The 52,540-nt window shown below is 45.1% G+C and overlaps 3 protein-coding genes across 3 annotated transcripts in view; all 3 read left to right on the top strand.

Annotated features, from left to right (window-relative positions):
- Positions 1-858: 858 nt before the first annotated feature.
- CCDC9 (coiled-coil domain containing 9) lies at positions 859-18,244 on the top strand. The gene is given in 13 exon segments (XM_043998221.1): positions 859-966; positions 1,233-1,296; positions 2,124-2,228; positions 2,320-2,421; positions 2,576-2,854; positions 3,715-3,798; positions 3,888-4,058; positions 4,394-4,569; positions 16,677-16,947; positions 16,950-16,999; positions 17,216-17,279; positions 17,281-17,304; positions 17,421-18,244. Coding segments are annotated over 12 exon segments (1,776 nt in total). The 5' UTR covers positions 859-966; positions 1,233-1,293; the 3' UTR covers positions 17,868-18,244.
- A 3,623-nt stretch (positions 18,245-21,867) lies between these two features.
- C5AR1 (complement C5a receptor 1) lies at positions 21,868-48,266 on the top strand. The gene is made up of 2 exons (XM_043997969.1): positions 21,868-21,902; positions 46,793-48,266. Exons 1-2 carry the CDS (start codon positions 21,893-21,895, stop codon positions 47,821-47,823), a joined length of 1,041 nt encoding a protein of 346 aa, XP_043853904.1. The 5' UTR covers positions 21,868-21,892; the 3' UTR covers positions 47,824-48,266.
- Positions 48,267-52,201: 3,935 nt separating this feature from the next.
- The window catches only part of C5AR2 (complement C5a receptor 2), a 2,195-nt gene continuing 1,856 nt past the window's right edge, over positions 52,202-52,540 (top strand). Inside the window, exon 1 of the mRNA XM_043998347.1 lies at positions 52,202-52,321. The gene's annotated coding sequence lies outside the window, so the exon portion shown is untranslated. The remainder of the gene's footprint in view (positions 52,322-52,540) is intronic.

The following is a 52,540-nucleotide window of genomic DNA, read 5'->3' as shown; positions in this document are numbered from 1 at the left end:
CTGTGCCATGCCTTTCTCCCCATGAGAAGTCCAAGGACTTCTTTCATGGTTTCCCTTCCTTCCCCTTCCTCTAAATAAACATTCTAACTGCTTTTGTATGCAAGAAGGTGTAATTCTTTAAAGAGGAATTCCTAAGGACCCCAAACCCCTACCCCTTGCCCCCAACCCCATTTTCCCCATGACATTTTGAATGAAATTTCTCCTATTTCTTCTGGCTGTTTTGTGGCTAATATGGTGGAATGCTGATGATTTATATGAATTTGTTTTATATAGCCTGCCACTTTGTTAAGCTTTTAGTAAATGCTTATTGAAGTTAGAAAGGATTTCAGGATAAGAGAGACTATCAGACCTGGGAGGGCCCTTAGAACAGGGAGTGTCAGAGCTAGGAGGACCTTAGAACCTAGAATGTCAGAGCTGGGAGGGCCCTTAGAACAGGGAGTGTCAGAGCTAGGAGGGCCTTAGAACCTACAATGTCAGAGCTGGGAGGGCCCTTAGAACAGGGAGTGTCAGAGCTAGGAGGACCTTAGAACCTAGACTGTCAGAGCCGGGAGGGCCCTTAGAACAAGCGATGTCAGAACTGTGAGCAAACCTCTAACAGGGATTGTCAGGGTTGGGAAGAGACCTAGAATAAGAGAGGTTGGTTACAGCTGGAAAGACCTAGAACACTGAGTGTCAGAGCTGGGAGGCACTTCGGTAATCACGTGATAGAACTCGTTTTAGAGTTATTTTACACAAGGACGACCAGAAAAATGAGTGAACTTTCTAGGGTGAAGCAGCAACCCAAACTGGGTGCGGCCCCTTTAAGAACACTTCCCTCTATCAGGCAGCAAGGACGGAAGTGGTTATTTTTGCCCGCCTCTCTGTGTCCACGTGGTCCGTAGAGGAAGTGACGCGAGGGGAACCCGGGAGCTGCGGAGAGAGGGCGACTTGCAAGGCCGCCGGAGGAGCCGCGGGGTCTTCCAGCCGGTGAGCGGGGAGCGGCGGGGCGCCCGGGGCTGCACGGAGACTGGAGTGGGAGGGGGCCGAAGGAACGGGCCAGGTGTGGGGGTGCAGGGCATGGCCCCGAGGGGGGCGTGATCACAAGGGGGCGTGGCTTGCGCCGGAGCGGGCCCTGCGCGGGGGCGTGGCTTTGCGCGGGGGCGTGGACCCGAGCTGGGGTGGACGCTGCAGCTTCTTCGGGCCGGGGCTGCCCGGGCTGAGTCACCCCGACCCTGGCCTGCCTTTTCCTGCAGAGACCCTCGAGCCGACGCACCCGCGCGGACGGCCGACACCCGGGACCGCCGGGCCAGAGGCATGGTGAGGACTCCGTCGGGGGACCCCCAAGAACGGGCGCCCGGGCATGGGGGGCGAGGGGGAACCGGGAAGGGGCGTCCGAATGCAGGCGCCCAGCGGGGAGTACCCTGGAATGCTTGGGCCCGCATGTGAGGGGGCGGGGGTGGGACCTCGAGTGCAGGCGCTTGGATCTGGGTGATCCACGGAGGAGGGGCTGGGGACCCCGAGGAGCAAACACCCGGCCTAGGGGGGGACGGGAGGGACCCTAGAGTATAGGTGTTAAGCTGTGGGGGGACCATGGAGTGCAGGTGCCTGAAGGGGGGACCTGAGCACAGGTCCCTAGATTTGGGGGAGCCATGGAGTCATGGTGGAGGGAGCTGGGCACTTCGGAGTGCAGACATCCAGTGGAGGGGGATGGGAGGGACCCCAAAGTACAGTAGCTTACCTGTGGGGAGACCCAGGAGTGCTGGTGCCCAAATTGGGGGGAGACCCTGGAGTATGGATTTCAGGATATGGGGGAGCCATAGAAGGGTAGGCACCCACATGCCTGGCTTTGGGAGGAGTACCTCAGAGAAGCTCAGGCTCCTTGCTGTGGGTGGTATTAGAAAATCAGGCCCCAGTGGAGAGAGAAGAGGGCAGGAGTACAAGGTCCTAGCTCCTCTGGGAGGAGGCCACAGTAGAGGGGACCTTGGGGTCCAGGCTTCCAGCTCTGGGTCAGGCCATGCAGGAGATCAGGAGGGGATCTGGGTGGCCAGGCCCCTAGTCCTGGGAGGGGGTGCCCTGTAGTGCAGGCTCAGTAAGGAGGGAGGGAGTCCAGCCTGTCAGCCTCCCCTCCTCCCCCGGCATGCCAGGCCACCACATTGGACTTGAAGTCTAAGGAAGAGAAGGATGCAGAGTTGGACAAACGGATCGAGGCCCTTAGGAAGAAGAATGCAGCCCTGATCCGCCGTTACCAGGTGGGTGGCCAGCTGGCCTTCTCCTGCCCCCCTTTTCTGTGGTTCCATTGGTGCATCTCCCCGCTCTAGCATCTGTCTGTCTGCCTTCCAGGAGATCGAGGAGGATCGGAAGAAGGCTGAGTTGGAGGGGGTGGCCGTGACAGGGCCCCGGAAGGGGCGCCCTGCTGAGAAGGAGAATGTTGCAGTGGACATGGTGACAGGGTCCCCAGTCAGGGTGTGGGGGTTAGGTCCTGGGGGCTGGGGAAGGGAATTCTCAGGGAGTTCTTTGTGGGAGCTGGGCTCTTGGGGTGGGGTCTTGGGTCATATTGCTGATTAGCTCACCTGCTTCCCTTACCTGTCACCTACAGGAGAAAAGTGTGGGCTCAGGCCGCCGGCCTCCCGCCTCTGCCCGGGCCCAGGGGAGCTCTGGGAAGGGGGGCCGCAATGCCTCACAGCGAGGAGGCCGGCCTGGTCTGGGAAGGGGGTCCCGGTACTGGGAAGAAGAAGTGGTGATCTGTGTGGAGCCACCACCAGCACGAAGCGGAGGGGGCCGGGGCCGTCGAGGACGGGGAAGGGGAGGGCCAGCGTACCCTTCTGGGACCAGCATGGCAGCAGGGGATGCCCCAGCCCCAGACAGGAGATCCAAGGTACTCAGTCGTGGGGAGGGCTTCTTCTTCCCAGCTTTCTGTGTCCCTCCATCTCCCAAGAATATGTGTCCCTTCTCCTGGCCAAGGAAGCCCTTCTGTATTCACTGGGGGTCCCACTCCTTTCCATCATCCACAGCGCTCTCTCCATCATCCCATAATCAATACTCTTCAGATTTCCTCTACCGCTGGCTGGCTGCTCCTCTGCTGACTACACTCACGGACCATCGTTCCCCCATCCTTAAAATTCTTCCCTTGAGCCACCTATCCCTGCTAGTTGTTGGCTTGTCTCTCCTTTTGTGGCTAAGCTTCTAGGAAGGCGTCTGCTTCCTCTCCTCTCGCTCTCTTCTCAGCCCCTCACTCTCTGGCTCCCACCTTCCTCACTCCCCCACCCCCAGAGTGACCAGGGGCCTTTTCTCAGGCCTCTCTGCAACCCAGGTGTTGCCCATCAGCCTCTCCTCCTTCATATATTTCCTCTCCTGAGGTTTTCACCACATTACTCTGCTCACTTGTTCAGATCAAATATAAAATCCTGATTGGCTGTGAAAACCTTCCCAGTCTTCCCACACCTCACTTGTCCCTGGCCCCCAGTGCTGTCCACAGCCAGTGACAGCGGCCTCTGTTTGGGCCAGATTTAGTATGGGGGAGAGTTAATTGGGCGGCTCGCCGTAACATTGGGATTCAGAAAATAATGAGTTCTCAGTGCTTGCCTCATAGTGGGCACTTGATAAAATGCTTGTTGATTTGTTAACTTGACACTTAGCCCATTCTCCCCCTCCTTCCCCTCTTGTCCTCTCTTTGTCTTGGATCTCCTGTCCCTTCCTCTGTGTTTCTTCTCTCCTCTCTGTCTCTGAACCATCCAGGAGTGGGAGGAGCGACGTCGTCAGAACATCGAAAAGATGAATGAAGAGATGGAAAAGATCGCCGAGTATGAGAGAAATCAGCGCGTGAGTGGGGCCTGGGAGCGCTGCAGGTGGTGGGGAGCCCTGCTTGGTCCTCAGGGTTACCGACTGACCCCTGCTTCCCCTGAAATCAGGATGGACTGCCTGAAAAGAACCCCGTCCGGAATTTCCTGGATGATCCTCGTCGCAGCGGGCCTCTGCAGGAGTCAGAGCGGGACCGTCGGGAAGGAAGCAGGCGCCATGGGCGGAACTGGGGTGGTGCTGACTTTGAGCGTGTTCGCAGTGGCCTGGAGCAGGAGCGTTATGTGGGTGCTAGAAACTGGGTGGGGATGGGGACTTGGGAAGATCCCAGGGAAGAGCTAGGCCCTGGGCTAGGGGTGGCAGGAATAGGGAGCCTGAGGAGGGGATAAGCCCTGGGCTGGGGAGGGCTGAGGCAAGGGGTAGAGCTCAGGCAGAAAACTTACTGCCAGGCTGACTCCCTGGGCTTGGGGGAGGCTGGCAGAGGGAAACAGGTCTGGGTCCTGGCCTGAAGAATATTGAACCAAGGGGGCTTAGGAGAAGGGGCACAGCAGTGGAACAGAGGGATACTAGGCTCCACGGGGGATGTGTCTCTAATGTTGCTGTTTGTTGGAGAGAGCAGGGTCGTCGGGCAGGACCAGGTGGGGACATGACGCTGTCCATGACGGGCCGAGAGCGGGCCGAATACCTGCGATGGAAGCAGGAGCGTGAGCGTATTGACCAAGAGAGGTTGCAGCGGCATCGGAAACCCACGGGCCAGTGGCGCCGGGAGTGGGATGCTGAGAAGACAGAGGGCATGTGGGTGCTTGTTCCTGTCCTGAGCCACCTCTGCCCCTGCTTGGGGGCTTCCATCCCTTCATCTGTCCCCGCCCTTCTCTTCCTTTCTCATCTCCTGCTCACTTTATTTCCTGGTTCCTTTTTTTTAGTTAACACTTTTTTTTTTAAGTGAGGCATTTGGGGTTAAGTGACTTGCCCAGGGTCACACAGCCAGTAAGTGTTAAGTGGCTGAGGCCGGATTTGAACCCAGGTCCTCCTGACTCCAGGGCCGGTGCTCTATCCTCTGTGCCACTTAGCTGCCTCAATTAACACTTTTTTTAATCAAGGAAAATCCCCCTTCTCTTTCCCCCTTCTCCCCAGCCTCCCCATAGAGAAAGAAAGAAAAGTAAAACCCTTATTACAAAAATATAGTCAAGCAATACAAATTCCTGAATTGGGCATATCCAAAAACCACGTCTGAGTCGACCAGCTCTGTGTTGGCTGAAGTTCTCAAGTCTTTCTAAGTCGTTTGTTTTTCCAATGTTGTTATTGTATCACTTGTTCTTCTGCTTCTCACTTTGCTCTGCATCAGTTCACAGAAGTCTTCCCATGTTTTTCTGAAACCATCCCTTCCTCATTTCTTACAGCACAGTAGCATTCCATGACATCCTTATACCACACCTTGTTCAGCCATTCCCGAGGTGGTGGTCACCCTCTCAGTTTCCAGTTCTTTGATGGTATGAAGAGAGCAGCTATAAATATTTTTGTGCATATAGGTCCCTCTTCTCTTTCTTTGGTCACTTTGTGGTATAGACCTAAGATTGGAATGTATCCCTGAGTCGAAGGGTATACACAGACTATATTTTTGGAAGGAGGTGTAAGGGGCTAAAATTTTAGCTAGTCTGTCTAAAATATCTAATGAGTGGTCACCAATAAATTTTAAGCTTTAGCAGGAGTTTAGACTTTTAAGCATTTATTAAGGAGAACAAGAATTTGGTGAAGAGAGAAAGGCCTAGATTCATCTGTCTATCTTGGGGAGCTATAGTTCTCCTGCTCCGCTCTCCACAAGTCTTGGCTAAAGAGAGTGAGAGCACCAGCCTCACCTCCTCTTCCTCCCACAAGCAAATGTCATTTCCTGACGCCAAAGAAAAGCCACATGTCTTGCCCTCAGGCACCTTCTCCTCATGGCGGAGCTTTCCTACAGTAAGTCTCCAGCAGGTGGTGTCATTCCAATCCTTACAGAGGCATCATTCCAAATTGCTTTCCAGTGTGGCTGAACCAGTTAATGGGCCCCACCTACAAATGTATAATGGGCCTGTTTACCCACAGTCTCTCCAGCATTTATCACTTTTTCTTTTTTTATCAACTTTGATTGGTGTAACATGGAACCTCAGAATTGTTTTAATTTAATTTTCTCTAATTATTAGTGATTTGGTGCTTTTTTTTTCCCCCCAGTGAGGCAGTTGGGGTTAAGTGACTTGCCTAGGGTCACACAGTAAGTGTTGTGTCTGAGGCCAGATTTGAACTCAGGTCCTCCTGAATCCAGGGCCGGTGCTCTATCCACTGCGCCACCTAGCTGCCCCGGTGCATTTTTTTCAAATGGCTATATTGGGGATTTCTTCTGAAAACTGTTTACATTCTTCGACCATCTGTCAATTTTGGGAATGCATTATTCTTATAAATTTGAATCAGTTTCCTATATATCTTAAAAATATGACCTTTGTCAGATGAACTTACTACAAAGATTTTTTTCAGTCGTTACCTCCTTTCTGTTTAATTTTAGTGGTATTTATTGTTTGTGGGAAAAAAACTTTTACATTTTATTTAATCAAAATTGTTCATCTTACCTTCTGTGATTCTTTCTCTAGAGTTCTTCCTCTAACCATTTGCTTTTCTAATTCATTTGTGATGTCACCCTGTATATCTAAATTATGTCCCCATTTAGAACTTGGTCCATGCTATGAGATGTGCAGGTGTAGGCTTCATTACTGCTAGGAGACTTCCCAGTTTTCCCAGCAGTTTTTGCCAAATAGGGAGTTCTTATCCCAGTACTTAGGGTCCATCAGACACTAGGTTACTACGTTCATTACTTCTGTAAGTCGTTCCACTAATTGGGCTTTCTGCTTCTTGCCCCAGTACCGAGTTGTTTTAAGCACTATTGCATTGTGGTATAGTTAGAGAGCTGGTACGGCTAGGCCTCCTTCCTACTTTTTTTTCCTCGTTATTTCTCTTGAGATTCTTTTTTTTTTTTTTGGTGAGGCAATTGGGGTTAAGTGACTTGCCCAGGGTCACACAGCTAGTTAGTATTAAGTGTCTGAGGCCGGATTTGAACTCAGGTCCTCCTGACTCCAGGGCCGGTGCTCTATCCACTGTGCCACTTAGCTGCCCCTCTCTTGAGATTCTTGACCTTTGGTTCTTCCAGATGCACTTTGTTGTTGTTATTTTCTTTCTCTATAAAAGAATCTTTTGGTAATTTGATTATGATAGCACTGAACAAGTAAATTAATTTAGGTTATATTGTCATTTTTGTTATATTGGCTGGGTCCATTCATAAGCAGTTAATATTTTCTCAATTAGTTGGCTTCATTCGTGAAAGAAGTTTTATAATTTTATAGTTCCTGGGTGTGTCTTGGCACACGTAGACTCTCAAGTGTTTTTTGCTGTCTGAAGTTATTGTAAATGGAATTTCTCTTTCTGTCTCTCTCACTACTATTTTGTGTAGGTTATATAGAGGAATGCAGGTAGTTGATGTGGGTTTATTTGATAATTCTGCAACTTTGCAGAAGTGGTAAATTTTTTCAATTAATCTTTTAGTTGACTTTTCTTGTGGGGGGCAGGGCAATGAGGGTTAAGTGACTTACCCAGGGTCACACAGCTAGTAAGTGTCAAGTGTCTGAGGTCGGATTTGAACTCAGGTCCTCCTGAATCCAGGCCTGGTGCTTTATCCACTGCGCCACCTAGCTGCCCCCTTAGTTGACTTTTAAGTCCTCTAAGTAAACCATCGTGTCACCTATAAAAAGGGCTAATTTTGTTTCTGTTTTGTCTGTTCTTAGTCCTTCGCCTTCTTGTTCTCTTAGTGCTATAGCTAGCATTTCTTATACTGTGAAATATTAACGGTGATAACGGACATTTTTGTTTTACTCGACCTTGTCAGAAGGGCTTCTAATCTGTTATCTCTATTACATACAGTGGCTTTTGGTTTTAGATAGACGTTACTTATATTAAGATTCACTTATTATTTTGGCTGCCTAGAGTTTTTAATAGGAATTGTATCGTCAAAAGCTTTTGCTGAAATTATTGACATAAACATAAGTTTTTTGTTATTCTTGTTATTAATATGGTCCGTTATGTTTATAGTTTTCCTCATATTGAATTAGCCTTGCCTTCCTCATATAAATTCAAACTGGTCATAGTGTATAATCTTTGTGATATGTTACTGTAGTCTCCTTGTTCTAATATATTTATTTAAAATTTTGTATCAGTATTCATTAGGGATATTGGTCTATAATTTTTGTCTGTTTTGACTCTTCTTGGTTTAGATATCAAGGCCATTTTTCTGGCATAGAAGGAATTTGGTAGGATTTTTTCTTTTACTATTTTTTTTTCCAAAAAGCTTTTCTAATATTGGAATTATTATATTAGAATTGTATAAAGGTTTGATAGAATTCATTTGTGAATCCATCTGTTCTCCAGAATTTTTCTTTTGGAGCTTATTTGGAGTTGTTTCATTTCTTTTTCTGAGATTGTGTTTGACTAATCTGAGCATTTTATCTTTTTGTAAAAATTCAACCATTTCATTTATATCATGAAGATTTTGGGGGATATATAATTGTTGTGTTTTTGTTTTGTGTTTTTTTGGTGGCGCATTGAGGGTTAAGTGACTTGCCAGGGGTCACACAGCTATTAAGTGCCAAGTATTTCAGGCTAGATTTGAACTCAGGTCCTCTTGAATCCAGGACTGGTGTTTTATCCACTGTGCTACCTAGCTGCCCCCAGGGGTATATAATTGAACAAAATAATTTCTAATAATTTACTTTCTTCATTTGTTATGAATTCACCATTTTCATTTTTGATACTGACGATTTGTTTTTCTTCGTTTTTAAAAATCAAATTGCTTAATGTTTCATCTATTTTGTTTAAAAAAAAAAGCTCCTACTTTTATTTAGCAATTCACTGGGGCTTTTGCTTTCATTTTGTAATATCCCTCTTTTATTTTCAGGATTTCTATTTTGGTGTTTAATTGTGGTTTACACATTTTTTTAGTTGCATGCCTAGTTAGTTGATCTGTTCTTTCTTTTATTGATAAAACTATTTAGAGATACAAATCTTCCCCTAAGGACTGCTTTGGCTGCATCCCCAAAATCTTGGTATGTTATTTCATTGTTGTCATTAACTTCAATGAAATTATTAATTGTTTCTGTGGTATGTTATTTCACTCATCCATTCTTTAGGATAATTATTTAGTCTCTAATTTTTAATAGTTTCTTCAGTGGCCCTTTATGAGTATACTTTTATTGCATTGTGGCTTGTAAAAGAAGCTTTTAATATTTCAGGTTTTTTTCATTTGTGAGGTTTTTAATGTCCTCTAAATAGTCAATCTTTGTAGATTATACACACAGCTGAGAAATATGTACACCCATTTAATAATCCCCATGTGTCTATTGTTTCTAACTTGTCTAAAATCCTATCCAGGGACTTTTTTGGTTTTTGCCTAGATTTATGTAGGTCAGATAAATAATATGTAATAAGGTTATTTTTGATGTTGCTTTGTCTGAAATCTTAATTGCTTCCCCTGCATTTTTTTACTTCAGCTGAAACCCAATAGGTTTTGCTTCAGGCCCTTATTTTAAGTCTGTGAGAATCTTTATGTTTCAAGCATGTTTCTTATAAACAACATATTGGTGTATTCTGCTTTGTAATCCATTCTTTTCCATTTTAATGGGTGAATTAATCCCATTTATCTTCATAATTATGATTATTAATTACTTATTTGATTCTATCCTGTTCTCTTATGCTTTCCCCTCTCTTTGCTGTTCCTCATTCTCTACCCTCTCTGCTACCGCACCCCTTTATGTCTTTTTTTTATTTTATTTTTTTTTGCAGGGCAGTTGGGGTTAAGTGACTTGCCCAGGATCACACAGTTAGTAAGTATCTGAGTCCAGATTTGAACTCAGGTCCTCCTGAATCCAGGGCCAATGCTCTATCCACTGTGCCACCTAGCTGCCCCCACTGCACCCCTTTATGAAGAAGAGGGTAGTAAGAGACCAGTACCAGTGCTTGAGGCTGGATGAAATCTACCTCTCTTTCTTCAGCTCTCTTCACTGTCGCACAGCTCAGTCACAGATGTTTATCCTTTCTTCTCTTTTAAAACCCCTCTTTGTGATCCATTTTCCATAATTAGAGTTTGTTTTTCTTAGGAATAACCCTTCTTATTCTCACCTTGACCTTCTATTTCCTTCATGTTTCCTTATTGAATGAAATATATTTCTGCACTGACTTGTATATGTGTGTTCTTCCCTCATTTGACCAGTTCAAATGAGAGTTAAGTTCAAATGTTGCCTGTTGTCCCCACTCTTCCCTCCTTGTTTGTATAGTCTTCTATTCATTCATCCAATTATGTAAGATAATCCAATTCCCTTCCTGCTCTCTATGCCTCCCTTACCTTTATTCTTTTAGGATCATCAAAACATCATAGAAACACTCACAGGTCCTCTGTCTTATATGACTGCTAATGATTCTCCTAATGAGAAAAGATTCAGAGTAGACACTATCATCTCTCCATATTAGAATGCAAACAGTTTATCCTCATTTAGTGTATTATGATTAGCTTGATTCCTGTGTTTGTATTTCTTTGAAAGTCCTTTATTTCATTAAAGGTCCATTTTTTTTTTCCAGTAGGATTTGCTGTGTTTCGCTGAGTAAGTTATTCTTGGTTGTAAACCTGTATCTTTTTCCTTCTGTAACATCATATTCTAAGCTTTCCATTTCTTTATAGTGCTGTCTGCTAAATTTTTTGTAATCCTGCCTGTATATCCTTAGTATTTGAATTCTTTTTTTTCTGTGTGTTTACAAGTGTTTATCTTTGACCTGAAAGATCTGAATTTTAAATGTAATATTCCTGGGAACTTTTATTTTGGAGTTAACTTTTTCCCTCCATTAAATTTTTTTTTTAATGAGAAAAATCCACTTTCTCTTCTTCCCTTGCAATTGATAAAGAAAAACAAAACTCTTGTTATAAACATGTATAGTTAAGCAAAACAAATTCCCAAATTGATAATGTCAAAAAAATTTCTAATTCTGCTCTGTAAGTCTTTACCCCTCTGTCAGAAGGTGGTAGCATTTTTCATCGTGAGTCCTCTGGAATCATCATTGGTTATTATGCCAGTCAGAGTTCCTAAGCCTTTCAAAGTTGTTTGTCTTTTGAATGTTGCTGTTCCTGTATAAATTGTTCTGCTGGTTCTTCTCACTTTACTCTGAATCCATTTATCCAAGACTTCCCAGGTTTCTCTGAAACTATCCTCTTCAGTATTTCTTTTAGCATAGTAGTATTCAATCAGATTTATATATCATAACTTGTTTAGCCATTCCAAATTGATGGGAGCTCCCTCAGTTTCCAATTCTTTGCCACCATATATAGAGCTACTATTAATATTTTTGTATATCCTTAAAGTTTGATTTGCTTAGAATTAATCTTTTCCTTAAGTTACTCTTCCTCTTCTTCGCCCTTCTTACCTTTTCCTCCTGTTTCCCTGTTGAATGAAATGTATTTCTATTCCCATATGTATAAATGTGTTCTTTCCTTTGATATGATAATATGAGAATGAGAGTCAAATGTCAGTCACTTGCCCCCACCCCTTCCTCATTGTTTGTATAAGCTTCTACTTGTATACCCTAATTATATGAAATAATTATATAAAATAATTTACTTGTATACCCTAATTACATGAAATAATTTTTCCTAACCTTTCTCTCCCCCTGTCTTCCCTATTTGTTTTCCCTTCCCTTTCCATTCCTCTTTTAAGATCATTCAGATATAACAAATAACTCTCCCAGGCTAATTAGACTGCTTCAGTGATCTCTGATGATAGGATTCAGAAGGGACATATCTATCATCTCCCTCATATTTGAATGTGCATTCTAATTAGGATTACATTCATTAGTTTATCTCCATTTAGTCCTTTATGATTTTTCTATTACCTTTTTGTGGTTTTCTTCACTCTTGTGTTTTAATTTTACAAAGCTCATTTTTTTTTAATCAGACACGTTTGGAAGTTCTCTATTTCACTAAAAGCCCTTTTTTCCCCTTGTAAGATTATATTCGGTTTTCTGGGTAAGTAATTTTTCTTTTGCATTCTTCAAGATTTTGTTCCAAGCTCTCTTTGCTCTTTATAGTGATGACTGTTATATCTTGTGTGATCCTGACTTTGGTTGCTTGGCACCACAGTTGTATCTGGCTGCTTGAAGTATATGTGTTTGTATTTTGTTTTGTTTTGAATCTAGAAAGTCTTGGATTTTGGCTGTGATGTTCCTGAGAGTTTTCATTTTGTGATTTCATTTAGGAGTTGACAGATTCTATTTTCCTTTTGCCTTCTCCTTGCCCTAAGAGATATGAGCAATTTTATTTTATGATTTTTTGAAAATATGAGGACTAGAATTTGGTGGGGGGGAGTATCAAGGCTTTCAGCTCGTCCATTGATTCTTATAACCAATGGGGACACTTAATTATTTTTGCTATGAAATAAGTTAGATCTCTTTTTTTAGCTTTTTGACTTTAATATTTCTTTGTCCTCATGGCGTCATCAACTTCTCTTTGGTCCATTCTCATTTTCAGGGAGTTTGTTTTCTGGGCAAGATTTTGTACCACTTGTTGTCAAGCTGTTAATTACCTTTCCAATTAATTTTTCCACAGCTCTCATTTCTTTTTCATTTTTCCCCCTCTAGTCTTCTCATTTTATTGACAAAAACATTTTAAAATCTTTTTCTAAACTTGCTTAAATATCTTCAAGGAATTCTGGTTGAATTTGTGTCCAGACTATGTTTTTATCTGAAGCTTTCCTTTTAGACATTTTGGAATCATTCTCTTCTGAGTTTGTGTCTAGAGCCTTTCAGTTACCATAATAGCTCTTTTGTGATGAGATCCCAGACTTTATGTAAGGGCCAGGATCTGTGTCCTTCTGGAGGGAATATCTGAGCTGGCTTTGCTGTTGTTTTCTCGGGAGTATTGGGTGTTATATGCCAGGTTTGGGGGGACAGTTCAAGATGGGGACCTGCAAGCTTTCAGTGCCCCCACAGTGGGCTCATCACTAGCCTCTTGGTCTCGGCTCTGCAAGGTCCTGACCTGGGCTTGGGTCTGAGCTACAGATCTGTGGGCTTGCTGTACTCGGCTACTATTAGTTGTCTGGAAAGCCCTACTGCTTCAGAGTGAAAGAACTGTAGGCTTCCCTTTGGCCTGGCATTCCTCAGCAGTCTTCTGAGTGGACTGGCAGCCAGAGCCAAGACCCTTCTCCCTCACAGCATCTGAGCCACATGGCTCCTGCTTGCTCCAGAACTTGCCCATTATTTGGTCCCAACCCAAGTCATGCAGCTGCTTTTCACCTTGGAACACCACCCACGGGCACAGTGTGCCCTGGATCTGTGACCTTGGACTAGGAAGAGTAAGAGCTGCCAGGCAGCCCCTGTTATTGCATCCTACACAAGTCCGGACCCTTCTGAGCCAGATCTGGGGCCTCCCTGTATGGGAACACTTTTCAGCATGTTCCTAGCTTGGCCCCAAGCCCAGTGTCCACTGACCTCGCTGTCTACTGCCCTATGCCAGCAAAGACCAGGAAAATGACTCTGTGATTTTTTTCCTTGGATTTCTTGATCAGGATTTGGCCTGGTGTATTTTCTAGACCTGTTTGGAGGAGGTGTTGGCAGAGGGAGGAGGTCACCAGTCTCCTTGCTATTTTACCTTCTTGGCTCCACCCCCTGTCCTTTTCCAGTAGAATCTTGATTTTTTATAAGTAAGTTCTTATTGTTACATTTTGGTTTTTTACAACACTGTAGCTTTCCCCAGCGTCTCTCCTCCATCCCATGTAACAAGTAGTATTTTTTTTTTTTTAGTGAGGCAATTGGGGTTAAGTGACTTGCCCAGGGTCACACAGCTAGTAAGTGTTAAGTGTCTGAGGCTGGATTTGAACTCAGGTACTCCTGACTCCAGGGCTGGTGCTCTATCCACTGCGCCACCTAGCCTGCCCCAACAAGTAGTATTTTTTAAGACATAAGAAAAAATACAAAGAAAAAAAAAAACATAACATGGTACATCAAACAATTCTGAAGAGAGGAGCAGTGGTCCATACAAGACTTGTGTACTTCCTCACCTCTGAAAAGGGGTGGGAGAGTCTGGGGGCCATGTTGGTTCTTTTAATTTGTTGGTGAGTGATTCTTTCCATTGACATTTTTGTTGTCGTGGTGAATATTATTTTCTTAGTTTCTTCCCTCTGCATCAGTTTATGGAGATTTTTCTGTGCTGCTCTGTGTCACTCTCATTTATCATTTCTTTCAACAGTCATCTTCCATTACATTCATGTACCACAAAGTTTTTTTAGCCATTCCCCCTCTATAGGCATCAGACTTTGTTTCCATTTCTTTGCTATTACAAAAAGTGCTGCTATAAATTATTTGGTATAAATCAGGGCTTTCTTTTTAATCTCTGGCCACTTTGTGGTAAAAACTAGTCATGGAACCTCTGGGTCAAACGGCATGAACATTTTTAGTCTCCCAGATTTCTTTCCAAAATGGTCGCACCAATTCACAGCTTCACCAACAATGTACTAGTGTTCCTATTTTTTCCACAACCTGACATTGACTCTTTCCATCATTTGTCATCTGTTTTCATTTGTATTTTTCTTATTATTAGTGATTTGGAACATTCTTTCATGTGATTGTTAATAGTTTGCAACTCTTCTGAGAATTATTTCTTATCCTTTGACCAGTCATCTCTTGGGGAATGGCTGTTGGGGGTGTGTGGTGCCCACATGCATGCGTGTGGGGCATACACATATAATCATGTATGTATGTGTACATATGTGTTTACACCAATATATTCCTGTTACTTATTTTTCTTAGATACCAAACCCTTATCAGAGAATTTGATAGGTTTTTTTTTCCCATCTATTACTTCTTTCTCGTCCTAGATATATCAGTTTGTCTATGCTTTTCATTTTCATATAAGCCAAAGTATCTGTTCTTTTGTCATTTTTTAATTTTTAATTTTGTCTTTTGTTTGATTATGAATACATCTTCTACCCATACCTGGGAGAGGGCATATACCTATTTCTCTTCTAATTTTTTTATAGTTTGTTCTTTAATATTAAGGTCATGTATCTATTTAGAATAATGTAGAATATGGTGTAAGGTGTTAGTCTAAGCCTAATTTCTAACAGACTACTTTCTAGTTTTCCCAGCAGTTTTTATCAAATATGGAGTGCTTTCCTAAGTAATTTATGTTTTCCTTTGTATCATAATCCATTCATCTTTAAAAAATAAGTTTTTATTGATCCTTTGTCTCAAGTCCATTGATTTCTAATTACTTCTTGATCTATTTTTAGTTGTTTTTTGATATTAAATACCTTAAATTTTCTTTTCAGTCTTCTAACATTGTTTTCAATATGTCTTATTGTCTCATGGGATGATTAGTTTATAATTTGGTCCTAATTTTCAAGGATTTTGTTGCTTGGGTAAGGTTTTGTATCTCTTGTTCCCATCTCTTGTTATCTTTCTAATTCTTCCATAATTCTCGTTTTCCCTCTAGTATTCTCATATCTTTTCCAATTCTTTCCTTTAGTGCTCTCATTTAATTTATGAAATAATTTCTCTTTATCATCTCTTCCAGGAATTCTGGTTGAACTTGTTTCCAAGCTATGTTTTTCTTTTCTTTTCTTTTTTTTTTAAATTAAAAAAAAAATTTTTTTAGTGAGGCAATGGGGGTTAAGTGACTTGCCCAGGGTCACACAGCTAGTAAGTGTTAAGTGTCTGAGGCTGGATTTGAACTCAGGTCCTCCCGACTCCAAGGCCAGTGCTTTATCCACTGCCACCTAGCTGCCCCTATGTTTTTCTTGCAGACCTGCTTGTATATCTTTTCGAGTAAATTTTTTTCTGGATTTGTATCTTGAGCAACCCTATAACCATGAATAGCTCTTCATGGTGGCATTTCTTTTTTGTTTGATCCTTCTTCCAGTCTTTCTGACTTGGGCTCTCTGTTAAGGCTAGACTGTGCATTTCTGTGCTTGGTCCTATTTTGTATCCTTTAGGGTCTAATCTCAGAGTGTTGTGTTATTTCAGGAGGGACACCTCAGCCTGGGGACCTGCGAACTGTCAGCAAACTCAGAATGGTCTGTTCTAGGGCCGAGTTTGAGCTCTGTTCCTTCTCTCTGCTCTGCAGGGGTCCTTACCTGTGAGCCATAGGCCTGTGAGTTTGCCCCTGGCTGGAGCTCCACTAGATTGGTTACTCCCTGACTCAGTCATAATTGGCCCTCTGCTGGATGACTGGCAGAATTGCAGGCTCTCCTTTGGTCTGGGCTTCCTGTTATTTTGCTGTAGATTTCAGAGCAGGCTGGGGCCTGGGTCTGGGACCCCATTCCTTCTCTGGCATCAGAGCCACACAGCTGTGGGATTCTAGACTGTCCTTCTGGGTGAGCCTCGGTGCTCTTCCCACACACAGCTATGGCTCTGTGGGCTGGACTTCTGGCCATACCTGGTCCCGCTGTCTGCTCTGCAGGCTTCTTGGTCTCCCGCCTTGTGCTGACCTGGGATGGAAAAGCGAATGTTGACATTCCCAGTCTGGTCTTGGCCTAGTGTTTTATCTAGATCCTTTTGGAGTAGTCATGGGGAAGAGCTGGGCTTTCCCAGCATCTTGGTGGGGCTTCCTGGTCCCTTTTTCGTCTCTTTTCACCTCCCTGCCTGCCCCTTTATTTTCTCAGCCTTCCTATCCTTCTCACCTTCATGTCTCTCTCCTCTTTTTCCCATTTCTCTTCTTGCTTCTCTGCTCTGTCTTCATCTCCTGGCTGCTTTCTACCATCTCCCACACCTTTGACTTTATATTGTGTTGCTCTGTCCTGCCTTCTCCCACTAACATTTTCACTTGTTACATCGGATCCTCTTCCCTTCAGGTTCAAGGATGGCCCTAGCTCTGTCTCAGAGGCACCTACACATCATGGTGAGACCTGGGGTGGCCTCCTAATCCCTGGGCCCCAGAGCGATGGATATGGGGAGAAGGGAGGGAGGGAGGACTTGGTTCTGGGGTGGGGAGGAGGCAGGTTGAGGGTCTTTTCTCTACCCAGCCCCTTCTCCCCACAGACGGAGGGCAGTAGCCGGACCCCCCAAACCCCAACCTTTGGAGACTTCTTGCCCCAACACAAGACAGTGTCCGGCAGCCGTAGATAAGAAGGAAGACAAGCCGTCCCAGGGCCAAGGGACCTCCTCGGGGCTACAGGTGGGAATCTTCTCACTGATTCATTGTTTCTGCCCATGCTCAGTCCCCAGAAGCTGGCTAGTCCTGGGATCTCCATTTCCAGCCTCTGGAAGAAATGGAGCTTTAGTAATAACAGCCCCAGCCCAGGGCCAACAGAGGCCCCGCCCTTGGTGTTTGCTCCCATCTCCCTCCTGTCATTCTCTCTTCTCTCCACTGACTCATGCTGATTGCCCCTAGCCACCATGATGACCGATGGGAGCCCAAGGAGGAGGAAGAGGAAGTACCTGTCACTCCCCAGGAGAAAACCTCCAGTCCCAGAGCCACAGGTAGAGGAGGAGAGAACACCCCAGTTTTCAAGGTGCTGCCAGTCTTGGGGAGGGCGCTGGGAATGAGTAAGGGACAGAGAAAGACCTAGGCCTGCTTTGCACTTCTTACCCAGCAGCCTCAGCCCCCAAGTGCAGCTCCAGAGCCCTCAGCTCCAGAGGAAGGCCCAGCTACTGCTGAAGAGGATGAGGACCAGTGGGAGGATGTAAGTGGTGAGGATGAGGAAGGGGAGGATGAAGAAGATGGAGACTCTGGGGAGGAAGAGGAGGAGGAGGAGGAGGTAGAGACAGAAGAGGAAGAGGATGAGGAAGAGGAAGAGGAGGATGAGCAGCAGGCAGGGGCTAGTGGCTCAGGGCAAGCCCCAGGACCTAAGCAGGGGAGTCCTGTGGAGGACCGTGCCGAATCCCAGCCAGCTCCTGCGTCAGCCGGCAGCCCCTTCTCCCCTTCTGGAGGCCACCAGCCGGTGTCTGACTGGGGAGAGGAGATGGAGCAGAGCTCTCCCCGAGCCACCCTCTCTGATGCCGGCTCCAGCCCTGGTGCCACCCCCCCAGGGGCCGGCAAGTGAGTGGCCAGCAGGTTGCCGGCCAGATCCAGCTCCCATCCATGTTGACCTTGTCCCATGGGCCCCAGTCCAAGCTGTGTGTGGGTGGGAGGGATCACTTCTCCAGATCATTCCGTCCTGCTCCCTCCCCACAACCCCCACGGTCAAGTTTTGGGTCCCTCAGCCTGCTGACTGATGGGGAGGTGGAGTGGGGGAGGGGAAGGGGGCTGGTGCCCTCAGGGAGTGGGGGTGGTGGATTCATCCCTTCCAGGTGCGGGTCACTTTCCCTAATGCTTGGATTCCTTGCCCCTGTGGTATGGAGGGAAAGGGTCTCATCCCTTTTCTTCTCCCTGTGTTCCCTCCCCCTCAAACCTTAATAAAGCAGATTGTAAATAAACGTGGATGCTTTCTCTGGCCCTGCTTTTGGGGATTTCGTGGGCCCAATTTCGGGCTTAGGTGGTGGGAGGCTTGGGCTCCACTATGCTTGTCTTCATTCATTCCTTCCTTCGTTCATTCGTTCATTCATTCATTTTTGTGTTCGTTCATTCGTTCGTTCATTCATTCACTGTGGCTCCAGGTCCCCCCCCCCCCTCCTTCCGCGTCAGCCTGAAGGGCTAGAACCTGGAGGATGGAGACAGGGGAAGGGCTTGGGGTGCTTGTTTCCGGGGGACAGGGGAGGGTGGAGTGACGCAGGCGAGGGACCTGAAAGAGACCCCCAAGTGGGCGGGCCCGATTAGGAGCCGGAGGGTGGGGGCGGGCTTGGAGAAGCGGGTGGGGGCGGGGCTGGGGGCGGGGCTCGGGGGCGGGCTCCGAAGGCTGCGGGGCCTCGGCATCGGGATCGGGATTGGGATCGGGAGCGGGGTCGGGAGCGGGCGCGTGCGGAGCAGCGGTCCGGGCTCCCCGCAGGGATGCGCGGCGGCGGCAGCTCGAGCGGCGGCGGCGGCTGCGGCGGCGGGGCCTCGGAGCCCGAGCCGGGGTTCGAGAACGTGGGGAGCGAGGCTCCCGCGGGCCGCTGGCTGCGCCTGGCGCCCGTGTGCGCCTACTGCGTGTGCGTGTCGCTGGCCGCCGCGCTGCTGGCTGCCTACTATGGGCTCGTGTGGGCCCCCGCGGCGCCCGCCCGCCTCGCCGCCAGCCCCGTGCCCCCGGGCGCCTGCGTCCGCCCCCCGGCCCCCGGGCCCTCCTGCAGCCCCGCGGCGCCCGCCGCCCTCGCCGCCCCCGCAGCCGCGGGCCAGGCGTCCGGGCCCCGCTCCCCCCCGCAGCTGCCGCCCGGTGGATCCCGCGCCCGGAGCCGCCGCTCCGCCGCCGCTGGAGCCGACCGAGCCGCGGCCGCGCCACGAGCCCCGGGTAGATAGACGAGGCGTCGGCGCGCGCCCCGGGCCCGGGTCCGGGGCCGAACCGAACCCCATCCCCGCCTGCCCGCTGCCGGCCGCTGGAGTCCTGGGCCTCGGCAACCGCCGGACGTGTCGCCTGGACCGCTGCTTCCGGCCGCTCCCGCCGGGCTCCGGACGAGGACTCCTAACGCGGCGATCCGGACGGCGCGCCCTCCCTCCATTCCCCCCTCACTCGCGGATCGCCTCCCGGACACCCCTGCCCAGATTGTGCACATCTCCACGCGCCCGGACACCCCTTCCCAGATGTGCGCATTCCCATCTCCCCTCCCAGATGTGCACCTCTCTTCCCTCCCCCACCCCCCCCGACATCCCCCTCCCTGATGGGGGCTCTCCACTCCAGATGTGCTCTTTCCCTCTCCCCCACCCCACCCCAGATGTGCAGGCCCGGCGCAAAGGGGGATAGGGAAGGAGGGGGGGGGCGGCTGCCCCCAAGCCGCTCCTGGCCTTCTGAGATGGCAGCTCCCCCCCCTCGGCACGGGGGGGGGGGGCTTTTCGTCTACACAGCGGGGCCCTCGGGGCCCCAGGAGCCTCGCAGATGACCAGCCTCAACCTCCCTGAATGGGAGGCCACCGGAGCCTCTTGGACCAGTACCTCCCGTGGTGACTTCCCTGCCTCGTCTAGCCTTCCCGTCTGGGGGTGTGTGTGTGTGTACGTGTGTGTATATGTGTGTGTTTCCTATTTTGGAAATAAACTCATCCATTCCTGCTGTTCTGTGTGTGAGCTAGCTCTATATCTACGCCGCCAGGGTCTGGGAGGGGGCTTTCTACCGTTTGCTGTCATCTCCTAGCAGGGGGAAAAGATGCCATTTTCTAGTCTTTGGCCCTTTTCTCTGGTCTGGATGGGATTTGGATGGGTGTTAGCCTGAGATTTGGGGGCTCAGCACCTCATTCTGCTTGGGGTTAGGGCTGGGCAGGAGAGCTGGTGAAAGCTGCGAGGATAGAAACAAGGGATGCGAGGGGCCCGGTTAGATCCGGGGAAGCAGGCAGGATTACAACGCAATGTCCATGTTGGGGGCGATTGCTGACGACTACGCCAGGCCTGATGGGGGGTCGGACAATAAAGGAAGGACTTCCTGTGCTCTGCCTGGTGGGAGATGGGCACCGGAGAGCGCCATCCTTCCAAGGCCTCCCAGCTACCTGATGCTGCCTTCTCACTTTCACCACCTGATCATCTTGACCAGAATATGTGCTTAGAGATCTCCAAGGGGAGAGGAAACCTTGCCGTGCAATAAATTGTAAAATCTGTCTCGTATCAGCGGATGAAACAGCTCGAATAAACTGGGAAGATTTACTGTTCAACAAGTGAAACAAGAAACGGGCTCCTCTGCTGCTGTTGAAGGTGGAAGGCTGGCATGGCGTCCAGCTTCTTGGAGGAGAAAACTGGAAGCCCATTGGGATGCCTGCCCCTCCCCCCCTCCCTCCTCCCTCCTCCCTCCTCCCACGCAGACCCCTCCCCCCTTCCCCCATCACCTGTTGCGTTAAAGAAGTGTTTCACCAGGAAACCTGAGGGAAGGGCATAGCAATTGTTTTAAGTGGTAGGGGAGGGCAAAAGGGGGTGGCCCTGGGGCACGTCTATCTGATGAGAAGTCACCAAAATGCGGTGTGGCGATTTTAGCTTGGGGAAAATCGCTAAACCTCTCTGGGCCTCTGGGCTGCGCACGAAGCACACAGCCCACCAGACTAAGCGTGTGGTGCAGTCTCTGGAGGGTCCCTCCCAGCCCCAAGCACCCATTCCTAACAGGTGTAAGCAGTATATTCCATTGATTGTACATCGGGCACCCAGGGAATTTAATTTTTTTTATTTTTCACAAATTACAAAGGAAATTATTTTTATTCATCAAACGAAAGAAACAACTGATTTTTTAAAGTAACTAAGCTTTATTTAAAAGACAAACTTTAAAAATATTGCTGATTTTAAAAAAAGATATTAGGGTCTACCTAGATACAGCCGATTTTCCTGGAGAATGGACAGTTTGTCTCTGAGGCAGATAAAGCTGCCTTCATGCCCTCCATGCACATTTGTCACTGTTCAGTCACTGTTCAGTTGTCCCTTCTCCCCCCCACCCCTCCCAGGGCATCTCCATTTTGTGTGTGTGTGTGTGTGTGTGTGTGTGTGTGTGTGTGTGTGGCAATTGGGGTTAAGTGACTCAGGGTCACACAGCTATTAAGTGTCAAGGGTCTGAGGTCGGATTTGAACTCAGGTCCTCCTGAATCCAGGGCCAGTGCTCTATCCACCGCGCCACCTAGCTGCCCCAGGGCATCTTCTTCTTTACCAGGCTCCTTTCCCCTCTCCAGCTTAGGCCTGCCTCCCACACCTTGGTCCTCTCCTGCTCCTTAAACCTGGTCTCCAGATTCTACTCTTCCAGAAGTCCTTTTGAGATTGCCTCTGTGCCCAGTGGCTTGGCCCAAGTTCAGTGTCATTGCCTTACAGCCTTAGGGCAAAGGGCCATTTCCCCTTCCACCGAAGTAGCCAGAGAGGGACCTCTCAGGCTCCTTTGGGTACTGACTTTTGAGATCAGGGGAACCCCCTGGGAGGAGCTAGGCTAGTGTTTCCTCTTCTCCCTGCTTTGTACCCTCCCTACTTATAAACCAGAGCAACAGAGCTCTGCTTGGTAAAAACCGGAGAGCTGAGCTCAGAGCCAGACTTACTGGGACCAAGATGGAGCTAAGTGAGTTTTCCCCCCCTCCTCTGCCCCTCAGCACCCCCTCCCCTTCTTCAGACTCCCTCCCACTCTGCCATCATCTTCCCTTTTCTCTGTCCCTCAGTTATTTCTCTTCCTTTCTGTTTTTCAGTCCCCTTCTAACCATGTCCTTTAGTCTCCCTTCTCTGTCCCTCAGTATCCCCTTTTGTCCCTTTAGTCTTACTGCTCTGTCCCTGTTTCCCCTCTCAGTTTAGTCTTTCCTCTCTGTCCTCTGTCCCTTCAACCCCCTCTCTTGGTCCTTCAGTTTCTCCTCTCTCTGTCTCTTCATTCTTCCCATCAGTCCCTCCTATTTCTGTCCCCGGGTCTACCTCATATCTAAGCCCTTTTTTGCTCTCCCCGCCATGGTCTGTCTCCCATCCTTTTGACCCTCCCCTTCCTCCTCCCTCTCAGTCTGACTTTACCATTTTAAACCCTTCATCTCCATCCACTAATCCCATCTCCCCCTTTCTGTGTTCCTCCCCATCTCTGCCTTCTCCAGCCCCCAGTATTCCTGTATCCGCTCTCCATTCCTAGTCTTCCTTCATTCCTTCCTCAGCTGCTTCTATCTTTGTCAGTCTCACCATGTCTGCCCCCCCCCCCCCCCCCCCCCCCGCATCTCTCTGACTGATGACCTCCTGCTCTCTCTCCTCCATTTCGGTCATTCCTTTCTCTCTCTTGTGCTTCTTTTTCTCTGCCTCTTTAAAAAAAAAAGCCCAACACTTTTTAACTTCCATTGACAAGCAGAGCTATTCAAATATGGAAACAATAGTATGAGAAATGAAGAAAATAATACGGCTTAGTGGCTAGAGGACCATTTTTGTCTGTGACCCCTGGGGCCAAGTCCCCTTCAGCTCTCTATTCCCCCCCTCATCCCCTCCCCCCACATCCCCTATCCCTCCACAGAGGAGTTATCCAGCTGTCTTGTTGGAAGGAACTTCCTCACCAGGGAGTTCTCTCTTGGGCTGAATTCATAGGTAGGGACTCTGCCCATGATTACTAATCCCCAATCAAAAAATTAAATAAAATAATGAAGAAATAACCTGCAAGATGAAACCAACCCACCAAGATATCTGGGTGTGTGTTATGGAAAGGGAAAAAGGGAGTATGGGGAGTTATTGAGGCAGGGAAGTAGGCGGGAAGGAGGGAGATAGTTATGCAAGGGACTGTAATTTCATCAACCTTTACTCCCCAGTCCCCCCCCCCCCAGCCTCTTCCTGCAAAGAGCCTGGATCTGTCTGTGACTCAGGAGAAGGGATGCTAATCAGGCTCAGATGGGACATTCGAACTCAGGTCTTCCTGACTCCAAGCCAGCCCTTTATATAGGATGGCAGGTTTCCTCCGCAAACTTTCTGCTATTTACGGTTTATTGACTCTACCCCCAATATATGCATATTGACTGTCTCATAGCAGTTCTCATATCATTCTTTTTTGTATGTCTGTGTGTCCCATTACTAGGCTGTGACTGGGACCAATTGGTGTCAGGGTGGTCTTCTAGTACATATACCGAGACAGAGTGCTCTACTTCATCAGGCCACTAGATGGCAGAATGGATAGAACATTAGGCCTGGTAACTGGAAGATGTGGGTTCAAATCCCATCTCAAACACCTGGGCAAGTCCCTTGATCTCAGTTTCCTTACTGTAAAATTGGAATAACAATAGCACCAACCTCCTGGGGTTGTCATGAGTCTCAAATGAGATCACATTTGTAAAGTGTGTTTAGCACAATCCTTGGCATGCAGTAGGTGCCTAATAAATGCTTATTTCTTGTTTTGTTTTGTTTTTTGCAGGGCAATGAGGGTTAAGTGACTTGTCCAGGGTCACACAGCTAGTAAATGTCATGTGTCTGAGGCCAGCTTTGAACTCAGGTCCTCCTGAATCCAGGGCCGGTGCTTTATCCACTGTGCCACCTAACCGTCCTAAATGCTTATTTCTTTCCTCCTTTTTGGTTCTTTCTTCACCATGTCTCACTCTATACAAGTCTTTCCATATCTATTTGAATCCTTCCTGTTTGTTGTTGGGAGAATCAAATGAGATAATATTTGTAAAGTGTGCCTAGCACAATCCTTGGCATGCAGTAGGTGCCTACTAAATGCTTATTTCTTTCCTCCTTTTTGGTTCTTTCTTCACCTTGTCTCACTCTGTACAAGTCTTTCCATATCTATTTGAATCCTTCCTGTTTGTTGTGAGAACCAAATGAGATCATATTTGTAAAGCACTTAACACAGTAGTAGGCTCTGTGGAAATGCTGGCTTATGAAGCCGAGGGTCAAATAACTTCCCTTTTCACAAACATACTATGCTTTGTCTGGTCATTTTCCACCTACTGGACAAAAGTTGTTTGTAGTTCTTGCTACGAAGGTATGTTTTTGCAGAGCTAGGTCATAGATTTCCCCCCTTTTCAGTGATATTAGGGTATGGATAGTGCTTGCAGTGGGGTTATTTATTGGGCCCAACAATGTGAAGAGTCTGATTTACTTTCCCCCAAATCAATCAGGTGATATGTGCTTGTTAAGGCCTGATGTGGGCCAGGCTTTTTCATTGGCTAAGCAAAAACAGAAGTGAAAGCATTTCCTATCCTCAGTGAATTTATAGTCCATCCATGGGAAACAATGCCTACAAAGAGAACCAAAATAAATATAAGGTGCTTTTTTTTTTTTTTTTGGGGTGGGGGGAAGGAGAAGTAATCAGCAGCTAGAAGATCAGGACAGATTTCATGAAGAAAATGGCCTTGGGCTGAGTCTAGAAGGAAACTCCTATTTATCTCGTATATTGCTTGCTTTGTATATATCTGTTTGCATGTTTATCTCCCCCTCCCTCCCATAGATTGTTTTATTGTTTTTTGTTTGTTTGTTTGTTCGTTTGTTTTTTTAGTGAGGCAATTGGGGTTAAGTGACTTGTCCCAGGGTCACACAGCTAGTAAGTGTTAAGTGTCTGAGGCCGAATTTGAACTCAGGTCCTCCTGACTCCAGGGCTGGTGCTTTATCCACTGCACCACCTAGCTGCCCCCTCCCATTAGATTGTAAGCTGGTTGAGAGGGCAGGGACTGACTTTTGCCTCTTTTTGTATCCGCTGGGTATTTAGCACAGTCCCCTGTGCATAGCAGGAGCTTGCTTGCAAATGGTACTAAGTAGGGCTTTGGGGAGGTGACCTAGTCAGCTTTGTGCTGTTGGAAAATCACTTTGGTAGCTGAGCAGAGGATGAACAAGAGTGGGGAGAGACTTGAGTCAGGGAGACCTATTTGGTGGCCATTGGTCCAGAGGTGATGAGGACTGCACCTGGGTGGTGGCTGTGGGTCCAGAGAATGGAGTGGGCATGTCATAGAGGTGGAAATGACAACTTTCCACCACTGGTTGGATACGTGCAATGTGTGAGAGAGAGGAGTCTAATATCATACTAAGGTTGCAGACCTGGGTTGTTGGAAAAATGGCGGCACCCTTTACAGTGATGGGGAAGTTTGGCTAGATATTTGAGGAAAGATAATGAATTTTGTTTGAGACCTTGTGATATAAGTTCTGGCTCATTCTTCCCAACCAGGCAGGTGTGTAATTTAAGATTCTAAATGTGGATTCTAATCTGTTCCCCCAGTTTTGGGGGAAACTGACTAAAATCACTGATAAAAGGAGTTTAGGCTTTTAAGGGTTTATTGAAAAATAGAAAGAAAAAGATTGAGAACAGAATTCCAACAGCCTGGCATTCCTATCTTTTCTCAAATTTCCTTTGAAGTCCTCTGCCACCACCACCACCATCAGGTCAGGAACCCAAAAGAGAGAGCTCTCCATGCAGGCCCTCTTTCCTCCTTCCTGTCTCCTCCCAGAAAATAGGAGGCTCCTCAAGTTGATTGGCTGGTAGCCTTGATAGACAGCACCCATGAGCAAACGTCACTTCCTGATGCCAAGGAAAAGCCACATGGCCTTGCCCTCTGAGGCATTCTCCTCATGGTGGAGCTTTCCTATAGTAAGTCTCCAGTAGGTGACATCATTCCAATCATTACACAGGCTATATCTGCCCCCTCAGGATTCAAGGGTACCTTGAAGGATTTGGGGCATCTTTTGTCTACTGCTATCAGCTTGGACCTCCATCTTTTCTGTATTTCCTCTACTATTGAGGTATCAGTGACCAGCAAAAATAGTAGTTTAGATCAGATCCTATGACATATCCACATAAGGTAGACCTACCAGATGAGTCGTCATCTCAGTTACTGCTGGCCAAAGGTTCCTCCTTGGGGCACCAGCAGCTCTGGAGTACTGGGATGTCAAGATGCCCTCCTGACTTTTCAAGATTCACAAGGTGGAAGGCTCCACCTCCTTCACCTAAAATGGAAAAGAATCGATATGGAGGTCAGGGTCTGAGACCCTTCCACAGGGCTGCACGGTCTCAGAGGGTAGGAGGCCCCAAGGTCTCTCCCCTTAAAGCATGGTCTCTTGTGAGATGTTACAACACACTTAAAGGAAGGATGGCCAACAAGCCCAGTTGAGGTTGACTCTGCCTTCTCACAGAATCCTTGCTATGTAGCCGGCTGGATGGGGCTTCTCTTCAGCTGGGGTCGCAGAATGACCGTGCATGCTCCACAGTCTCTCCATTTTCCTTTCTCAAGACGCTCCTGGAAGTGCATCCCTCAGCTCCATCATGTGGGGAGACCCCTCTCCCCCGGCTCTCTGCACGTGCTCCAGACCCCCATCACAACATGTCCATAGGACATACATTCAAGAAGCAGTTGATGGCATGGGGCTGGTGCTCAGGAGAGAGCTCAGAGCTGGATATATAGAACTGGCAATCACCTGGATAGAGATAATAATGAAACTCCTGGGAGTTTATGACATCACTGAGCAACTAGAGAGAGAAGAGGAATCAGGACAGAGGCTTGGGCATACACCCAAAGGCAAGGGCAAGTGGTGGATGAGACTCTAGACAAGGAGACTGGTAAAAAGAGGTGAGGAGGAAAGGCAGGAGGAAGACAAGAGGGAACATCATCAGAAAAACCCAGAGAGGAGAGGGTGTCCAGGAAAAGGAGGTCCATAGTGTCAAATGCTGCAGAGAATTCAAGAAGGAGGAAGATTAAGGAAGACACTCAATTTTGTTTATTGAGAGACCATTGGAGACTTAGGAGAGAACAGTTTCAGTGGAATAATGATATTGTAAACCAGAGTGGTACAGAGTTGGGGAAGAGATTGAGAGCAAGTGAAGGCATGGAGAATAATGATTTGTTTAAGGAGTTTTACTGAGATAAGTAATAATAATAGTAATAATTAATAATAATAATAATAGCTGGTGTTTATATACCAGTCAGGCACTATGCTAAGGGCTTTATGACTATCTTATTTGATTCTCTCAACAGCCCTGTGAGATAGGTGTGGTTATTATCTCTGTTTTATAGATGAGGAAACTAAGGCAAACAAGGGTTTAAGTTACTTGCCCAGGGTCACACAGCCAGTAAGTGTGTGAGGCCAGACTTGAACTCATGTCTTTCTGACTCCAGGTCCGGCACTCTGTCTGCTGCACCTCCCAGCTTCCCCAGAGGTCAGGGTCTGAGACCCTTCCATAGGATTGCATGGTCTCAGAGGGTAGGAGGCTCCAAGGTCTCCCCCCTTAAAGGATGGTCTCTTGTGAGATGTTACAACCAAAGAGTCACACCACCAGAGCACACCTAAAAAAATGAACTCTTAAAAGCTTTGTGTTAATTCCTTGTAGATTCAGGATGTCATGTATAACCTATATCTGATTGCTTGCTGTTTCAGGGAAGGGGGAAGGGACAGAGGGATAGAATTTGGAACTTAAAACTTAAAAAAAATTTAAAAACTGTTTGAACTGGAGAAAAATAAAATATTATAGGCTAAAAAATAGAATGAACATAGAAAAAAGATTTGGGGTGTCAGATGATCAGAAACATTCATGGCCATTTAAAAAAAACACGTTTCCTGTTTTTCGCGTAGCTTTGGTGAAGAAATTATTTTTTATGTAATTGGACTCAACTCTTTCACCCCATTGTCTTTTGTTTGTGTTTGGATTTTTTTTTTCTAGTCCTATGATTTCGTCAGTAAAGGGAACTTCTGATGTGGAAACTTTCCACTCCCTCTTTTAGATCAGCCACTGATACTCAAATTATAATCTTAAAAAGTTGTGGGCATTCCCCCCAGATTCAATGACTTCTCCATCATATGGCTACCATGTGTCCAAGATGGGACTTGAGCCTAGATCTGTTGATATTACCTTTGTAACATCTCTCTAATACAACCCCTGACTGTGCCCCCACCCCAGTCAGTGCCTTCACCACCTCATGCCTGGACTATTGCAATAGCTGCTGGTGGGGCTGCCTACCTCAAGGCTTTCCCCTCTCCAGTCCTTCCTCCATTCATCTGTCAAACTGATCTTCCTAAAGCACAGCTCTGACACCCCCACCCCCAACTTAGAAAGTTCTCTAGCTAACTCAACTCTCTAAACTCAGAAACCTCCAAAGATTCCCTATTGCCACCAGAATCAAATATAACATTCTACATTTGGAGTTCATTTGTAACCTCTTCCATTTTTCTTCCACCTCACACCCCCACCAAGATCCCCACATCCCCTGCCGTCCAATGACACAACTGCCTTGCTCTTCCTCAAGAAGACCCCACATCCCCTGCCTCTCTATATTTCTCCCCCCCCCCCATGCCTGGACTGCTCTCCCTCCTCATCTCTGGCTCTGGCTTCCTTCCAGTCCCAGCTAAAATCTCACTTTTATTTATTTATTTATTTATAGCGGGGCAATCAGGGTTAAGTGACTTGCCCAGAGTCACACAGCTAGTAAGTGTCAAGTGTCAAGTGTCTGAGGTCAGATTTGAACTCAGTTCCTCCTGACTCCAGGGCTGGTGCTTTTTCCACTGTACCACCTAACTGCCCCATGCCCCCTAAAATCCCACCTTTTACAGGAAGCTTTCTAGATCCCTCTTAATGCCTTCCCTATGTTGATCATCTCCAATTTATTCTGTGTCCGTAGCTTCTTTGTACATCGTTGTCTGAATGTTGTCTCTCCAGTTAGATTGTGAGCTCCTTGAGGGCAGGACTGACTGTATTTAGCCTTTCTTTCTATCCCTATCACTTAGCACAAAGCCAGGTACTTAATAAAAATTTATTGACTATGGACTGAATTCTTCTTGGCTGCAATAGGAGCCCTGACACTATATGATGCCGCCTTTCTGTCTCCTATTTCTTTTGCCTCCTCTTCCCTCTCCTCCTCACACTTGTTCTCTCCCTCCTCCTCCTCCCCCTCTTTCTCTCCCTCCTTTCTATCCTCCTCTTCCTCCCCCTCCTCTTCTCCTTCTTCCTCCCCTTCCTCCTGATCCTTCTCCTCCTCTTCCTTTTTCTATTTAAAATTCAGATCATTAATCTATTTGGAATTTATTGTGTCATGTAGTGTGAGATGTAGCTCTAATCCCAGTTTTTGCTATACCATGATCCAATTTTCTCAACATGTTAAAAATTAAATATTACATTTCTCCCCTAATATTTTCTGACTTTAAATTTATCTGACACTATTGTATTGTAGGAATCTGCTTTTAAGTCCACGTTATCTATTTTGTTCTTAATCTGTTTTGTATCTGGTATCATATAGTTTCAATAATTAATGTTGCATTAGATGTAGCACTTGGGATCTGGGCTTATTTTCCTAACTCTGACCAGCACTGTTTAGTTGAGCCCTCAGAACTCAACTGGTTCTCTTGTCAGTTTTAAAGATAACCTTGAGGAATTGTGAACTGTTCTCCAATACTTAAGCCCTTATCTGGTATGTTCTCCTCAATATCAATAATCTCCAATCTACTCCATCAAACCACTTGATATCTTCTCAATGTCAAGTAACAGACTACTAGAAATCTACTTTTTGAAAGGGATATGTGCTGAGAAAGTGATGTAGGAGGCAAAAAAGGGTTAACAGAAAAACCTAAGACCCAAGCTCTAATTTAGATATGAGATCTAAGAGGGATTCAGACCCCAGTTAATGGATAACTTAAGACCTGAGTCTTCATTAATACAAGTCAGGGCCTAGGTTCTCGTGTACCCTCATTAATTACCACTCATAACAAGAACATAAAGAGGCAGGTCATAGAGACCTTAACCATAACAATGATACACTGACAGGGCATAGAAATTCAAACTGGAAATAAATGATAAATGAAAATATTTTGAAACTGGACATGGGAATCAGAAAGAGACATGCTCAGAAAAGGCCAAATTTGTCCCTAGATTCACCTTATGACTTGTAAACTCCCAAAACACACCTCCATGGAAAAAGGTACCTGTTTCAGGGGTTGACTTAAGCCCCCAGGAACTCCAAATCAGGATAAGCCCTCCCCTGTACCTCCCTAAGGTGGAGATTATTATAATGAGACTGATAATCAATTTATCCATACTATAAATATAACTATCTTTTTTTTCACTATTCGAGAGATACCTTTCCACTTTTCTGCTTCTCTTCCTGTGTTCACTCACAGTATTGCAATAAAATTTGGGCAACTGAGTCACTAAGTCTTGTAATTCTTTTGGGGTGACTCACAATCAATGTGACCCTAAATCCATCCCACATCAAAAGTATAGCAAGGGGCAGGTGGATGGCACAGTGGATAGAGCACTGGCCCTGGAGTCAGGAGGACCTGAGTTCAAATCTGGCCTCAGACACTTGACATTTACTAGCTGTGTGACCCTAGGCAAGTCACTTAACCCTCACTGCCCTGCAAAAAAAAAAAAAAAAGTATATCAAGGACATAAATATGAAAACATCCCCTTGAACCAAAGGGCCTTCTCCCTTCTACACATTCACTCGGTCCCTGGGGACAATGGTCTCAGACTTAAATTGGTGACCACTAAAATGTTTGTTCCACCATGTGCACTTGTAGGTGTGGCAAGACTGAGGGACAAATTGCTCCTTTGCTAGCAGGACGTGGGGGCTCAAATCCATGATAGGATGGGTCAAGCAGGTCTCTCTTCACAAACTGATCTTGTCTCCCAATACTTTTTTTTTTAATTTATTATTTTTTTTGCAGGGCCATGGGGGTTAAGTGACTTGCCCAGGGTCACACAGCTAATAAGTGTAAAGTGTCTGAGGCCGGATTTGAACTCAGGTACTCCTGAATCCAGGGCCAGTGCTATATCCACTGCACCACCTAGCTGCCCCATCTCCCAATACTTATTCACCAAAGATCAGAAAAGAAAAAACACAGCAGAGACAAAACACACGATGTTTTCACAGCCATGTGGTGGTCAGGTGGGAGAGAGATCCCTGGGCCTCCTCTTCCTTCCTTACAGGGAGGCCTGCAGCTGTTTTTAACTTACTCACCACCAAGTAAGAGATAGAGAGAGTTTGTTAGTTTTTTAGAGCCTTTTGTATGCATCAACAACATCATGTGTTGGGGATGCCAAGAAAGCTTACACCTGGTCTTTCTCTTAAGAAGCTTACATTGTAGCCAGACAGTTCTTAATTAGAGGCTTTTAGTCACCCCACAGCAAACTGACAGGAAAGAGAGAATACCTGTGAGTGCCTTGAATCGGAGAGGGAGAGGAAGGGGTCCTTCTAGCATCATGCATTGATTGTCATTGTTTAATTTAAAGGAAGTCAATATAGTTCAGGGAACTAAATGCTGTTCAAGGAACTCTGAGCTTAGAGGCCGGAGGACCTGAGTTCAAATGCAGAAATTCCACTGACCCCCTTCTAGATCTTGGGTGAGTCACTTGACCTCTGTGGGCCTCATAATCTCCAAGTTTCCTTCCACCTCCAGATGTAGGATCCTAAGATCTCTCAGCATCCATCCCCGTCCCTTCTTTTTTTTTTTTTTTTTAGTGAGGCATTTGGGGTTAAGTGACTTGCCCAGGGTCACACAGCTAGTAAGTGTTAAGTGTCTGAGCCCGGATTTGAACTCAGGTACTCCTGACTCCGGGGCTGGTGCTCTATCCACTGGCCCATCTTGCTGCCCCACCCCTGGTCCCTTCTTGCTCTTCCCCTTGTAATCCCCATGTGATATTCTTGTCCATTTCTTCTGCCAAATGAATTCAAGATGCCAGAACCAGAACTCTTTTTTTTTTGTTATTTTCTAGAATTCTATTTTCCAAATATATGTAAAAACAAAATTTAACAACAATTTTTAAAAAAACTTTGTGTTCCAATTTCTCTTTCCCCTCTCCCTCTCCCCCACCCCCACCCACAAGAACTGAAGCAATTCAAAATAAGTTATACATGAGTTGTCATGGAAAAATTCCCATATTAGCTAGTTGTGAGAGAAAAGAAAAAGTAATAAACATTTTTATTTATAGTTTTGGGTTCCAATTTTTATCCTGCCTTCCCTCCCTCCCCTTCCCCCTCCCTGAGGTGGCAAACAATCAGATATGGGTTATACATGTATGATTATGTAAACCATTACCATATTAGTAATTTTGTACAAGAAAATTTGGATTAAAGAAAAAAATGAAAGTGAAAAATAGCAAGTCTGTGTTCCATCAATATCAGTTCTTTCTTTGGAGGTAGATAGTATGTTTCATCAATAGTCCTTTGGGATTGTCTTGGATCATTGTGTATTGTTGAGAATAGTTAAGTCATTCACAGTTCTTCATCAAACAATATTGCTGTCTCTGTGCACAATGTTCTCTTGGTTCTGCTCACTTCACTATACATAAGTTCATCTATGTCTTCTCAGCTTTTTCTGAAATCATCCTGCTTGTCATTTCTTTTTTTTGGTGGGGCAATGAGGGTTAAGTGACTTGCCCAGGGTCACACAACTAGTAAGTGTTAAGTGTCTGAGGCCAGATTTGAACTCAGGTCCTCCTGAATCCAGGGCCGGTGCTTTATCCACTGTGCCACCTAGCTGCCCCCTGTCATTTCTTATAGTACAATAATATTCCATTGCCATCATATACAACAGCTTGTTGAGCCATTCCCCAATTGATGGGCATTCCTTTGATTTCCAATTCTTAGCCACCACAAAAAGAGCTGCTATTGATATTTTTGTACAAATAGGTCTTTTTTTCTCTTTTGGGGGATGTCTTTGGGATATAAACCTAGCAGTGGTATTGCTGGACCAAAGGGTATATACATCAGAACCAAAACTCTTGACCATATTCAGACCATATTCAATTTCGTACTCTTTGGTGGGTGCCTCAAATTAGGAATTCCTCTGCTAACATTAGAATCTGACACTTTCCAAGGTCTCTCTACAAAATAGGAAACGTGTTTAGTTCCCCAGCAAGCATTCAGGTGGACAAAACATCAAGTTGAAGATAGAACACTGGACCTGGAGTCAGGAAGACCTGAGTTCAAATCCAGCCTCGGATGCCTCCTAGCTGTGTGACCCTGGGCATGTCATTTAACCTCTGCCTCAGTTTCATCATCAGTAAAATGGGGATAATAATAGTATCTACTCCTCAAGGTTATTCTGAGGATTAAATATAACAAATGTAAAAAAGCGCTTAGCATATTGCCTGGCACATAGTAGGTGCTTATATAATGCTTATTTCCTCCCTCCCTTCCTTCCTTTCTTTCTTCCCTCCACCAAGGACTTACACCCATACCCATATGCATAACAATTTAAAAAATCTCCTTTCCATCTCCAATGGGCCAACTTTGTAAGGCATCCATGAAATTTTCCAGACTTAGAATCTCACCCTGCATGATATCTTCCCAGGAAGGAAAAGTTTTAAGTGAATCTGTTAAAAATAATATTTTTATCACATCAAACAGCTGTTTGGAGGACAGCTCCAAATAAGGAGACTGTCCCCTCCTGGGTTCGGCATACCCTTGTGGAAATACTTCTGCAAAGTTCTAGAACTTGCTTCATATCCTTGGGTTTGCATTAAAAGTTAGAAATCACCAAGAGAGATTATCAAGATAAATCATTATCCAACAGAAACAGAAATAGGTCTAAAGATACAATTTGTGCTGTTGGCTTATCACAGGAAGAGATAAATGCAAACAATAGCTGATTTATGTAGTTGTTGTTCAGTTGTTTCCAACTCTCCGTGACCTCATTTGGGGTTTTCTTGCCAGAGATACCAGAGTGGTTTGCCACTTCCTTCTCTAGCTCATTTTACAGAGGAGGAAACTGGGACCAACAGGGTAAGTGACTTGCCCAGGGTCACACAGCTAGTAAGTGTATGAGGCCAGATTTGAACTTGGGTCTTCCTTACTCCGGGAACAGTGCTCTATCCTCTGTACTGTAACGATTGGAATGACGCCACCTGCTGGAGACTTACTGTAGAACAGTTCCGCCCATGAAGCGAAGGTCTTTGAGGGCAAGACCAGGAGTCTTTTCTTTGGCGTCAGGAAGTGACGCGGGCTAGTGGGAGGAGGAAGTAAGAGACTGGCGCTCAGTTTCGCTCTCTTTCCTTTGGACTCCGGTGGAGAGGAGCTAGAAATGTGCTCTCCCTTTATAAGATAGGAATCTAGGCCTTTCTCTCTCTTTACCAAATTCTTATTCTCCTTAAGTAAACGCTTAAAAGTCTAACTCTTGCTAAAGCTTATAATTTATTGGCGACCACTCCTTAGCTATTTTAGACAGACTAGCTAGAATTTTAGCCCTTAACAGTACCATCCCTCCCTCTCAGCAGCACCCATTTTTGCACCTCACTTTCTCCTCTCTATGTATGTTCAGTCTTCTCCTTGGGTCCTACACTCAACCCTCTTCTCTGACCTTATTTTTCCTTCTCTCTTTTAGTCTCCAGGCTGTGACTTTGTGCTCCAGAAGCTGACTCTCAGATTCAGAGAGGCCTCCAAATTACCTTTACAACGTCCCCAACAAGTGGGCACTTTGCAGCTGGCTGGAATTTTCTCCTGTAGAGGAACCAGGAAGGCGTTGGGGAGGAGAGCCTGCTACCTTCTAAGGGGCCCATTCCATGTGGGAACCGTTTTTCATCATTGGGAGGTTTTCCTGCCTTCGTTTCTCCCATGGGTCTATGATCTCACCCGTGTGATGCTTGGCCTGAGCTGCAAATCCCTACCTTCTCACCATCCTGATCACAGAATCTCAAAACTTGGTTCTCAAAATTACTTTCCTCTGGAATCACTCAGATGAAAGCATTAGAAATTAATTAAAATTGAATTCAATTAAAATTTCATTAGTTTGAAAGTATACTTTAATTAATCTTTATTTACTCTTTTAAAGTATGTTATTGAGACAGCTAAATGGCCTAGTGGATAGACTTGGAGTCAGGGTAAACCCGAATTCAAGTTGACCTCAGACACTTACTAGCTACGAGACACTGGTAAGTCACTTCCCCTCTGTCTGCTTTAGTTCCCTCATCTGAAAAAGAGGGATAATAAACCTACCTCCTATGGTAGATAACCCACGTAAAGTGCTTTGCAAGCCTTCAAGCATTATAAAAACACTAGCTATTATTATATTTTTAAGCTATTTATTCTTTTAAAAAAATTCTTTAAATTTTTTTTCTTCCTCAATTAGCTTGTAAAACAAAGATTTTAAAAATTTATTATTTTTTTGAATTGGAGTTCCAAATTTCGCTCCTCCCCTCACTGCTCTGCTCCTTGATAAGGCAAGCAATTTGATATAGATTATATGCGTACAGTCATGCAAAATATTTCCATGTTAGCAAAAGAAAACACAGACCAAAAAAACCCCAAGAATAATTAAAGAAAGTGAGAAAAACCTGCTTCAGTCTGCATTCAGACACTATCGGTTCTTTTCTCTGGAGGTGGATTGTTAGCTATTATTTTTTTTTATTTAATTTTTTTTCCTCAACATTTATTTTCCAGTTACGTGTAAGGGTAGTTTTCTTTTTTTTCTTTTTTTTGCGGGGCAATGGGGGTTAAGTGACTCGCCCAGGGTCACACAGCTAGTAAGTATCAAGTGTCTGAGGCCGGATTTGAACTCAGGTACTCCTGAATCCATGGCCGGTGCTTTATCCACCGCGCCACCTAGCCGCCCCCAGGGTAGTTTTCAACATTCATTTTCATAAGATTTAGAGTTCCAAATTTTTCTCCCTCCCTTTCCTCCCCCCCCTCCACAAGATCGCAATCAGGTTATATATGTACAATCCACAATTGTTCTTTTTATCAGTTCTTTCTATAGCGGTGCATAGTATACTTCCTCATTAGTTCCTTGGGATTGTCCTGGATCATTGCACTGCTGAGAGTAGCTAATTCATTCACAATTACTCATTGAACAATACTGCTGTCACTACACACAATGTCCTCTCAGCTCTGCTCACTTCACCATACATCGATGCTCATTAGTCTTTCAAGGTTTTGGGGGATCATCCTGTTTGTTCATTTCCTGTAGCACTAGACCATTCCACCACAATCGTATAAACACAGCTAGCTATTATTATTCATGGTCTATTTTTTTTTTAATGCTGATATCACTCCTTCCCTCCCTTGAATTTGCCTCCTCACAAGATAAGTTTACGTCATAACAAATGAACCCCATGGCTGTGCCTGACAATATACGCCTCATCCATGCCTGTATGGCTCACCGCTTCAGCAATCAGAGGTAAGAGGCATGAGAGCACTGGTTTTAGGATGTTTTTTTCCTTTTACTGATCATAGTTCTAGACCTGGAAGGGATTTCAAAGGTCTTCCCTAGCCCAGCCCTTTCATTTTTACAGATGAGGATACAGGCTTGGAGACAGTGCTTAGTCAAGTGTTTGGGTAAGTATGTAACTGATTGATCTGGGATTGAACCTACACCCTGTCTCTCCCTTCCTCTCTGCTCCTGACTCTGCCTTGAGTTGTCCAAACTGAAATGAGTGGGAATCCCTCCTGGTGTGTGACGGCCTTGGGAGGCAGATACCACCCCTCCACCCTTCAATTTTCTCTTCACTGGCCCTAGACTCAAGCGTCACCATCCTTCACCATCATCTTCTCTGCACATCCTCAGTTTATTAATATGAGAGGCCCCAAAGTGAATCCATTACTCCAAACACAGCCTGGGGTGGATTAGCGCTGGGTAGGACTATCACTTCCTTCTTTATTTTGGAGGCTCCTTTGCTTTTGTTGACCAAGTCATACCTCTGACTCATACTAGGACTGAAAATCTGAGTATTGCACCCCTCCCCACCTTTCGCACGTATCAAGCCTGGTCATGGCCTCCTTCCCTCTCTTGTATTGAGAAAGCGGATTTACTTGGACCTAAATATAGAAAATTTATTCATCTTTCTTATATTTCAGGTTTTATTCCCACCCTTTGCCCTGAGATTTGGCCTGTCATTTTCACTCAAGTCATCATTTATTTCATTTCATTCCCGATCCTCCCCACCTATTTATTTTTTTATTTTTATTCATTCATTTTGTTCATTCGTTTGTTCACTCATTTATCTATCTATCTATTCATTTGTTTGTTTATTTTTGTGGCGGCAATGAGGTTAGTGACTTGCCCCAAGGTCACACAGCTAGTACGTGTCCAAGTGTCTGAGGCCAGATTTGAACTCAGGTTCTCCTGAATCCAGGCTGGTGCTTTATCCACTGCACAACCTAACTGCCCCCAACACAATGCCTGCAGCATAGTAAGATGCTAAATATATGCTTATTCTATTTCTAAATTCACTTTTTTTTTTTTTTTTGCATATGAAGTAACTGAAGCCCAGAGAGGTCCAAGGTCACAAAAGTAGTGAGTGCAAAGTCATGATTTGAACTCTGGTCTCAAATGCCGTTTTCCTTTTAACAATTGTTCCACTATATTATTGTTTATTCCATACTTTGTTGTTAGTGTTTTTGCAACTTTCTTGAAAAGTGTTTGTCCACTTATCTATTCGGGAATAGCAGTGTTTGTCTTATGTATTTGTGTCAGTTCCGTTTATATCTTGGGTATCAAAATTTTATCAGAAATTGAGGCAACGATCTTTTTCTATTCAGTTTTCCCTTCTTATTTAAGGCTGCATTGATTTTGTTCATACAGAAATATTATAGTTTTATGTAGTCCAAACTGTCTATTTATTTTTTATGATCTCTCCTCCCCTTGTTGGTAAGAATTTCTTCCTCAGCCACAGTTACAAAAGGCATGTCCTTCCGTCTCTCCCAAATTAAAAAAAAAAACGATTTGACTGTTTACATTTAATACATTAAATTAAAATATCCAAATGCATCTTTTTGTGGTATATGGTATAAGATGCTAGCATAGGCCTAATTCTGCCCATTCGTTTTCATGTAAGTTTCTGATGAATGAGGAATCTTTCTGCTGTCATTTGTGTTTCAAAATCTTTGAACATTAAGCTGCTGACTTGGATATTTTCTGAGAGTTGCTTCTCTAGTCTTCTCCACATAAGACACGCTCCTGATGAAACCAATCTGTCTTTGTCATCTCTGCTTCCTCTTCTGTTTGCTCACAAGCCAAACTTTTAGTCCCTACTAAAATTTTGACAGAGAAACAAGTCAAGCTTACTGGCCTATAATTTTCATACTCCATTTTCTTCCCTTTTTTGGAAAATCAAGGCAAAAGTTAAACCTTCTTTCAGTCCTGTGTATTTCTTCCATTCTTGTGACCTTTTGAGTATCAGTGGCTTTCAAAGATCAAATATTATGGCTCAACAATCACACATTACCAATTCTCTCAGGATCCAAGGATGTAGCTTATCTGGGCCAGAGACTTAAACTCATCAGGGGTTTGTACCTACATTATTTTTTATAACTAGGGCCTTACTTATCTACACTAAGACTTTTGGGACACCCAATATTTTGATAACAACTCATTTTTTTCTTCCTCTGCTTGTTCAACTAAATATTTTCTGTCATGCTTCCCCATCTCATTTCTGGATTTCCCCATATCCTTACAAGAATGAGTGTTTTGAGGCCTAATGAGATAATATTTTGTTAAGCACTGCACACTTTAAAGAGCTATACAAATTCCAGTTTTTAAATTATTATGATTAATCAGTCTCTAGTCTGAGAATGACTTTATTCCCTGAGCCTTCTCCCCCATTTCTGAGAATGTTTATAGAAAACATTAAATGTTTAATAACCAGGCTCTGGGTAAGAAGGCGGGAGAATTATGCACACACACTTTTAAGTTTAATCTGCATTGTTTTTATAGTTTCTTAACTGTAGACTATCAATAAACTCATAGATCAAGCGCTGATTTCTAAAGGATTGATGATTTCTGAAGTGTAAATGTTTACAATATATAATCAGCTCTAGTAAAAGTTACAGTTAATTTCAACTCACCCCTGATTACAAGTATATCTTTTGGGGGGCGGCTAGGTGGCGCAGTGGATAAAGCACCAGCCCTGGATTCAGGAGTACCTGAGTTCAAATCTGGCCTCAGACACTTGACACTTACTAGCTGTGTGACCCTGGGCAAGTCACTTAACCCCCGTTGCTCTTAAAAAAAAAACAAAAACAAAAACAAAAAATAAGTATGTCTTTTGGGGGGCAACTAGGTGGCACAGTGGATTGAGCACCAACCCTGGATTCAGGAGGACCTGAGTTCAAATTCGGCCTCAGACACTGGACACTTACTAACTGTGTGACCCTGGGCAAGTCACTTAACCCCAATTGCCTCACCAAAAAACCCCAAACAAACAAAAAACAAGTATATCTTTTCTTACAACACAAAACTACCCATCACCTCTTTTTCTTCCCTTTTTGTTTTGAATGAATGGCCCTTTCAGAGCTGTAGTTCAATCTAGGGGTATAGTCTTAGCACCTCTCACAGTATCTGGAACATCTTCATCCTTATCCTTATCCTCATAGCATTTATATAGTGCTTTGAGGTTTGCAAAGCACTTTACAAATACCTCATTTGATCCTTACAACAATCCTGGGAGGCAGGTGTTATTATTATCCCCATTTAACATTTGAGGAAACCGAGGCAGACTTAAGTGATTTGTCCAAGATCATACAGCCAGTGAGTGTCTGAACCTAGATTTGAACTCCAGTCTCCCTGACTCTTTCTGTCTGTGTAGCTGTTCTAGGTACTTACTAAATGATTGTTGATTGATTGGTTAGTTCTATTCCATCAAGCTTATAGATAGCTATGGGGCCATATTAACCCCCTTTCATTAATCTTCTTGCTTGTTACCTATACATGGTGCATTCATGTAGGGACATCTCAGGCCACAGGCTTTATTGCTGGTTCCTTTCTTGGATCTTATCACTTGTGAACTTCTGGGTGTCTTTACTGCTATTCTTTGTTTTTTCATTTACTGATATATTTAAAATTTTAAATTGATATCATTTTCCTTTCCAGATAAAACTCTCTCCCTCCTTTCTCTTTCCCTTTGCCATCTCTTGTAATAAAGAATTAAAAGGGAATAGGAAAGCAGTCTAGTCAAGCCAACCACACATCAATAGGGCCTGAAAGGGTATACAATAGTCCACCCCAATAGTCCCTCACTTCTTCCAATATGAAAGGGAAGTACACTTTCTCAAATCTTCTCCTGGTCCAAACTTGGTCATTATAATTCCACATTGTTCTTTGCTATGATGGTGATTGTCATTGTTTCTGCTTTCCTTGTGAGTTTGTGTCAATTGTTGTCTGGGTTCTCCTCATTTCATTTTGTATGAGTTTATATAAATCTAACCTGGAGCAACAGTTGAGATGCTAAGGCCACAGGGACTGGGATAGTGTACCCCTACCCTGTTCTATACTCGGGTATGTGGATTGGACAGGATTCAATCCCAGGGAGCCTGCCTTTAGTAAGAGGGAGATTCCCTTTTTATCATATCCCTTGTCTCACTAACCCCCTACCTGGTGCTCCAGATATAAATTTACTTATAGCTTAGGTTATGACTCATGTCAAAGGTCTCCCCAAAAAAGGAGGAAGTAAAAAGATGTCCAATATGAATCAGGTATTGTGATAGGTAATTTTTTTCTACCCACCAAAAAAATGCTAATAACCATAAAAGACTCCAGCCTGTATATACAAAATAACTCAAAACAGGATTCAGAACTTATTTATTGTTTTATTTTTTTTTTCAGGGCAATGGGGGTTAAGTGACTTGCCAGGGTCACACAGCTAGTAAGTGTAAGTGTCTGAGGCTGGATTTGAACTCAGGTCCTCCTGAATTCAGGGGCGGTGTTCTATCCACTGTGCTACCTAGCTGCCCTGTAACTTAATTTATTAGTACCGTTACAATCCATTGAGAGGCTGATGCTTAAACCTCATCAAAATCTATGGGTAGCTAGGTGGCACAGTGGATAGAACACCGCCCCTGAATTCAGGAGGACCTGAGTTCAAATCCAGCCTCAGACACTTGACACTTACTAGCTGTGTGACCCTGGGCAAATCACTTAACCCCAATTGCCTCACTAAAAAAAACAATTAAAAAAAGGACTCGGCTACTTTTTCTTCCAACATGAAGTTGTTATTATTAATCACTTTAAAGCAAAATACACCCCATTAAATATTTAAGAGTTTTCAAACATTTTTACCACATTCTTTTAACAATTCAATTCATAATCCAACAGCATCCAGATAAAAAGAGAAAATACTTTTCTTTTTTTCTTTTTTGCATTTTAATTTTCTGTTTGTTTGTTTTTGTGGGGCAATGAGGATTGAGTGATTTACCCAGGGTCACATAGCTAGTAAGTGTCAAGTGTCTGAGTCCAAATTTGAACTCAGGTCCTCCTGACACCAGGGCCAGTGCTCTCCCCACTGTGCCACCTAGCTGCCTGGGAACCTGGATCTTAAGCCTAAATATACCTCTTTGAAAACTCCCCTTCCAGTTCTGCCTTCTGGGCACCCAAGGTCTGTTTCAATTACTGAGCTGGCTCAGAGGTGTAACTTCAATACAGGCTATTTATTAGCTGGTACAATTTCATAATTTTTCACAAGCAATGGTCGAAAAATCTGAGCTGAAACTCACTCTTTACTTTAAACGAACTTGGGCTGAGAGAACTTCTAGTTTCTCAAACTTCAGTATGTTAGAATTTTATCACATGTCACACAAGGTCAGCACGATTGATAAGATCTTATGGCTTTGCCCCAATAGAAAGTCTCAAAGAACCTCACAGATAAATATAACATTAAAAGGACTCGGCTAGGGGCAGCTAGGTGGTACAGTGGATAGAGCACCGGCCCTGGAGTCAGGAGTACCTGAGTTCAAATCAGGCCTCAGACACTTAACACTTACTAGCTGTGTGACCCCGGACAAGTCACTTAACCCCAATTGCCTCACTAAAAAAAAAATTTTTAAAAAGGACTCGGCTATTTTTTCTTCCAACATTAAGTTGTTATTATTAATCACTTTAAAGCAAAAGACGCCCCATTAAATATTTAAGAGTTTTCAAACATTTTTACCACATTATTTTAACAATTCAGTTCATAATCCAACAGCATCCAGATAAAAAAAGAAATTACTTTTTTTTCTTTTTTGCATTTTAATTTTCTGTTTGTTTGTTTTTGTGGGACAATGAGGATTAAGTGATTTACCCAGGGTCACACAGCTAGTAAGCGTCAAGTGTCTGAGATCAGATTTGAACTCAGGTCCTTCTGAACCCAGGGCTGGTGCTTTATCCACTGTGCCACCTAGCTGCCCCCAGAATCATCCTTTCAAAGACAAGAGTGTTAGCATGCTTACCCAAATCATTTTATGTTGCAAATTTTTACTTCTAAGAGTTTCCATTTGGTAAATGTTATAACTTGACAGAATACTGTCTGTCTGAAATTGCTAACTGGTATTTCTCTTAAAAGTTTCTCAAATCCTTCTTATCTCAATAGGACCAAAATTTTCTTTCCAAAAACTCTAATTGTTTTACAATGTCATAAATTTTTGCAGACTGGGAACAAGGATTGTCTTCCTTCTCATCTGGTACTCTTTTCTACCTCCACAACTTAGCTAGAGTTAGAAAGCCAGACAGAGCTTTCTTTCTGAAGACTATGCAAGGTTTTCACTTTTTGCAATCTTTTTCCTTTGATTGATCAGACCACAGGAAAAAGTTATTTTGACTCACCAAGACACAAAGCACACATAATATGACATGACAGACATGTAGAAGTGAAGTTTTTTTCCTTATCACCCACAGAAAGTTTAATCAAAAAGTCCATGAGAATAAGTCCTTGCTTGATATTATTATTATTATTTGTTTGGTTTTTTTTGGTTGGGTAGTGAGGGTTAAGTGACTTGCCCAAGGTCACACAGTAGTGTTAAGTGGTCCGAGGCAGGATTTGAACTCAGGTCCTCCTGAATCTAGGGGGCCCCTGTTCTCAATAAGAAGTTCCTTATGGGTGTGTCCACTTGTCAATGACCACTCACCTCTAAGAAGGCATCATCTGGTTATGGTCTGGGTGGACATGGAGGTCTGGGGATGGGCAATACTTCACCAAGGTAGTCCACCACCCTTATTCTGCATACTTGCTCACTCAATCGTTGGTTCTTCCCTCCCCGCCAGGGATAGTATATAAAACATTGTTTAATTTCTATATTATAGAAGAAGGACATCAATTCCAAAGTTTTATTCTAATATTATTTTGATTTCTGAATATATCAATTCCTGTTCCCCTATCTGTTGAGCCATCCTTTGTATGAAAGAATGAAAAAGAAAGAGAAAAATATGCAATTCAGTAAAACTAAACACCAGACTCTTCCATCCCTGCCTTAGTTCAAGCCTTCATTCACTCCACAATCTGAGCTATTGCAATAGCCTCCTAATTGATCTCTCAGTCTCAAGTGTTTTTCCTCTCTAAGCCTCTATTTCACCCAGTAGTCAAATTGATTTTTTTTCCCTTAAATTGCAGCTCTACTCAGGAAACTCGTATCTTTAGGACTAAATGAAAACTCTTTATAATAATTATTTGATATATTTAATACTTGTATTTAATGATCTTTACAACCTCATCATCACATACCTACTGTTTGTCATGCACAACACTCCATTTCCCACTTCTTTGCCTTTGCACTGGCTGTGCCCTATGTCAGAAATGCTCTCCTGACTCACCTGCATTGTGGAATCCCTGGTCCCTGGATTACTTCAGCATTCAGCTTAAGTGCCTCCTTCTCAAGGAGGCCTTTCCTGGCCTTTCCAGCTGCTGGTGTCCCTCCTTTAACCCCACCCCAACCCCCAAATTACTTTGACTTGACTTTGTGTGTGTTTTCTATGTACCTGTGCATGTTATCTCCTCCAGCAGAATGTAAGCCCCTGGAGGACAGGGATCACATCACTTTTGTTTTTGTATCCCCAGGGATACACCAAGTAGATGCTTAATAGCAATGAGCTAGCATTTATATAGAGATTTAAGGTTTCCAAAGTGCTCTATGCACATTTGATTCACACAATAGCCCTGTGAAAGAGGTGTCATTATCATTTTATTTTTTGGAGGGGCAATGAGGGTTAAGTGACTTGCCCAGGGTCACACAACTAGTAAGTGTCAAGTGTCTGAGGTCAAATTTGAACTCAGGTCCTCCTGAATCCAGGGCTGGTGCTTTATCCACTGCACCACCTAGCTGCCCCCCAGGAGGTGTCATTATTATCTTTATTTTTACAAATGAAGAAACTGAGACTGAGAGAATTTTGGAGGGGGGCATGGGGCAATGAGGGTTAAGTGACTTGCCCAGGGTCACACAGCTAGTAAGTGTCAAGTGTCTGAGGCCAGATTTGAACTCAGGTTCTCCTGAATCCAGGGCTGGTGCTTTATCCACTGTGCTGCCTAGTTGTCCTGGCTGAGAGAATTTCAATGTCTTGTCTAGGGTCACACGGTAAATGGGTGAATGGGGTGGATCTTCTAGACTCCAACTCCAATATTCTATCCATTGTGCCACTAAGTTGCCTGAGAAATGTATATTCTGTTTCATACCTACAGACCACATACTTCCATCACTGACAGCAACACCATCATTTCTGTAGAGAAGATACATTTTCTCATCTCTTTTTTAAGACCAATCTTGGTTATTATAATTGTGTCTCTCTGAATGAAAACTGTAATAACATTAACTTTTTGTGGCTGTCAAAATCATGCCATTTATTCACACTGAATTTGTGGTTCTACTAAGATATCCAGATCTTTCCCAATGGAAACTACAGTCTTTGAAGCCTCCCCTAACCTGTATTTGTGAAGCAGACTTTTTTTTTTTAAGCCAAAGTGACCATTTCTGGTTTGGGCAAAGGCAGTGTTACCAAAAGTATACATTTGGTACAGTGAATGGAGTGGAGGAGTTGGAGTCAAGAAGACTCAATTCAAAATAATGACCAAGTGTTTTAAATATTCAGGAGTCTATATGAAATATATGAATACAACTACAAAGCACTCCTTTCAGAAATAGTGCTTGGCACATGGTAGGTGTTTAATAAACACTTGTTAACTCAACTTGACCTAATAATTTTAGAAATATTAATTGCTCATGTAGGTTCTGTCAAATAATAAAAATGACAACGCTACCTAAATTAATTTTTTCAGGTCATACCGACTAAGGGATTATTTAATAAAGCTAGGAAAAAATAATTAAATTCATTTGAAACAGAGGTTTTAAACTTTTTTCACATAAGGAAGAAGGGGACAAGCATATATTAAGTACCTACTATGTGCAAGGCACTATGCTAATTACTTTACAAATATTATCTCATTTGTTTTTCACAAAACACCCCTGTGAGGTAGGTACTATTATTATCCCCATTTTATAGACAAGGAAATTGAAGCAGAATTAAGTGTTTGAGACTAGATTTGAACTCAGGTTATCTTGACTCCAGGCCCAGTGCTCTATCCACAGAGCCACCTGCCTGCTATGGCCCCATTTGACAGTCTGGTGAAACCTCTCGACCTCTTTTCAGAATAATGTTTTTAGCTTTTAAATTTTAAATAAAAAAATTTTTTTTTGCACAGGGCAATGAGGGTTAAGTGACTTGCCCAAGGTCACACAGCTAGTAAGTGTCAAGTGTCTGAGGAAGGGTTTGAACTCAGGTCTTCCTGAATCCAGAGCCGGTGCTTTATCCACTGCTCCACCTAGCTGCCCCAGAATAATGTTTTTAAATACTTAAAAATATGTTGTTGTTGTTGTTTCATTTTTAATCATGTCCAACTCTTCATGACCCCTTTTGGGCGTCTTCTTCTTTTTTTGGTGAGGCAATTGGGGTTAAGTGACTTGCCCAGGGTCACACAGCTAGTAAGTGTCAAGTGTATGAGGTCGGATTTGAACTCAGGTCTTCCTGAATCCAGGGCCAGTGCTCTATTCACTGTGCCACCTAGCTGCCCCTTGGGCATCTTCTTGGCAGAGATCCTGGAGCGGTTTGCCATTTCCTTCTCCAGTTCTTTTTACAGATGAGGAAACTGAGGCAAACAGGGTTCAGTGCTTGCCCAAGGTCACATAAGAAGTGTCTGAGGCTAAATTTGACCTCAGGTCTTCCTGACTCCACACCCAGTGTTCTATCCTCATTGCTACCCAGATGCCCTAAAACATATAGGATTGCAAAGGAAACCAATTCTGTTGAAATATAGTTATCAATATTAAAACAAGAAAGAAATAAGTTCACAGACCCCGCCCCAGGTTAAGAACCCCTAATTCTGGAAAGAAGGACTGGGTTTGAATTCCACATCAAACATTCACTGTTTATATGAATATAGAGAAATTAGTCCTTCTAAGCCTCAGTTTCCCCGATATCATCAACTTTAGAGAATCCTTATGAGGCTCAAATGAGATTTAAGCCCTTTAAAGTTCTATGTGCAGCAGCTAAGGGGCACCACGGTGCACAGAGCAACAGACCTGGAGTCTGGATGACCCATCTTCCTGAGTTCAAACCCGGCCTCAGACACTTCCTAGCTGTGTGACCTTGGGCAAGTCCCTTCACCCTGTTTACCTCAGTTTCCTCATCTATCCAATGAGCTGGAGAAGAAAATGGTAGACCACATCCAGTGTCTCTGCCAAGAAAACCCCTGATGGCAGTCATGAAGAGTTGGACAGAACTAAAAAACACCTGAACCACCACAGAAAGATGCTAGCTACCATTACTAACGTCTTATGTTCAATGTTTGGTCCCTCCTAGGCACTTTGTTTCCCACAGACTACCCGGATTATGAAAACTGGACCAGTGGTTACCCCGTGGATGGGGTCAGGGAATATACAGCTTCCGAAGTCATCTCCCTCCTGATCTTTTCCATGGTCTTCCTTGTGGGTGTGCCGGGCAACATGGTTGTGCTCTGGGTGACAGGGATTGAGACCCACAAGATGGTGAACAGCATCTGGTTTCTGAACTTGGCCGTGGCCGACCTGTTCTGTTGCCTGGTGCTCCCGCTGTTGGCCGTCCCTGTCATCCGGCATGGGGATTGGCCCTTCAGCCACGCCGCGTGCCACTTCCTGCCCTCCGTCATCCTCTTCAACATGTATGCCAGTGTCCTTCTGCTCACGGTCATCAGCATTGACCGCTATATATTGGTCACGGAGCCCATCTGGTGTCAGAACCACCGGAGCGTGTGCATGGCCTGGTATGCCTGTGCCGGGGCCTGGATTGGGGCCTTCTTACTCACCATCCCTTCCCTGATCTTTCGCCAACTGATGGAGCAGCACTTCCCACACAGTTGGTCTTGCGGGGTGGACTATAATGGGGAAACTGTCGAGTTAATAGTGACCTTCTCTCGCTTCCTATTTGCCTTCCTGTGCCCCCTTGTCATCATCTCCATTTGCTACAACCTTCTGCTCAGCCGTCTTTGGCGCCGGGAGGCGACTCGCTCCCGCAAGACCGTCAAGGTGGTTATAGCTGTGGTGGTGGGTTTCTTCATCTGCTGGACCCCCTATCACATTGTGGGCGTCCTGAAGGTCCTCATCCCTCGGAACTCCGCCTTCTACTTCCAGATAGAGAATATAGACAGCTTTACCATCGCGTTGGCTTATGTTAACAGTTGCATCAATCCTATCATCTATGTGGTGGCCGGCCACGGCATCAAGAGTCGCATGGAGAGGCATTCCCTATGCGCCAAGCTGCGGAATGCACTGGCCGAGGACTCTGTAGGACGAGACAGCAAGTCCTTCACCCAGTCCACAGTGGGATCTACCACGCTCCCCGAGGAGCAGGTGTGAAAAGGACCCGTGGCCCCCCTCTGAGTGGGCAGTGGGTGGCAAGCTCAGAAGGGTCCTCTGCCTCCTCTCTCTGGAGGATTGCTCAGGCTTAGCCTGTGGACTTCCTCCTCTGCTAAACCACCGGCTTCCCCTAGCCTCTGGTTGGATTGTGAGCTACCTGAGGGCAGAAACTGCCTTTGTCATGGTGCCTGCCACATGGGATTAATAAACAGGCTGCCTATCTCTCCCCAGAGTCCTCTATGACCTCCTTGTCAGACCCCAGTCTAACCTCTACTCCATCTTGGAGGCCATCTCTGAATGTCTTCAGCCCCCTGGGGGCCCCACTTCTGAGCTTCTCTGGTGCCTTCCCTCATTCTCCAAGAAACCTGCCTGAATCACACCCCCACCCCGAGAAGCTCTTGAACCTCCCCCATCTTGTTTCAATAAACTATTGAGAATCTGAATTGGTTGGAATTGAATGGGAGTTTGGGTGAACTCTGTCTAGCGTGCCAGCTGGCTCTGGATGTTGTCTAACCCTACCCAGATCCCTCAGGGAATCTGCCGTGCTGGGGTCTCCGGGGATGTCACCGGTCACCAAACTCAATCCCAGCTGGGTCAAGGTTTTCCAAATTTCATTTTGCTGGATCAGTGCTTTAAGAAAATAGAAGTGGGGGCAGCTAGGTAGCACAGTGGATAAAGCACTGGCCCTGGAGTCAGGAGGACCTGAGTTCAAATCCAGCCTCAGACCCTTGACACTTACTAGCTGTGTGACCCTGGGCAAGTCACTTAACCCCAATTGCCTCTCCAAAAAGAAAGAAAGCAAGCAAGAAAGAAAGAAAATAGAAGTGGGGGCAGCTAGGTGGCACAGTGGATAAAGCACTGGCCCTGGAGTCAGGAGGACCTGAGTTCAAATCCGGCCTCAGACCCTTGACACTTACTAGCTGTGTGACCCTGGGCAAGTCACTTAACCCCAATTGCCTCTCCAAAAAAAAAGAAAGAAAGAAAGAAAGAAAGAAAATAGAAGTGGGGGCAGCTAGGTGGTACAGTGGATAAAGCACTGGCCCTGGATTCAGAAGGACCTGAGTTCAAATCTGGCCTCAGACACTTCACACTTACTAGCTGTGTGACCCTGGGCAAGTCACTTAACCCTTATTGACCTGTACAAAAAATAAATTAATTAAAAAAAAAAAGAAAGAAAATAGAAGTGACTGGGGGGCAGGGGTAGGGAGGGAAGCTTTTCAAGAAAGGAAAATAAGTTGAAGGGCCAACTCCCAAACTTCTCTCCTTCCAGTCCTTAACAGCCTCTTCTATAAAGGCTTTCTGGACTCACCCACCCTTTTCTGTTCCCTCGCTAGGATTCAGAGATGTGAATTGAATCGTTTTATGGAGGAGGCCCAGTTGGACAATAGTATACTGGGGGGGGGGGGAGATGGTGGGGGGGTATCTTAGAGGACTTGTGAGTATAACAAAAATCAGCCAGATAATGGGGCTGCTGGGGTCCTTTCCCACACCCCATTTCTGAGATCCTGTCATCACCTTGGTGTCTTCACCTTGCAGACTGGGAGAACTTGGAACATGGGGTCCCTGTCTCTCTCTCTTTTTTTTTTTAGTGAGGCAATTGGGGTTAAGTGACTTGCCTAGGGTCACACAGCTAGTAAGTGTTAAGTGTCTGAGGCTGGATTTGAACTCAGGTCCTCCTGACTCCAGGGCCAGTGCTTTTTCCATTGCACCATCTAGCTGCCCCAGGTCCCTGTCTCTTGGTCCACCCCAGGTTTCATTTGATCTGGGCCAAGTTTGTCTCTGCTTCTTGCCCACTTCAGCTCCTGGGTTTTCAGGATTAATCTTTCTCCTGCCTTATAAGGCCCTCATTGTCCTCTCATTCCCATCTCCAGTTTCTCCTCTTGATCCAGAAAGCCTCTAGGGAAGAGGTAACACCCCAAGGTCCCAGTGTCTCTTAGAATCTTAAGACTTTGGGTTGATTAAAGGCCTTTGAAATAAGACATGGGGGCATCTAGGTGGCGCAGTGGATGGAGCACTGGCCCTGGATTCAGGAGTACCTGAGTTCAGATCCGGCCTCAGACACTTGACACTTACTGGCTGTGTGAACCTGGGCAAGTCACTTAACCCCCATTGCCCTGCAAAACAAAACAAAACAAAACAAAACAAAACAAAACAAAACAAAACAAAACAAAAAAAAGAAATAAGACATGGGCTTTTAGAGGAACCATGAACATTGATTCACAGGACCATAGATTTAAAGCTGGGAGGGGTCTCAGGGCCACCTACCCCTTCATTTTAGAGGAGCTTGAGGCTGGATGGAGGGAGGTTAAGTGCCTGCCTGGGGTCGTTGGGCTAGTAGGTGTCAGGGCTGGGCTTTGAACATGGGTTCTCTGTAGCTCAACTGCCACACATTTTGCATTGAATTCTTTCCCACCTGTAGCTTCCCCTGAATCACCTGACAGCCAACACTTATTATGTGCTGACATCCACAAGGCCCTTTGTCAGAGCTGGAAGGGATCTTATAATAGGGGGTATAATCCTTTCTTCTGCCATTTACCCCATTGGGACCCTGGTGAGGTCAGTGGATGCCTTCTCATAATCTTTTTTTTTGTTTTTAGTGAGGCAATTGGGGTTAAGTGACTTGCCCAGGGTCACACAGCTAGTTAAGTATTAAGTATCTGAGACTGGATTTGAACTCAGGTACTCCTGACTCCAGGGCCAGTGCTCTATCCACTGCACCACCTAGCTGCCCCTTCTCATAATCTTTTAAAAAATACATTAGAGAGGGCTGCTAGGTGGCACAGTGAATAAAGCACTGGACATGGATTCAGGAAGACCTGAGTTCAAATCTGGTCTCAGACACTTGACACATACTAGCTGTGTGACCCTGGGCAAGTCACATAACCCCCATTACCCTGCCGCCTGCAAAATACATTAGAGATGGAAACACTCAATTTCCATTCAAGGTGAGTAAAAATAAGTAGATGATTTTTTCAAGGACCCCCTGAAATCAACCCACAGAGTCCAAGTTAAGAAGCTCAGCCATAGAGGGCAGCTAGGTGGCACAGCAGATAGAGCATTGGCCCTGGATTGAGGAGGACCTGAATTCAAATCTGACCTCAGACACTTGACACTTACTAGCTGTGTGACCCTGGGCAAGTCACGTAACCCTCATTGGCCCACCAAAAAAAAAAAAAAAAGAAGCTCAGCCACAGATAGATAGATAGATAGATAGATAGATAGATAGATAGATAGATAGATAGATAGATAGATAGATAGATAGATAGATGGATATAGATAGATATACATACATATGTGTGTGTGTGTGTCTCTCTCTCTATATACATACATATAAAACATAGAATGCTAAAGCTGATCTCAGAAATAGCAGCAGGAAATAAGTGTATGCTTGGTGTCAGGAAAAACTAAAGGGTTAGGTCTGTCCCCAGACAGGATGTCTCCAGAGATGGTAGATTCCCTCTGCTGCAAGCAGATGATGGATGGCTATGGGGTGCGGATGTTACAGTGGGGGGATTCCTTTCAGGTCCTGTCCAACTGTAAGATTCTGTGATTTGGTGAATGTGGAGTGTCAAGAGCTAGGAGGGGCCTTAGAAAGCACTCCACTGAGGGAGAGAACCTGAGGCGCGGAGGAGGGGAGCCACTTTCCAGAGGTCACACAGGGAGTTGGGGGCAGAGCCAAAGAGGCATACAGCCAAGGTATCATTCCTTTGCTCAACAAACATTACATTGGCCAGGATGGTGAGGAATACAGGGCTTGATAAATGGTCTGTGTCCTTGGGGAGATAAGCTCTGGACAAAGTATGTTGACAAGGGTTTCAGCCAGAAAGTCAGCCTTGGAGGAGTTCTGAGGGGGAGAGGGCCCTGGGTGCTGGGATGGCTTCTGAGTCAGCTACAAGGAGAAGTAGTCCTCTCTGAGTCCTGGGCAGAAGGAGGGAGGGAAAGAGAAAGAGCCCTCGATTTGCCTCTAGGGCAGTGCTGCAGGCCTGGTGTGCCAGGCAAATATTGAAGCTGAGGGAGTACCAGTGGGAGGGGGTCCTGGGCCCGTGGGCAAAGGTGACTCCCAGCTGAGCCCCCAAAACTGGGAAGGCCAAGGGGAGCTAAGAGGCAGAGTAGAGAGACTCCCTGGGCCTGGGCTCTGGAGGTCTCCAGTGCCAAGCTTAGGGGCATGAACAGGGTCTGAGACCAGAGTGGGTAGGCCTAGGAGAGAAAGGCTCTGAATCTTTCTGGTGCTTTTGCCTGTCCCGGCTGCCTGCCAAGCCCTTTTCCTGTTCCCCAGTGGTTAGAGGATGGGTGACTCATGGGGAAGCAAAGGGGCAACCACACCCTGGCTGGCACTGGTCAGCAAGTTGTTGTCATCTTGCAGCCCTTCCAGTGGGGTGGAGAATGTGTGAATGAGCATGTGTAGACTCAGCACTGTGGAGGGTGGCCCAGAGGGGAGCAGCCCCATTCCCCTTGAATTCTAAGCGCTTTGCTGAACATTCCGCTGTCCTAGGAAGTGGTAAGGCTGACCTGGCATTACAGTGAAGGGCTGGGGGAGGGGGAAGGGAAATGGAATGTTGAAATCTCTCAGGACTTCCTTCTGCTTTTCTCTCCTCTGCGCCCCACCTTCTGCCCAAATCTTTCCTGTTTCTCCCTCCTCTTCCACCCTACTCCTTACTGAGAAAGCAAAAAGACCAGAATCTGTTACCAACAATGCAAGACAAATTCCTGTACTGGC

This window comes from Dromiciops gliroides, chromosome 3 (assembly GCF_019393635.1).
Source record: "Dromiciops gliroides isolate mDroGli1 chromosome 3, mDroGli1.pri, whole genome shotgun sequence".
Classification (NCBI taxonomy): Eukaryota; Metazoa; Chordata; class Mammalia; order Microbiotheria; family Microbiotheriidae; genus Dromiciops; species Dromiciops gliroides.
Note: the sequence above shows the minus strand (reverse complement) of the source record. Positions and strands in the feature narration are given on the sequence as shown.